This window comes from Manis javanica, chromosome 10, assembly GCF_040802235.1.
Source record: "Manis javanica isolate MJ-LG chromosome 10, MJ_LKY, whole genome shotgun sequence".
NCBI classification, from domain to species: domain Eukaryota; kingdom Metazoa; phylum Chordata; class Mammalia; order Pholidota; family Manidae; genus Manis; species Manis javanica.
Window position 1 is genome coordinate 83,559,736 of NC_133165.1, and position 72,089 is coordinate 83,631,824.

The following is a 72,089-nucleotide window of genomic DNA, read 5'->3' on the forward strand; positions in this document are numbered from 1 at the left end:
TTCAATCCTGCAACCAGTGCTCTCCTTTTAACCTGGATTCTTCTGCAGGTAATATATGCCAGCAAAATGAAGACTGTTTTTCATACACTGTTCATTGCCAGACTAAGGTCTTATGAAGGTTCCTAAGATTGGCAGAACTAGTTCATAAACTTGCCTCCTAGTTGCAGGGGAAGCTGACAAATGGAAATTCAATATCAGTGTTGGGAAACTATACACAACATTTGTTTAATTCTAATAAAAATGGTTGATATTACAATCTAGATTTTACAAATAAGGATATTGAGATATGTCTATTTTATAAATTATAGATTGTTTGGGGCTTCCTATAGAGATAATCAGGTCATCCAAAAATAATGACTTTTTTTTCTTTCTTCCTTTCCAACAATTTAAACTCTTACTTTCCTTTCTCATTTTAAAATGTTCAGGCTAGGAACCTAGCATAATGTTGGGGAAAAAGTAGTGATAGCAGCATTCTCTGAAATATTCTTAATTTTAAGACAAATGAATTCAGTAATTCATAATTGAGTATGATGTCTGCTGTAGGTTACTTGTAAATGATCTTAACTTTTTTATGTTACAAAAGTTTCTTTTTACTGCTCAATTGCTCAGACTTTTGGTAAGGAACAGCTGTTGAATGCTACCAAATTCTTTTTCTGCATTTAATTAGATAAGTATATGTATTTTAATCTCTTAAAATAGTGAATTACAGTAATAGACTTCTCCTAAAATAGCTTTTCTTTCCAGGAAGAAATCCAACTTTCCTGATATAGTGTCTTGTCTGTAAAGATAGTTGGATTCAGATTGCTGCCAATTTGTTGACAATTTCTGCATCTTTTCATAAACCAGATCAACTGTTCTTAAAAGATTTTAGTATCAAAATTATACAATTTTCATAAAATACTTAGAATAATATTCCCTCATTTGATCATAAGAAGTTGTATAAGTTTGGAATAATCATTCTTTAAACTATTGGTATAACTCAAAAAACCCTAAATAGCCAAAGCCATCCTCAGAAAGAAGAACAAACCTGGGGGTATTAAACTCCCTGACTTCAAGCTATACTACAAAGCTACAGTAATTAAAACAATGTGGTACTACCACAAGAACAGATGCATAGATCAATGGGGCAGAACAGAAATCCCAGATATAAACCCATGCATATATAATGTACAATAAAGGAGCTATGAATATACAATGGGGAAAAGACAGTCTCTTCAATAAATGGTGTTGGGATAACTGGACATCTACATGCAAGAAAATAAAACTGAATTTCTGTCTAACTCCATACACAAACATAAATGCAAATGAATTGAAGATCTAAACATAAGGCATGAAACCATTAAACTATTTAAAAAACATAGGCAAAAATCTCTTGAATATAAATATAAGCAATTTTTTCTGGACACATCTCCATGGGCAAGGGAAACAAAATTAAAAATGAACAAGTGGGAATACAACAAATTAAACAACTTCTGTGCAGCAAAGGACACCATCAAGAGAACAAAAAGACAACCTACAATATGGGAGAATATATTTATAAATTATTTATCTGACAAGGGATTAACATCCAAAATATATAAAGAACTTATACAACTCAACACCAAAAAATCAAATAACTTTATTAAAAAATGGGAAGAGGAAGTGAACAGACATTTTTCCAAAAAAGAAATACAGATGGCCAACAGGCACATGAAAAGCGAAGCAATATAATTATTAGGGAAATGCAAATCAACACCACAATGAGTTATCACCTCACACCAGTCAGAATGGCCACTATCCAAAAGATAAGAAATCGTATGTGTTGGCAATAATGTGGTGAAAAAAGAATCCTCCTACACTGTTGGTGGGAATATAAATTGGTGCAGCCACTAGGAAAGCAGTATGAAGGTTCCTTACAAAACTATAAACAGAAATACCATACCAGTAATTCTACTTCTAGGAATTTACCCAAAGAAAACAAAATCCCTGTTTTCAGGATATATGCACCCCTATGTTTATTGCTGCATTGTTTACAATAGCCAATATATGGAAGCAACCAAAGTATCCACCAGAAGATGAATAGATAAAGAAGAGGTGGTACATGTACACAATATAGTATTATTCAGCCATAAAAAAGGAAGAAATCCTGCCATTTGTAACAACATGGATAGAGCTAGAGGGTATCATGTAAGTGAAATAAGACAGGCAAAGAAAGACAAACACCATATGATTTCACTTATTTGTTCAATCCAAAAGCAAAATAAACAAAATAGCAGTAGACTCATAGATACTGAGAAGTGAGTCATGGTTACTATGGGGGTGGGGTTGAGGTGGGTGGGTGGAGATGGTGAGTGGGATAAAGGGGTACAAAAATGTCCATCATGATATAAGTTGGTGATGGGAATGGTAAGGCAGCCTGGAGAATACAGTCAATGACTCTGTGACATCTTCCTGTGTTGACAGGTAGTAACTGTGCCAGTGGGGGTGAGGATTTAATAATATGGGCAACTATTGAACCACTTTGCTGTATATTTGAAACCAATATAAGATTATATATCAATTATATTTCAATAAAAATAAAAATAAAGCACTTAGTATGACTCCTGGCTTATAGATACATTCAGTTAAAAAGAAGTATTGATATGACTCATGTAAGGAGGGCTGGAACCTTCTATTCTATTCCATCTTGATGATGTATGTCAAACCCTAAATTATATTTTTTTAAAGTTTGCATATTTCATCTGTTTTCAAAGTCATTACATGAACTTATTCACAACATCCTTTTTATATTTTTAGTCTTTGAAGCATCTGCAGTTATGTTCCCTTTGTTCACCACTAATTAAGTTCATTTGTGCAATATGGTTACGGTTAGAGTTAGGGTACTGCTCTGATGTGTGAGCAAGGGCAAGGTTGAAGATCAGAATTATGGTGAGGTTATGTGGGTCATCGGTGGTGACTGGGAGGGGTCAGGTTCAGGGGCTGGAACTAGGGTTAGGCTTACGTGTTCGGCAAGATGTATGGGGAGGATAGGGTGGCAGTTAGATTTAGGGTCCAGCTCTGATGTGAGGGTTTATCGCGAAGTGTGGGTGACATTGGTTGTGACAGTGACAGGGCAGGCCCAGGGTCCAGGGCTAGGGTTAGGGTTATGTGTTCTGTAAGGTGTATGGTGATGATAGGGTTACGGTTACAGTTAGGGTCCAGCTCTGATGTGAGGGTGGTTGCGAGATTGAATTTCAGGGTTATGGTGAAGCATGGCTGACGGTGAGGATTCAGGGGCCAAGGCTAGAGTTAGGGTTAGGTGTTCTGTAAGCTGTATGGGGAGGTTCGGGTTACAGTTAGAGTTAGGATCCGGCTCTGATGTGAGGGCGAGGGTGAGTTTGAACTTCAGGTTTACGGTGAAGCTTGGGTGGGGTTGATGGTGATGATGAGGGATCAGGTCCAGGGGCCAAGATTAGGTTTAGGGTTACATGTTCTGTAAGGTGTAGGAATAGGTTCAGCTTATGTTTAGAGTTAGGGAACATCTCTTATGTTATGTCATGGGGGGGTTTGAACTTCAGGTTTATCGAGAAGCTTGGGTGACATCGATTGTGACAGTGATGGGGTAGGCCCAGGGTCCAGAGCTAAGGTTAGGGTTATGTGTTCCATAAGGTTTATGGTGACAATAGGGTCCAGCTCTGACATGAAGGCAGTTGCGACATTGAATCTCAGGGTTACAGTGAAGTGTGTTTGACGGTGAGGGTTCAAGTCCAGGGGCCAGTGCTAGTGTTACGGCTATGTGTTCTGTGAGGTGTACTGGAGGGTCAGGTTATGCTTAGAGTTAGGGACCGGCTCTGATGTGAGGGTGAGGGTGAGCTTAAACTTCAGGTTTATGGTGAAGCTTGGGTGAGGTTGATGGTGATGATGAGGGATCAGGTCCAGGGGCCAGGGCTAGGGTTAGGGTTATGTGTTTGCTAAGGTGTACGGGGAGGATAGACTTACAGTTACAGTTAGGGTCCGTGTCAGACGTGAGGGTGAGAGCAAGGTTGAGGTTCTGGTATATGGTGAGGTAGGTGTGGGGGTAGTCAATGGTGACTGTGAGGGGTCAGATCCAGGGGCAAGGACTAGGCTTAGGGTGAGCTGTTCTGTAAGGTGTACGTGGAGTACAGTGCTACAGTTAGAGTTAGGATCCATCTCTGATGTGAGGGCAAAGGCAAGATTAAGTTTCAGGTTTACAGTGAAGTGTGAGGGACGTCAATTGGAATGGCGACCGGTCAGGCACGGCCCCAGGGCTAGGTTAGGGTTAGGTGTTCTGTAAGGTGTATGGATAGGATAGGGTTACGGTTAGAGTTTGGGTTCAGCTCTAATGTGAGGGCTAGGACGAGACTGAGTTTCACATTTTCAGTGAGGTGTGGGTGATGTCGATGGAGACCGTGAGGGGTCCGGTCCAGGGTACAGGGATAGGGTTAGGGTTAGGTGTTCCATTGTGTTCACAGGTGGATAGGATTATGGTTAGATTTATCTGGTATCTCTCTGATGTGAGGGCATGTGCTAGATCGAGGTTCTGGTTTATAGTGAGGTGTGGGGGTAGTCCATGGTGATGGTCCAGTGGCAAGGGCTCAGGATCGGATTAGCTACTCTGTAATAATCACTTGTGGATAGCCTTATCATTAGATTCAGGGACCAGCTCTGATGTGAGGGCATGGGTGTTTTTGAACCTCAGGTTTATTGTGAAGCGTGGGTGACATCGATTGTGACAGTGATGGGGCAGGCCCACAGTCCAGGGCTAGGGTTGGGGTTATGTGTACCATAAGGTGTATGGTGACTATAGGGTTATGGTTAGAGTTAGGATCCAGCTCCAATGTGAGGGCTGTTGCAAGATTGAATTTCAGGGTTACATTGAAGCGTGGGTAACAGTAAGGTTTCAAGTCCAGGGACCAGTGCTAGGGTTAGGGTTACATGTTCTGTAAGGTGTAAGGAAAGGTTCAGCTTACGTTTAGAGTTAGGGACCAACTCTGATGTGATGGCGAGGGTGAGCTTGAACTTAAGGTCTTATGGTGAAGCTTGGGTGAGGTTGATGGTGATGATGAGGGATCAGGTCCAGGGGCCAGGGCTAGGGTTAGGGTTACGTGTTTGCTAAGGTGTACTGGGAGGATAGACTTACATTTACAGTTAGGGTCCATGTCTGATGTGAGGGCGAGTTCGAGATTGAGGTTCTTCTTTATGGTGAGGCATGGGGGTAGTTGATGGTGACGGTGAGGGGTCAGGTCCTAGGGCTAGGGCTAGTGTTAGGGTTGGCTGTTCTGTAAGGTATACATGGAGGATATGGTTGCAGTTCATGTTAGTATCCAGCTCTGATGTGAGGGCGAGGGTAAGATAAAGTTTCAGGTTTACGGTGAGGTGTCGGAGATGTCAAAGGTGATGGTGACGGGTAAGGCCAGGCCCCAGGGCTAGAGTTAGGGTTAGGTGTTCTGTGAGGTGTATGGATAGGGTAGTGTTATGGTTAGAGTTAGGATTCATCTCTGATGTGAGGGCGAGGATGAGTTTGAACATGAGGTTTATGGTCAATCTTGGGGGAGGTTGATGACGATGATGAGAGATCAGGTCCAGGGGCCAGGGCTAGGTTTAGGGTTCCGGGTTCCATAAGGTGTATGGGGAAGGTAGGGTTATGGTTCAAGTTATAGTCCCTGCTCTGATGTGAGGGCGAGGGCGAGATTGAGCTTTTGTTCTATGGTGAAGCCTGGGGGACGTTGATGGTGATGGTGTCAGGTCAAGCCATGGGCCAGTACTTGGGTTAGGTGTTCAGTAAAGTGTACAGGGAGGAAAGGGTTACTTTTACATTTAGGGTCTGGCTTTTATGTGAGGGTGAGGACATGTTTGAGTTTCAGGGTTATTGTGAGGCATGGGTGATGTCGATGTTGATGATGAGGGGAAACATCCATGGTCCAAGGTTATGGCTAGTGTTAGATGTTCGGAAAGGTGTACAGGGATGGTATGGTTACGGTTAGAGTTAGGGCCCAGCTCTAATGTGTGGGCGAGGGCGAGGTTAAAGATCAGGATTACGATGAGGCTATGGGTGTCGTCGGACCTGACATTGGAGGAGTGGTCAGGTTCAGGGGCCGTGACTAGGGTTAGGCTTACGTGTTTGGTAAGATGTATGGGGAGGATAGGGTGGCGGTTAGATTTAGGGTCTGGCTCTGATGTGAGGGCGTGGGCGAGTTTGAACTTCAGGTTTATCGTGAAGCGTGGGTGACATCGATTGTGACGACGATGGGGCAGGCCCAGTGTCCAGGGCTAGGGTGAGGGTTATGTGTTCCATAAGGTGTATGGTGATGATTGGGTTACTGTTAGAGTTAGCGTCCAGCTCTGATGTGAGGCTGGTTGTGAGACTGAAATTCAGGGTTACTGTGAAGCATGGGTGGCAGTGAGTGTTTTAAGTCCAGGGGCCAGTGCTAGTGTTAGGGTTACGTGTACTGTAAGGTATATGAGGAGGTTCAGGTTACAGTTAGAGTTAGGGACCAGCTCTGATGTGAGGGTGCGGGTGAGTATGAACTTCAGGTTTACGGTGAAGCTTGGGTGGGGTTGATGGTGATGATGAGGAATCAGGTAGGTCCAGGGGCCAGGGCTAGGCTTAGCGTTATGTGATTGCTAAGGTGCATGGGAGGATAGGCTTAGGTTACAGTTAGGGTCTATGTCTGATATGAGGGCGAGTGCAAGGTTGACGTTCTGGTTTATGGTGAGGTGTGGGGGTAAGTTGATGATGACCATGAGGGGTCAGGTCCAGGGGCAAGGGCTAGGGTTAGGGTTAGTTGTTCTGTAAGGTGTATGGAGGATAGGCCTGTAGTTAAAGTTAGGATCCAGCTCTGATGCGAGGGCGATTGCAAGATTGCATTTCAGGTTTATCGTGAGGTGTGAGGGATGTCGGTCATGATGGCGACTGGTCAGGTCAGTCCCCAGGGCTAGGGTTAGGGTTAGGTGTTCTGTAAGTTGTACAGATAGGATAGGCTTACAGGTAGAGATAGGGTTTGGCTCTCATGTGAGGGCAAGGGTGAGACTGAGTTTCATGTTTGGAGTGAGGTGTGGGTGATGTCGAAGGAGACCATGAGGGGTCAGGTCCAGGGTACAGGGATAGGGTTAGTGTTAGGTATTCTGTAGTGTCCACATGTGGATAGGATTATGGCTAGATTTAGGGTCCCGCTCTGATGTGAGGGTGTGTGTGAGATTGAGGTTCTGCTTTATGGCGAGGTGTACGGTTAGTCGATGGTGATGTTCCAGGGGCAAGGGCTCAGGTTCAGGTAAGCTACTCTGTGATACTCATGGGTGGATAGCATTATCATTAGATTGAGGGTCCTGCTCTGTTGTGAGGGCATGGGTGAGTTTGAACCTCAGGTTTATTGTGAAGCACGTGTGACATCAATTCTGATGGTGACGGGCAGGCCCTGGGTCCAGGTCTAGGGTTAGGGTTATGTGTTCATAAGATGTATGGTTACAGTTAGAGTTATGGTCCGGCTCTGATGTGAGGGCGGTTGTGAGATTGAATTTCAGGGTTATGTTAAGGCTTGGGTGACGGTGAGTGTTCAAGTCCAGGGGCCAGTCCTAGGCTTAGGTTTACGTGTTCTGTAAGGTGTAGGGGAAGGTTCAGCTTACGATTAGATTTAGGGACCGGCTGTGATGTGAGGGCGAGGTTGAGTTTGCACGTCAGGTTTACAATGAAGTTTGGTTGAGGTTCATGGTGATGATGAGGGACGAGGTCCAGTGGCCAGGACTAGGATAAGGGTTACATGTTTGCTAAGGTGCACGGGGAGGATAGGCTTATGGTTACAGTTAGGGTCCGTGTCAGATGTGAGGGCAAGTGCAAGGTTGAGGTTCTGATTTATGGTGAGGCGGTAGTTGACGTTGACAGTGAGGGTTCAGGTCCAGGGGCAAAGTCTAGGATTAAGGTTAGCTCTTGTGCAAGGTGTACATGAAGGATAAGGCCGCAGTTAGAGTTAGGATCCAGCTCTGATGTGAGGATGAGGGCGAGTTTAAGTTTCAGGTTTATGGTGAGGCGTGAGGGACGTCAATCGTGATGGCGACCTGTCAGGCCAGGCCCCAGGGCTAGGGTTAGGGTTAGGTGTTCTGTAAGGTGTACGGATAGGATAGGGTTATGGTGAGAGTTAGGGTTCAGCTTTGATGTGAGGGTGAGGGTGAGATTGAGTTTCACATTTTCAGTGAGGTGTGGGTGATATCGATGGAGACCGTGAAGGGTCAGGTCCAGGGTACAGGGATAGGGTTAGGGTTACGTGTTCCATAGTATTCATGGGTGGATAGGATTATTGCTAGATTTAGGGTCCCCATCTGATGTGAGGGCCTGTGCGAGATTGAGGTTCTGCTTCATGGTGAGGTGTGGGGATAGTTGATATTTATGTTCCAGGGGCAAGGGCTCATGTTCGGGTTAGCTTCTCTGTAATATTCATGGGTGGATAGCATTTTCATTAGATTAAGGGTCTGGCTCTGATATGAGGGCGTGGGCGAGTTTGAACCTCAGATTTATCGTGAAGTGTTGGTGACGTCGATGGTGATGGTGACAGCCAGGCCCAGGGGCCAGGTCTAGGGTTAGAGTTCTGTGTTTTGTAAGGTGTATGGTGACCATATGGTTACAGTTAGAGTTAGGGTCCAGCTCTAATGTGAGGGCAGTTGCTAGATTGAATTGCAGGGTTACGGTGAAGTGTGGGAGATGGTGAGGGTTCAAGTCCAGGGGCCAGTGTTAGGGTTAGGGTTCCATGTTCTGTAAGGGGTAGGGGAAGGTTCAGCTTACAGTTAGAATTAGAGACCAGCTCTGATGTGATACCAAGGGTGAGTTTGGACTTCAGATTTAATGGTGAAGCTTGGGTGAGGTTGATGGTGATGATGAGGGATCAGGTCCAGGGGCCAGGGCTAACATTAGGGTTACGTGTTCGCTATGGTGTACAGGGAGGATAGGCTTACAGTTACAGTTAGGGTCCATGTCTGATTTGAGTGTGAGTGTGAGGTTGAGGTTCTGGTTTATGGTGAGGCGTGGGGGTAGTCAATGGTGTCGGTGAGGGGTCAGGCCCATGGGCAATGGCTAGGTTTAGGGTTAGCTGTTCTGTAAGGTGTACATGGAGCATAGTGCTGCAGTTAGAGTTAGGAACCGGCTCTGATGTGAGGGCATGGGCAAGTTTTAACTTCAGGTTTATCGTGAAGTGTGGTTGACGTCAATTGTGATGGTGATGGTGCAGGCACAGGGTCCAGGGCTAGAGTTAGGGTTATGTGTTCCATAAGGTGTGTGGTGACAATAGGGTCCAGCTCTGATGTGAGGGCAGTTGCGAGATTGAATTTCAGTGTTACCCCAAAGTGTGGATGACAGTGAGGGTTCAAGTCTAGGGGCCAGTGCTAGGGTTAGGGTTACATGTTCTGTCAGGTGTAGGGGAAGGTTCATTTTTCGTTTAGAGTTAGGGGCCGGCTCTGATGTGAGGGCGAGGGTGAGTTTGAACTTCAGGTTTACCGTGTAGCTTGGGTGGGGTTGACGGCGATGATGAGGGATCAGGTCCAGGGCCCAGGACTAGGCTTAGGGTTACATGTTTGCTAAGGTGCACGTGGAGGATAGGCTTACGGTTACAGTTAGGGTCCGTGTCTGATGTGAGGGAAAGTTCGCGATTGAGATTCTTGTTTATGGTGAGGCTTAGGGGTAGTCAATGGTAATGGTGAGTGGTCAGGTCCAAGGGCAAGGGCTAGGGTTAGGGTTAGCTGTTCTGTAAGGTGTACGTGGAGGATAGTGCTGCAGTTAGAGTTAGGATTAGGCTCTGATGTGAGGGCGAGGGTGAGATTAAGTTTCAGGTTTACTTGGAGGCATGGGGGACATCGATGGTGATGGTGACCGGTCAGGCCAGGCTGCAGAGCTAGGGTTAGGGTTAGGTGTTCTGTAAGGCATACGGATAGGATAGGGTTACGGTTAGAGTTAGGGTTCGGCTCTGATCTAAGGGCGGGGTGAGTTTGAACGTCAGGTTTATGGTCAGTCTTGGGTGAGGTTGATGGTGACGGTGAGAGATCAGGTCCAGGGGCCAGGGCTAGGGTTGGGGTTACGGGTTCCGTAAGGTGTATGGGGAAGGTAGGCTTATGGTTCGAGTTATGTAAGCAATGTCCATCCTTAGAAGGAATTTCACTTCTGATTCTTTCCGGTTTTCCTAAACCCATGGCACAGAAGACAGAGCCCAGAGCCATGGAGTATGCTATAGTCTGATTTTAAGGATACCCAGTAGTCCTTAAATATTCATTTATTACCTATGAACCAAACTGTAATGCCTATGAGTTCCAGGGACAGTCATCCAATTTTAAAACATCCATCCAAAGTATCAGAAAATTCGACATATTAAATACCAAACATCAAGGTAAATGCACTCAGTGTGACAAAAAGCAGGACAAAGTCTGAGAAGTCTCTCACATTCTTGAGCAGGGGGAACACAAAAATCATATAAAATAATAATGTAGCAGTTGTTGAATATTATTATAGTTTAGTGGTTAAGTGCTCAAATGGCAAACATGTGTTAAGCATTCCTCTAGTCAATAGTGCAAACAGATCCCAATTTGTTATTCTCAGTTCGATTTATTTTATTTCTTAGTTTCATGGTACCATTTGGGAGTTGTACAAAGTCCCTCCCCATTTCTTCTGACAACTAATACCTCACTTTTTCTCTGGGAGGAAGCGTACTTCTCTATTTGGTCAGATTTCAGAACAAGAGTGAATATTTGTGTATGTGAGTAAAGGCAGTGGGGAAATCTTCACTGTGGCCCTTTCTCCTCTACTACAGGTAAGTGTAAACTTTTCATCCCATTTGAGTAGTAAATTCCAAGATTCAATCTCCAGCAAGGGAAGGAAAAAGGTATGCATATGGTCCATGTACTTAGGGCCCACTGATCCGAAAACATTTTACTCATGAGCACCCTAAAAGGTTTCTGAAAAGCTACATACCCTCTTATATGTTTTTAAATCGACATTTAAGATTTTTAAAGAAATTATTTAAGTTTAAATAGTTGCAAGTGATGTAACTTCTAGCACATTATGACACTGACATTTTAAAAAGAACTGTTACTTCACTCTTTTAAATGTATCCCATGGAACCTAAATACCACAGTAATTTGACACCTACTATCAAACAGTCTTAAAAGACAAGACGTTTTTAAAGTTAAAAATTTTACTGTATTTAAACTCACTCTCCCACCGAAATTCATCCTAATATGTTTACATTGTTACTTCATCATACTCTTCTGCAACAAAAATATGTGTATTAATTAAATCTCTTCTGTAACATTAAATTCCAAGTGCTAAATATTTACTTCTGAATTTATTTATTAAAATGCAATTTTATTTATTCACTGTTGATCAAAATAGTACATGTAAATTATAAATCTTAAATAATATCAAACATAAAATTTATCATTGGAAATGCATTTTATAGATGGACTTTTTTCCAATTAGTTTATGTAACCAAGAATGCATATCACTTAATGCTATGGATTCAACATCAATACTATTTCTATTTTTATTTTTATTTTGAGCACTAACAACATGTTTTCAAATAAATTAGTTTGTAGAAAAAGATAAGCTTTTGTTTTAACAATGTCACTCAAGCCTTTGAATCCCTTTTATGTTTAAAAACATAACTATTTTCAAAATCACATAACTATTTTCAAAAAAATTAGTCTATCAGATGATAAAAATTTAGAAACCACTTGATTTTCAAAATGTTTGGCTATTCAGTTATTAGAGCCATTCACCTTCTTAGCACTGGCACCATATTTCAAATATCCCCCTTGTTTGATGTCCTAGAGGTTTATACACATTAGGTTAATTCCTTGATCACAAACTGGTTCTCAGGCAAATATATGTTAGGGAAAATTATGTGGGAATTAAGAATCTGGAAGTTTATTCCAGAAATTATTCCTTTAACCTCTATACCTCTAAGTATGGTTCCCAGTTTTAAGATTACTAGTGTAACCCAGTTTACTAGAGATCTCTAATTTAGGAGACAGATAAAATTATCAGTTCAATCAGTCTAATACAATAACTGTTCAATGACCAACTACTAAATAACAGGTTGTAAATACAACAAAGAATAAGAAGGATATGATTTGGGTCTTTACAGAATAAACTAGTTAAAAAGCTATAAAGGGAAAAATAGAGGTAGGAATACTAGGTGATGGTATCAGAGCTTAAAATAGAGGATGACTGTGAGCAAGTACTGAAGAGCTCCACAGGCGGCAGGGAAGTCTGGAACTGTGGAAGGTGAAAGCTGGTACAGGTAAAGAACCTTGGTTTGAACTTGCAATGGGGGATCATGAACAGCCTCCTTCTGAGAGGGCCACAGAACAAAGCAGTCACAAGAGAGAACCAGGCCTCAATTAAGGCAAGAAACCAGGGGGGAAACAGGTGTTACAGGTGAAGGAATTTAACCACGTGCCCAAACCCTTGTTGCTTTTACTTTCCTTGACTCCTTTGTTGATTTATGTCCTTGAGGAGCTCTGCCCGGAAGAAAGGTGGCTCAGCCAGGACAGAATATTCTTAGGCTTTTCTGCCATAAAAAACATTTCCCTTGGAGGCTATAGCAGCTTTATAAATGACAGATCAAGCTTAAATATCTTCAAGATCCTTCAGGAAGTGGAGAAACAGAATGAGCAGGACAGGCTATAGGCAATGTGAGATCATGGTGGTGTCCACAGGCAGCACCTACACCAGTTTCAGCATTCACATGCCAGGACTCCTGGAACCAAAGGGGGGAAATCCAGAATTTTTAGTGTCATTGATGGTCCCTAAGGGGTAAGAAGGAGACCTCAGAAAAGTCCCTGGGGATGCAAGATAACGATATTAGTGCTTCAGATGCAATTCTTTGAAAAATGAAATATTTTATCCTCCCAATAGTTGGATGTGTTTTATTAATAAGCTTCTGACGTATATTCTGAGAGTGAAAACCTAACCAGTAGAAGAAGCCCAGGCCCTGGTGCAGAGGCAGGGGGAGTCAGTCACCCAGGTTCCACCCACGCCCCGGAAAACATTCAAGCGTCTGTAACTGAGGAAAAAAGAAGGAAATATTCTTGACAGTTAATTTCCCTGTGGGATCAAGGGACAAAATATTCAATTTAGAGACATTTTGTATGGAGGCATGAAAATGAAAGGAAAGCAAAATTACTTGAGGGCATTTTTTCAATCGTTGGCTATGCATTAAATTGGCTTATACTGCCATCTGGTGGTGTCTGTGAAACTGTGCGGTTACCAAACAGACTATCCAAAAGTAAAAAGAAACGGAATATGCAGAGGTAAATCTCACTGCACTATATTGAAACTAACTGAATTAAGTTCTACCTCGGCACAGTTTGTAAGCTTCTCTGGCAACACCAAACAAGCTGTACTGTCAGTTGCTTTGGTCTCAGGTGGGTGAATATCTGATGTATCTGATTTTTCACTTCATCAACTGCTTTACCATCAGTGGAATAGACAGTTAAACCAGGCTGCCGGTGTTTGATTCCCACCTGGGCCACTGGAAGGCCTTGGGCAAGTTGTTTAATTTATCCTGATCCAGTTTCAACATCTGAAGAATGAGGTTCATAATAGCCCTTAACTGAGAGGGTAAGTTTGAGAATCAAGTTAACTCATAAAGGTAAATTGTTTGAAACAATGCCTGGCACACAGTAAGTAGTAAATAAATGTTAACCATTATTTCTTCAAGGAGCTGCCCATAGATTTGTTAAACTCAAAAGAAATAATAAAGGTGAACACTCTCACTCAATCTCTTTTCTCTTGCCCAGAAAAGAGGGACTGGGTTATGACTGGTCAGATTCCAGTGCTAACTAGATCCAATACCTAGTAGACCAAAAATTAGGATATAGACAGGTTTCTGCTGGTAAGTGCCACTAGTTCAATTTCTACTGGTTATCTTAGGTGTGTTTTGCATCATCAGAGTCCTTAACACATGGCTTTGGGCCTATGGAGAACCCACTTTAAAAATCTCCAGTGACTTATCAGTTCTTACAAGTTTCATGTGATCTGGCCTCCAGTCACTGCTCTGATCTTATCCATTCCCACTCTCGCCTTTTCTCACTTCTCCCCAGCCAGTGTGGCCTCCTTACCACAGAGAAGCTGGCTTTGCCCCAGGGGGTTTCAATCACGGCTCCTTGCTGCACGGTTCATCTCAGATATCCACAAGACCCGTTCCCTCACTTCCTTCAGATTGCTCCTTAAATGTCATCTCAGAGAATCTTCCCTAATCACACCATCATAAAAAAAATTATCTCATTCTGATTCTGCTTGTATTCAAAGCACTTAACCGTCTGACATACATATTTATATATTTATTTGTCTGTCTTCCTCCCTCCACTAGAATGTAATCTCTGTGAGGTCAAGAGCTTTGGTTTGTTCACTCTAACAAGGCCAGACACAAGCCTTCCCCTTTTTGCCTAAACCTAGTGACAAAGCCAGGCTCAGAACTTCCGGCTTCTATTCGTGTTTCCTAATTATTAGCTAAGATTAGAACTATATGTCCCCTCATACTATCTAACAACAGAAGAAAACATTTCCTATTCAGGTAATTGACTAGATTTCCCCTGCTTTCCAAACTACTTCAACTGAAATCACCCATCTGCATCTTGTTTCCCCTCCCTACATAATGTCTAAGGCAAAACCACCCCGCTGAGATCCCCTGACCTTAAGGTGTGGGGAACTCTTGTTGCAGCAACAGCCTGAATAAAATCAATCTCCTTATTTGTCTGGCTATTGTTTATGACACCACCTTTATCTCCATCAAGCAGAACAACTTCTGATACATAGTCAGCACTCAATAAAAGTTTGTTGAATGAATGAACTATGGAGAAGGACTTCTCCATGTGATCCTGCCCCACTTATGGGAATTCTGCCCTGGAGTTTGCCGCCAAAGCCCTGGTTAATCATAAAGACATGCTTGATTCTAATTTTGATTTTACTTTGCCTTTGCTCTTCTTTTCTCATGTACATACAGCCCCTTAGGATCTCTAAAGGCAGGAGAAGTGACTGGGCTGACATTGGATTCTGGCTTTATCTGGTCCTCCTAGCAGAATAGCAGGTTAATAATACCTCATTATTTCATCATTCCAGGAAAGCCAACCTATGTAAGGGACAGGGAAGTAAATTTTAAATATTCCAGTATTATGTACATGATGCACATAAGAGGTGCTCAGAAGAGAAATGTCTAGTTTATATGCAAGAGTATAGCTATCTGTTAAATACCTGACACAGGCCTTTAGGACTTAACTCCTGAGGCTCTGGCACTGGGAATGAGGAGCAGAAGGAAGATGCAAGCTGTGGAATCTATAAAATCTAAGGACTCCTCCTCTGTCATTGAATCTACTCTTCAGCTTTGACTTCACCCTCAGCCTAGAGCTGAATACCTATTTCCATTCCTTGCATTAGTGAACCTCACGTGGCCAATGACTGTATTATCTATAGGGACCTTCATAGCTAATAACCTAAAAACGTCAGTAATACAAACAAGCTGTGTTGCTCAGGTGCATGGCTAACTTCCACATAAGCATTCCACTGGAAGAATAAATTCTGCAGCATGCCATGAAGTTAACTCCTCAGGCTTGGGGTGTTCAAACCGTGCAAGATCCAAAGAAAGGGCTGGCCCTAGACAGTTTCTGGGAGATAACCTCTAAGTCCTTGGACTATCCAGCCTAGTAAGAATGGCTTTTGATACGTGGAAACTTGGACCACACCAGTTTATATTAGCAGTGTGATTTAGGGTGAACTCCTGTTTCTGTTCATGTGGGGCCTTGGGGCCTCTGCAGGAGCTAGAGACTAAATAGCTAAGGTCAGTCACACAAGTTCTTCATGCCTGGGTGATTGACACCTCCCCACCCCAAAAAAAACCTGCATCAGTTTGGCCTCTGGGGTTTCTGGAGACTGCACAGCAAAGGTCAGTCACATGGATGTGCCATGCCTACATGTCTGACCTCCAAAAAAACCCTGGACATCAAGGCTCAGATGAGTTCCCCTAGTTGGCAGTAATTCAAATATGTTGTCACACATTGTTGCTGGGGAATTAAGCACTGTTCATGCAGCTCAAGGGAGAAGACAACTTGGAGCTCAAACCTTGCTTCTTCCGGACTCTGCACCATCTCTCTTTTTCCTTTTCTGATTTGAATATGTATATTATTGCTATAATAAACTGTAACCGTGAATCTACCATATTTTCTAAGTCCTTCTAACAAGTCATTGAAACTAAAAGTGAACCTAGTGACCTCTGGCACAGCAAAGATTAACAATTATGTAAAATCCATTTTTATATAAGAAAATAATTCTTAAGCACTTTTAAATAGTTAAATAAATTGATTGTCAATTAATGCAAATGTGAAGGAAGTACATTCACCTAGCATTGGCTAGATAAAATCAGAAAGGACATTATGTCCTATGAGCCAACAAATATTTATAAAACATATTTTAAATAATAATAAAAAGGCAGACTAATCAATATTTCTACTTGTAGAATTGTTTGGTGTACCAACACACATGACATTAAACAATATAACCTTTAAGAATCATACTTAATTTGTATTATATTTTTGTTTAAGAAAGGTTTGATTTGTTAATATTTCAGGAAGTTATTGCAATAGGTTTAAAAGGCAAGCAGACACACTAACACAGTTTACAAAGTAACAAAGGAGTTTTATATGATTAAAATATTACACAGAGCTATAGGATTTACTAAATAACTCCCAGACCCATAAAAGAAACTAAATCTGAGAGATTAAATCTGGTATTAGCACCTACAGTACCTCTCAAAGTAAAACATTTAATTGTTTCATTCTCTCCTAATGTATTTCTTAAATTTTTCTCTAATACAGTGCTCTTAAACCCCTAAAATGAATGAAGGGCATACAAAGCCATGATCCTAAGAACATACAGAAAAAAGAACTGGAAATACTGACTCAGATTTGAGAGTTTTAGCTAGAAATTACTTAATTTACTGTATTAAAACCAATCATAAGATTTCTGTGCATTGAATACGGCATATGAGGAAGGCCTATGAATCATAAGGTCGACCAGCAGGGATAGTTTAAAATGAGCAATTTATAGTATTATTCCCAAGCAGATTTTTGTCTCATAAGTTGTATTTATAACAAAACTATAAATATATGTACTACACTTGCTTATTACATATTCAGGAACACCATAGGGATGTTTATGTGTTTGATGGTTTACCATCTACTTTATGTGCTTATTTTTGTAAGGAATGAGCAACATATGCCAATCTTTCCAACATTCAAGGTAATGCAATAACAACAAAATTCTCCAAAAAAAAAAAAAGAACTGGAAACTGCAATAAATACTGAATTATCTAGGAATAAATGCCAGAATAAAACAAATAGCATCATGTATTATTTTTCCAAAGAGCCTCAAGTCAAAACTCTGGACAGCAAATATAGATCTTTAAGATTTGAGTCATAGCAAACGGTAGTTCTTTGAAATCTGGGAGATGCATTAGCAAAACCACAGACACAGTCTACCCTTGGCCAAAAACCTGGAGAAAAGCATTTTATTGATTTAGGGGAATAAGACTGAACGCTGGCTAAGATAAGACTTGTTGAAGTCTAGAACTACCTGGGAAGCTGACCCAAGAAATGAAGAGAACCGCTGCCCCTGGCAGCAGATAAGAAATAAGCTTTGTGTTGGCTGAACAAACTGCATATTTACTAAGGGCTTTTAATTTTTGAAAAGTGAAATGTTTCATTGTGCTTTCTCAGAAACTAATCAAAAGAGTTCAGAGTCCTACACAATTTGGAGATACAAAGTGGATGCTGAGCAACTAGAGGTCACTCGAGGTGTGGAATTCTAGGAAGTTATTCTCTGGGATAATAACACCATGACCCTGGCAGCAGATACAGAGGATCGATGCGCTGGAGAGGAGGGAGAGGACTCTCTGCCACCAGCCAGGGGATGGATGAGGGCCTCAGCTGATGGTGGGATCTTTAGTTCTATGGTTCATCTTCCACTGCTCATGCCTCTGTCTTCATAATTTCAACTAAAAGCTCAAAGCCCTTCTCAGTGGGATTTGTCAGGAGGAGGCCTTGGGGAGCATATTTGTTCTCATTCTGCTCTTGGTTGTATTTGGAGACTTTCTCAAAACCTTCTCATATTGGATTTCCATGCATAAAAATATGATGTTATTCTGTTAAACAAGCCAAACAGCCTTCCAGGTACGATTGGCTACCAAGTATCTCTGCTTCAGCATAAAGATCATTTAGAGTTTGGGCTGTTTCTTCAAACTGCCACTCCGGATCTCCAGCTCTGCAGGGAATTTGTTCTGGAACTGGCAGCATGTGTGTCTGCTGAAGTCTCACTGTAGGGTCCCCTTCATCACCGGGGACTGTGGAGAACTCACAGGGAGGACAAGATGGGCCTCAGAGCCTCCTCTGCCCTCCAGCTACTGCTGCATGACCTTGATTTTTATTATTTTAATTGTAGCTAGACCATGAGTCTTTCATGAAAAAAAGTTTCATTTGGAAATTCTTCACATCACATAATTAAAAATATAATGTCAACTTTTCCACCTCAAAGTTCGTGAGATTAAACTTGTAAGCCCTGCTTCAATCTACATTCACACACAAAACATCTCTCCTCTGGCTCATCTATCCTCATCTATCCTCTGGCTGGTTTTTTTTTTTTCTAGCACCAGTCAAGCCATTATAAAGAATACAAAGGGTGTAAAATAAAACAGGAAAATGGTAGAGAAACACTTTGCGAAGTATTGGAAAAACACATTGTGTTCTCCACAATCACATTTCAACAGGCTTTTCAAGCTTAATTTAAGAAGATGCTGCCTTATACCTTTGAGTCTGTCAAAGTGAAATACTTAAACAAAAAGCTTGTTGAAATTATTACTACAGACTAACAACTATTTTTTAGTTGTTGAAGCACAAGGATTTTTGAGATTTTTCCCAAACTTAGTCCTAGGTGCAAAATTCTTTCTAGAAAATATGCCACCAACTTATATTTTACTAGTGCTCTGCAAATGTTCAGCTTCAGTGTCTTTAGCATCTGTGGATAAACTGAAGGTTCCTGTGGCCAGGATTCTCACCTGGCCCTGGTTGGCTAGCTCACTACACATGTGTGGACAATATATTGTTGTTGACTCTATACAAAGAGCTCCACCCAGTGCTCTGGGCAACACCGTGGCCCGGCTGCAAGGCTGCAGCAGAGCAGAGCAGAGGCTGGGGTGGTGGCAGTGCTGAAGACAGAGGCCCAGAGGCAGAGACCAGCTTGCTGCATGCAGACTCACTCCGAGTGGACGGGATTCTGGTGATTGACCTGCTACCATGGAAATAAAGTTGGGTATAACCCTTTTACCCCAATAATGTTCTGTCATTTCTTTGGTCACATTGAATCCATAGTGAACTTTTCTGGGGCTGAAACCCATTGACAAGACAGCATCAGACAACTGGACTGCAGGGTGAGTCCGTGCTAAATTCGTCTCACTCACCTTTGCTTGCTTTCAGAGATTTCTAGGCCTCACCTGGCTATCATGGCATTGGCTGAAGAAATATTTATAAACTGCAAATGCAGTAAGGACACTCACGTAGCCAGTGCATTTGATTCATGCCCTTCAGCTGTTTGTTCGGAAAGTAATAAAGCACAGTGTAATTAACAAAATTGCGGGCTGAAAAAGGGGAAAAAATGAACCACTTTCACCATTTTTCTGTTTGTCTCATAGGAGATACTTCAGAAGTTCTTTGTCATGTAATTATGTTAATTATGTTCAAACAAAATGGAGTAACGGCTATTACTTGTTTTTGAAAGAAAAAGGACTAAGTGCGGAGGTGGAATGATAAAGGGTGTAGGAAGAGTGAGTGAGCAACACAATATTGGATTTCTATATTTTGAAATGCCTTACAAATGTAGAGGGGAAAAGAAAACATGGCACAAATACCCAGGTAAATTTACGTTAAGTGTGTGAACTCCACTCACTGACTATGGGTCTGTCTTATGAGCATCAGATAAAATGCCTGCTCCCTCTCCACAGGGCCGTCCGTCAAGAGCAGACACTAGGGTTGCCAAGAGTTGTCAGCAACCCCATCAGAGGAGACTAGACTCTGTGAGGGTCAAGAATCAGGCAGATGGTAGACTGTCCTTACCTCTGACACCAGATTGGGCTGGGAAGTAAAGCTGTCACCCAACGAAGAAAGCCAGTTGGAGCAAGACACCTGAGAGCTCTGTGGATATCTTTTTCACCACTGCATCCCTAATGCACAGAACAGAGCTCCCAATAGTTTTACAAAGGACTACAGGTAAAAGGCAAGGAACAAATGGAAGATGTTTGGAAACATGGAACAATTAAGAAAAACTATCTGAAACTTGGAAATAAGACAAGTTGTCCTTTGTACCCTTTCAAAAGCATACTAGGTCATTGTTTAATAAACCCACTTGAGGATCATCTCATTCTCCAGGGAATACAGTATGATCTGGCTTACTCTTTATTACTGAGTAGAGCCCAGACTCGGTAAAGTTAGATGTTAATTTGGAGAAGGTTGGTAAACTGAGAATGATTTTCTGTCTCAAAGGTTGGGTCCTGTAGGACATTAATCAGTTTTGTATCCAATTTTACAATCTTATTTCACCATTTTTTTCTTTAATTTAATGAAAATACTCGTCTCTCCTATCTTGCTGGTTCCATCATTAATGAATCAAGTAAATCTTTTTTTTAAATCGAAGTATAGGTGATATACAATCTTACATTGGTTTCAAGTATTCAAAAAAGTGGTTCAATTTTTATATATTCTCATACAATATTGTATGAGAGTCATGGTTTATTTTTAACTTTTTGAAAATCATAGATTGCTGGAAGTGTTAGAAAAAGCATAAAACCTAAAATGTTTAAACCTCCTGGTGGGAATAAATCACATTTAACAGTAAGGTATTAACAAAGGGCCACATGGTAGAAAATATGCCAGGAAGCTGCTCAGGCTGAGAGTGGGGGTGGGGGTGAGAATTGGTAAGGGCCTGGGTCTACGTGTTTGATTTGAGTTTTTTAAACCTACCAATACAATTAAGACAAATGTAAGGGAAAGATATAACTGGCTTAGGCGACCTTGGGGAAAGAATGTGAACCCTGCAGTGCTCAGCCAATGAGGAACCAGGGGAGGGACTTGCGCACTAGGAGATAAATTACTGGCGCCAGTCTCCCCAAGGTGCCTGCCCACCAGACACCTGTTCTTGCAAGACCGTCATTAAAGCCTGGCTCCGCCATTCTCTTTGTCTCCATGTCCACTTACTGAGTTTGGACCATTGAGTGTGTTTCTCACAGAAATAAGGAAGGAAAAAAGGAAGAAAGGAATTTTCTCATCAGGTAACTCAATAAAGAGAGCACTTACAATAATGTATGTAACTGTGGGGTCATTACATTGTATAGTTGAAACCAATATGCTATTGGATATCAACTATACTTCAATAAAGAAAACTCTCAAGGGATAAAAAGAAGAAAAAGAAGAGAGAGCAAGTTCCTTTCCCTTCACCACCTCCTCTTTGCCTTTTCCCTCCCTCCTCTATCTGCAGGCTCTTGCTAATAAATCTAACTGAAGAATAGTACAAAAGGCACTGCACTTAGGGCCATAACACGACAGAACTCCCAGAAAGGATTCTCACCACCTAATGGAGGAAGAAAGCACATAGTATCATCCAGAAAATGTAACTTTCCCTCTGGGCTGCAGTCACCTCCTGTGTTAAATGTGGGCCTAAAACTAGAGAGGTTTTTGCCTAACTGCACCACACAGACCTGAGCATCACCCTGAGGCCCCTGAGGGTGTGCAGGCTGGGACAGGGTCAGGGCTGTGTAAGCCAGGCTGTGAGTCCCTCAGCCCACCAGAGCTTGCATCAGAGAAGCTCAACTTCAAACGTCTTTAAATACCACACTTCAGAGAAAAATTTAATTTGAAGCAAAAGGATATTATGGGTGTTTATCTCCATATAGATTTGAAATGTTTACAACATTCTAATGCTCCACTGTTACTTTTTAAGCATTGGACTTTTAAGTGTAGCATAATAATTCCATTTGAGTAATGTATTCCATATAAAGTATTTTTAATATACGTAGGATATAGACACATCTATAATTAAAATGGCGAGCATCATATTGTTATCATATCTATTGTGATATAGTATCATACCTGAACTAATAACTGCAACTTGTTTAAAATACTTTACCTTTATGTGGCATTTATGTAGCATTTAAATTGTTTATGTACTGCCATGTAACACTGAATCAACCTATTTTGCCTGTTTACAAATGCAATTTATGTCTGATGCTGAAGAAAAGAAAAGGTTGCTTATGACAAATACCATACACTGGAGAAATATACATCACTGGGGACAGATCAGGCCAATTGCAGGGATGTGGATCTGCTGTGTAATTGCCAGTCAAGCTACAAAGCAACCCCTTCTCCAGATCCCCACCACTGTATCAAGTGCTTTCACTCAAATAAGACAGTCTCAGAGAGCAAAGAAAATACACCTTTGTTTGTTTATGTCTTTTGATTAAATACAGAGCATTCCTCAAGTCCTTACTGCACCTCTTTTATTGCCTCCTCTTGAATTTGGTTCCTTTGGATATTGGTGGCACTGGTGGGTGGTTGGTCATTTTTTAAATGCTACAAGGGTCTATTTTAGGATTATATAAATTTCACAGGAAATGTGTATTAGGATAAGATTCTGAAAAAAACACATTTTTCTCTCACAGAAGTGTAGGATGCCCGTCCTGGGACTTGCCCTCTATCTGGTTTCACTACCATCTTCATCGTGGGGATCCTTACCTCACCTCTTGGTTGAAGGGTTCTCCTCCACTTACCACTCACATGTCCATGCTCTGGCCAGTCGCAAAGAGAAAAGGGAAAAAGAAGGGCGTACTTTTCTCCCTCTAAGGATATTGCCCAGCAGCTGTACCAACCACTTCCCCATATATACTCTTAGTCTTACACCCAATATAACAGCAATGGCAGCTGGGAAATCATCGTTAGGTCCCGCAGCCAAGCGTTCAGCTAACATTTGAAAATTCCATGACTGAGGAAGGAGGGAAGAATGGGTATTAGGGACTAACTTGCAGTCTTTCCACCATCTGTGCTTCTGGCCACCTGACTATTTCATCCTTCCTCTCCCTAAAGGACACACACACTCCATCCTCAAAAAAGACAACAGAAAAGTCCCAGCAAGGCCCTGCCTCCAGCTCAAAGTCCAGGATCTCTGGGTGAGGACCTCCTTCTCAGTCAGGTCTAGAAGGGTATCTTTGTGATCTGGTGACGTATAAGCTACAAGAAGCCCTCCTCAGCCCCAAACACACCCAAGATGCAGCGGGGGAGTCAGAAACAGACCAACCGCAATTAAATCTGTGATTTGGGAAAGGGAAAGAGGAGCAGGGAAAATGTACAGCAGTCACTGGTCCATAACAATGAACTAATTCCATCATTCTTTGGCAGTAGAGTCCTTATTTTGACCATCTGACTTCCCCAGGTTCTGCCCTGGTGGACCTCATCCACTGTCCTACTCAGCCTGTTCTGCCTGCTTATCATCTCCCACAGCCAAAACAGAGGTGCACGTTAGAACCTATCACCTTCAGCAACTTCCTGCTGCTTTTGGGTTTTACAGGTGGAATAACCATGGGCTTTTAGAGTCAGGCTCACGGTTTCTTTATCAAGACAATCCCTTCAAAACCTTAGTAGAGACCTGATCTCTTTGTATCTGGTAAATTCCAGGTATCCCATGTGGAATATGCCACAACCAAACATGTTTAACCTAATTTTAAATCTGAAGACTCTGGTCTGCTCCGACTGGCCTCTCTGCTCTATTCATGCCCCTCTCTATCTAGTTCATGGCAGCTATCTAGGAGTCCTCAGAAAGGAAAAAAAAAAAAAACATCATTTTAGTATGAAGGTAACATCTTTAATCGGATCTTTGCTATTGCCCTGGGCTCCCATTGCCTGGCAGAAAACTCTTCATAGAGGGTGCTAACCAAGGCTCAGGCCACAGTTTTATCTCCTGCTTAGGCTGCCTTTTCACAGCCACAGCATATAACTGCTTCATTTGGGGATGCTATAGTGAGTGATTCTTTTTTCCAGACTTCAAGACTCCCAATTCCAGACTTTGAATCAATTTAAATTAGAGGGCTCAGGCAGAGCATCACCCAGAGAGCTGTGCCTCCTCCTATCTTTGCCTGCAGACTGGGGAGCTCTCGCCTGAATTCATCTCTCTCTAAGGACTTTGATGAAACTGGCAGGAAGCAGCCAACCCCCACTAATACTGCATTTGCCCATCATTTTCACTAATTTCACTCAGTTGGCAGGCAGTTAGCATTCTGACTCTGGCAGGTTCCTTTTTTCAAATGTGTAGCCACTGAATAATGGTAGGCATTAGGCTATCACTCTGCAAAATCTGGGTCCCTGCTGCCCACTGGTTAGTCATGAAGCCAGTGACATATTTTTAGTTTCTGTCTGGTGCATCTTCTCATTTCCAAGTACCAAAATATAAATTAGTTAGGATCAGGCCCAGCAGGAAATAAGCAAATAAATAAATGTAAATTTTCAAACAAACCAACATTGGCTTAAACATGTTAGAACTTTCCTCTTCTCTCTCCGTCCTTCTCTCTCTCTCTCTGTCTCTCTCTCTCTCTCTCTCAAGTCTAGAGTTTGTATGACCGTCCCACCAGCAAAGGCACCCAGGCTTCTTTGATCCTGTTGCTGCCATCCTCACCATGCCTTCTTCACCTCACCACCCAAGATGGCTATTCTAGACTAGCCTGTTATATCATGCACACACTACTAGCAGCAGGAAGGAAAGAAAAGAAAGGAGAAAGGCATGTCCCCTCTTTCAACGAAGCTTTTCAGAAGTTGCACAATACCTCTTCTGCTTATCTCACATTGACCACGCGTAACCACATGGCCACACCTTATCTTCAAGAGAGGTTCTTTCTGGATGGCCATGGGCTCAGCTAATTTAGGAGTCCTAATGCTGATAAGAAGGGAAGAATGGGTACTGGGAACACCAAGCTCAAGGAGGAATGCTTCTTTCCTCTTTCTGCTCTTTCCTTTTGGATGGATGAAGTTCGGCTTCTTCAGTACTCCTGGCCTCTCACACACTCCTGGGAGGTGAGGAAGCGATTCAATCTGATTTGTGAATAACTAGCCATGCCTATCCTACCTCCTCCCTCTCTCCTCTCTCGTGAAAGGAAGTTGCTTGCAGAAAATACACAATAAACTCTGGCCCTTCATGTTGCAAATTTTGTGGAGCTATCCCCCAACACAGGGAAAAACCATGGGAGTCTGGGCCGCATGTAACTGGATGTAAATCTGTCCAAAATCAGGAAGCCCAGTTGCCTATATATATTTCACATACCCAATATCAATTTTATCAGTAATAAAGCTAATAATTTTATCTCCTTATGTCTTACCTTGTCTTGCCTATCTTTTAATTGATTCAAAACCTGGGGCTATGGAACAACAGTACCATATATTTGAGCCATTTTCAAGGCATCATAAATAATGGATATTCTTTGTGAAAATTTCAATCAATATAAGCAAGAGTAAGGAAGAAATTAAAGATCACCAGAAATCCCAATTCCACCATTTTAGGATTGCCATTACTTTCATTTTTATGACCATGCTTCATATATGTGTGTATGCACATGGAAACATACAAATATGTATAATTTCACACAAATGGCCTATCATACAGTTTTTACTGTCATTTTTCTTTTAAAAAGTAATGAATTTAAAGATCACACTAGGCAAAGTTAAATGGCAAGGAAGACTTTATTCAAAGCTATTGCCATTGAGGACATATAAAAACAGTCAATAAATGTTAGCTAATTTTCATTACATCAATAAAACAAGAAATACAACAGAAAAATGGGCAAAGGATATACAATTAACAGAAAGGGAAATGCAAATGGATAATAAGTATATGAAGGTATTCAAATTTATTAGCAATCAAAACTATGCAAATTAAAGCAACTAATGCCACCTTACCACTACTAACTTGGCAAAAAATTAGAAAAAGGGATAAAACCAATATTGGTATGTTATATTGATGAGGATATGTGGAGAAAGGGACCTTTCACCAGCTGTTCCTGGAGGGTGGGAACAGGAACGGGTTCTCCCATGCTGGAAGGAATGTGGCAGTCCTAGGTGACATTAAACATGTGCACATCGCATGGCCCAGCAAATCCAATCCCACACGCATTCATAGGGGACATGTCTGAAGCTGGTTACAGCAGTATTGTTCGTGGGGGCAAAAAGCTGGAACCAACCATGGCACGCATCACTAGAGAAACGGGTATGAAATTGTGGTGCGTGCCCATTATGGAATATTCCACATAGACAGAAGCAACAAAATTTAACCTTGCCTGTCTATTTGCTCAGGAAAAAAAAGCACAAATGTGGAATTTCTGGATTAAACAATACACAGCTTTTAAAAGATTTTAAGACGCACTGGAAAACTTACAACCTCTCAGCATGATGTGAAGTTTCCCAATTTCTCCAAAACCCTCCAAATTTGATTCTTATTTTTCTTTTCCCTCCTCACCAGTCAGATAAGCCAAAGATAATGTCTTTGTTTTAATTTGCATTCCTTTATTCACTAGCCAAGTTAAATATTTTTCAAAGTTATTTTGTCACTTGAATTCTCTTGTGAATTTTTTATCATATTATTTGGTGCAATTTTTGTTAGGTTTTTCAACTTCCTCCCAATTTATGTGGGCACTTGGCTGCTGACCCAACTGGAAGCCCATATCTTCACCCGTTATATCCCATCTTCCTTCCTGCCAACCCACTTTGCCCTACAGAGGATGCAAAGGCAGATGGCCACCTTCTTCTTTTTCAGTGCAGGGTGGGTGGGCCAACAGCAGCCAAAAAACTTAGATATAGCTTTTGGAGAAGGTTCCCATGCCCCCAACAAAAAGAAATGTTTAGGAGGCACCCATGTTCACCACCGTCACGTCTTCATGGGAAATACTGCTGGAGCTATCTTGCCACCACGAAGAAAGACATTGATCACATTGAAGATGCAGAACCACAAAAACTGAAGGGCTCTGCATCCCTAGTAATACCACTGAGCAACTGAATTAACCTTGGAACTGTCCTACTCTGCACTCCTTATGTGAGATAATAAAAACCTTTTTGTTTGAGCCTCTATTAGTTCAGTAATCCATAACTTGCAGAAAAATATATGGACGCACCTTACAGGGTTTTTTTCCTTTTTTTAAAAATTTTGGTATCATTAATATATTACATGAGCAACATTGTGGTTACTAGATTGCCCCCATTATCAAGTCCTCACCACAGAACCCACTACAGTCACTGTCCATCAGTGTAGTAAGATGCTATACAGTCACTACTTGTCTTCTCTGTGCTATACTGCCTTCCCTGTGTCCCCTGCTACATTATGTGTGCTAATCGTAATGCCGTTTATTCCCCTTCTCTCTCCCTTCCCAACCACCCTGCCCCCAGTCCCTTTCCCTTTGGCAACTGTTAGTCTATTCTTGGGTTCTGTGAGTTTGCTGCTGTTTTGTTCCTTCAGTTTTTTCTTTATTCTCACGCTCCACAGATGAGTGGAATAATTTGGTACTTGTCTTTCTCCACGTGGCTTATTACACTGAGCATAATACCCTCTAGCTCCATCCATGTTGTTGCAAATAGTAGGATTTCTTTTCCTTTTATGGCTGAATAATATTTCATTGTGTATATGTACCACATCTTCTTTATCCATTCATCTACTGATGGACACTTAGGTTGCTTCTGTTTCTTGGCTATTGTAGATAGTGCTGCGATAAACATAGGGGTGCATATATCTTTTTAAGACTGGGAAACTGCACTCTTAGGGTAAATTCCTAGGAGTGAAATTTCTGGGTCAAATGATATTCCTATTTTGAATTTTTTCAGGAACCTCCATACTGCTTTCCACAATGGTTGAACTAGTTTACATTCCCACCAGCAACGTAGGAGGGTTCCCCTTTCTCCACAACCTCGCCAACATTTGTTGTTGTTTGTCTTTTGGATGTTGGCCATCCTAACTGGTGTGAGGTGATATCTCATTGTGGTTTTAATTTGCATTTCTCTTATGATTAGCAATGTGGAGCATCTTTTCATGTGTCTGTTGGCCATCTGAATTTCTTCTTTGGAGAAGTGTCTCTTCAGATCCTCTGCCTATTTTTTAATAGAGTTATTTGCTTTTTTGGGTGCTAAGGCATATGAGTTCTTTATATATTTTGGATGTTAACCCATTGTCAGATATGTCATTTATAAATATATTTCACTTTACAGTTTTGATATATTAACATGTTTTTATTTATGGTGTTATGATAAGACAGTTTAACTGTGTTCCAAGTACACAAAGAGTTTTTGTCAGAAATGGATATTTAATTTACATTTTTATTTTATTTAATGCCATTTACCAATATATCACAATGATCAGATGATATAGCTCCACTGGCTTTGTAATGTGTTGAATTTCACATTAGAAATGATCACTTTAAACCATCCTTACAGTTTTTTTAAACACATGATCATAAATCATGTACCATTCTCATAATTTGATTCTGAATTTGGTTTGCCACTACAGTGTATAATAATTAGAATTTTCTATTGCTTTTCAAAAGTATAACTAGTCTTAATGTTTTTATTTTTACTATCTTTAAGTTTTAGTACCAGGATTATGTTGGCTATGTAAAATGAATTTGGAATTTTTCCATTTTTTTAAGTTCTGAAGTAGTTTAATTAACCATAAGAATAATCTCTTTCTTATAGGGTTGGTTGGACTAGACAGTAAAACCATGCAGATCTTATGCTTTGAAGGCAAGGAATTTGGGGATGATTGTGTTTGTTTTAAAACATTTTCCATAATTATTTGTCTGTTCATATTCTTAATTCTTCAAAGTAAATGTTAAGTATTCATGTTGTCATAGAAAGCATTCATTACCTTGAAATTTTTTAATGTATTAAGAGTGATCTTACCATTTTTAAAAATGTTTTATTGAAATATCACTGATATAAAATCTTATATTGGTTTCAAGTACACAACACAGTGGTTCAACAGTTTCCCATATTATTAAATCCTCACCCTCACTACTGCAGTTACTATCTGTCAACATAGGAAGATGTTACAGAATCATTGAGTATATTCTCCATGCTGTATTATCTCTGCAACCAACCTATATTATGACTGAGAATTTTTGTGCCCTTTTATCCCCCTCACGTTCCCTACCCACTCACCCCAACCCCTCCCCCATGGTAACCACTAGTCACTTCTCAGTGTCTCTGAGAAGTGACTAGTGTTTTGTTCATTCTTTTTTGTTTTGTTTTTATATTCCACAAATAAGTGAAATTATATGGTATTTTTCTTTCTTTGCCTGGTTTATTTCACTGAGCATAATACCCTCTAGCTCCATCCATGTTGCTGCAAATGGAAGGATTTCTTTTCCTTTTATGGCTGAATAATATTTCATTGTATATATGTACCACATCTTCTTTATCCATTCATCTACTGATGGACACTTAGGTTGCTTCCATATCTTGGCTGTTGTAAATAATGCAGTGGTATATATAGGGGTACACATATCTTTTCAAATCAGAGATTTTATTTTCTTTGGGTAAATCTCTAGGATCTTATTTTAAATTCTGTATCTACAGTTCTATCTCCATCTAATTTTCATTAATAGGTGTTTGGTCTTTTGACTTTTCTATTGATTAATTTTATTGGTCTTTTTAAAATATTTAAATTCATCTTTTATTTCTCCTTTTTATCTGTATTCTGGTTTTTCAATCTATGGATTTTCTTCTTTACTTCTCCTATTCTATATTTCTTAAATTTACCTTGGTGTTCTTTCTCTAAACTGTATCATTTACTTTTATCCTTGTTATTTAATAACTAATGCACCAAAAGCCTTCTCTGTCAGACTCATTTCAGGTATAGCCCTTAAATTTTGATAGATAATATTCTCATTGGCACTAACTTCTTTTTTGGTGTGTGTTCTTGTTATTATACACACACATAAATATGTTCTCATTATATGAGATTCAGATAATACACTTGGAAATTTATACATAATCTGCTAAATGAAAAATCAGGATTGTAATTACAGAACATGTACAAATGTAAGGCAGTAAAAGAGACTGAACCAAGATTGAAAACTGATCATTGGCGTCTATTTTCCTTTTCATCCCAAACCCCAAGAAATAACAGAAAAGATAAATGAAATTAGAATATATCCATAATGGTTTAGGAATCAGGAATAAACACCACCAGCATTTTTTTAGGAGTCTTCAAAAAATAGAATGCAGAGAAAATCAGAAAAACAGAGAAACAAAATTAGATCAAACCACATCTGAAACAGGACTAGGAAAATAGCAATAGGAGAGATTTGGGAAAACTAACCTAACCCCACAGTCAGTGGATGTAGGACATGTAAGTTTCCAGGATATCCATTATGATCAATGAGAAGCTTTGCTCCCTGTGTTCCCTTTTTTTAAAGTTGGGTTTGAAAGGATTCAAGGTTCAATTGACACTTTACTGGGGGTTTTTAATAGACATACTGTTAAAATTTGACCTAACTAGACAGTGGATAGGTAATGCTAATGTTAATTTTATTATTCTCTTCTTGTCTATTTATTTTGAGTATTACACAAACTAAATTAGTTGCAATCAGTACAAAATACCTAAAATAAAATTATCCAAAATAAAATTCGCACCAGTCTGTACGTGAAAATGTAGCTTCCAACAGCGCCCTCTGCTGTTCCAAATAGGCTATGGCAAACAATTTACAGCAATCAACAGGAAGAGGCCAGAAAGGTCTTAGGTTTCTTTCCCTTCCACTCAAGCAGGAAGCAACCTATGCACCAGAAGTATCATGTTTTGGGATCCAAAAACGTGAGAATATGGCAAAAACATACAGTTGCATAAATTATTCTATACAAGGGGCTTCTCCCAGGAAAATGAGGAGCTGGAAGCTTAAGTAAAGGTGCACAGGGCACACAACTGAAAAGAAGCCTGTCTCGGGCCCTCTGGGTATATGGGTGTCTAAAGCAAGGGTATACAAGGATGGGGGTGGGCAGAAGGGGACACTGACTGAGTGAAGGTCAAGGTCAGGAACGAGCTGCAAGTGGCCTAAAAGGAATCTGATTCAACTTCTCTATTCACAAGTGAAAAGTTTGACCCTCAAAGAAAGAGTATCCCTTCCTGGGTCACCCACTGACTTCAAGCCACAAGAAGAAATGCACCCAGGGAAAGTGGGAATGAGGCACATGGTGATACTCTGTCCTTGTGCATGAGCCCTAGTCAACCTCCTTGATTATTTTCTTAGATGCTGCACTCAACCCCAGTATATGCTCCCTCTCCCCTCCATCTTCTCCGTCACTGACCTCATGTGCATTATGGGCTGTAATAGACCTGTCCTCCCATATTTCCTCAAAACTCTGAACTGCTTAGGGTTTTGCAGTAAAAGAAGAATCTCCCCCAGGGGAGAGGCAGCTGGACAAAGTAGCCTGCAGAGAAACTTGCCTCCGTGTACATTTCCTATTGCCGCTGTAACAATTTCTGCAAATTTAATGACTTAAAACTTTACAAATCTTACAGTTCTAGAGGTCAGAGTCTGAAAGGGGTTTCACAGGGCAATGATGCCTTAATGTTATTAAGGCATCAACAGGGCAATGTTTCTCTTGGAGGCTCTAGAGGAAAATCCGTCTCCGCACCTTTTCCAGCTTCTCGAGACCACCCGCACTCCTTGGCTTTGCCCCCTTCCTTCTTCGAAGCCAGTAATCATGTCACTCCAACCTCTGCTTCACATCTTCTCTGACTCTGACTCCCCTGCATCCCTCTTTCACTTAGAAGAACACTTATGATCACATTGGACCCACTTAGGCCAGAATCATCTCCCCATCTCAATGTCAATCAAATCCACCAGCAACCTAAACTCCCCCTCACCATATGATACAACATATTCACAGGTCCCAAGGACCAGGATGTGGACATCTCAGGAGGAGGGGTGATCATTTCACCTACCACCCTCAGTCATAGCCAGTGTTGGCTTGAAGAAAAGCTGCCCGCTTCCACTCATGGGCTTCCCAATGGCCTTACCTGCAATACAAATAACTCAAAGAATAAGAACATATCATTCGTACTTCAATAATTTCACATATACAAAATGCCTGGGAGGTGAAGAGTTCCCTCCATTTCTCTTCCTATTACCCATAGCAGGGTTCTTCTGCTCCCCAAATCTCCATCAGCCCTCCTGAAATTCCTCTCCCAAAACTCCAGCCCATTCTACTTCCTATATATTGCTGTAACCCCTCGGAACACAGATGAGTAAAACTGTTTTCATTTAGAGGAACACTTATTGAGCCCTTACTATATACCAGTGCATTGTGGGCAAAAATTCTTGGCTTCGAGGAGCACAGTGCCTACAACACAGATCAACACACAGTTTAATTTCAGGGCTCAGCGCTGCCCTGAAGAGATACGTAAGTGTCAAGAGGGAACAATGAACTCTGAGCTTGGGAGGCCTGGAGAAATCACACGGAGGTGGTTTTTATTCACGACCTTGAAAATGGATAGTATTTTGACAAGAAAGAAAGGAAGAAGGAGCATTCCAGGGAAACCGATGGGAATGTCTTTGGAATGTTCAGGATACAGTTGGATGTGTTTCGAATGTGCAGTAGATGGAAGGCTAGCAAATAAGGCTGAAAAGTTTGAATTGGCTTATGAAAGGTCTTGAATGTCAATCTGATATGAGACCACTGTGATACTTATTGCCCTTCACAAATTTGCACCTCTCTTTCATTTCTCAGCGCTCTGAGCAGCGTTCCAACCGCACTCTGCTTCCCCTTTCTCTGCTGACAAGCTCCACACCAGCGATTCCTCAGGCCTCTTCCTCCATGAAGCTTTCCCAGATTATTCCCACACTATCCAAACTCTGACAACTCCTCAGGGGTCCCAGTGATTCTTTAGGACTTAAAAATGTGTTTGCAGTAGGTCAGCTGGTAACTTTGCTGAGGTAATGTCCAAGAGAATGGCAGTAAGGTGAGGAAAACTGGTCAATCATCTTTTACAAATAAACCAGAACTTGATGAGCTCAATGTGTTGGTGAGGGGGGTGATGGGTCACAAAATCTAATGCAGGAAGGGAATGTGGCAGCGACAGGAGCCCCCAAGGCACTGAAGGTGAACGGAGAGGCGTAAAGGACACAGCTGTGTCGGAGAGTTTGTTTAGCAACACGGAGTTCTGCTCAGGGGCGAGGAGATATTTGAACTAAGAATTTCCTAAATGGAGCTAATTTAGGTAATAAATTGGGTCCATCCGTGGCCAAACCGGGTGACATGAGGTTAAAGAACGGGGAAGCTCCAGAAAACGAAAATCATAAGGGATGTCGGCAGGACAAGGGGTGGAAAGCAAGATTGTGATCCAGTCGTCTTTCCGGAAAGAAAGGGAGTCCCCAGGAGGTGAGTCCATGAAGCAATGAGGAGGGGAAGCCAGAGGACAAGATCCAGGAGCTGGGGTGTTGGGGAGCCACACGGCCCGGAAACCGCAGCGCAGACCGAGGAGCCCACCCGCCCGTGGCTCCTCCCCGCGAGCCCCGGAGCCGCTGCACGCGCCCCAGCCGCCTCCCAGGGAACAGGCGCGCTGCAGCCCCGCAGGCCGTTCCGCCAGCGGCTTTCGATTTAAATTTCTGCCTTTCTACTAATCCCCTCCTGCTTTCTCTTGGTTTATTTGGCCTTTATGTTCTAGTCCCTAAAGCTAAATGTTTTGTTCATGTACTTTCAGTATATCTCATTTTGCAATAAAAATCACTACGAGCGAAGAATTCTGAGAACCCTGTGGATTGCAGCCCCCATGCTGAGCTGTGAAGTGCTCATGCTGTCCTTCCCCAAACAGCCGGTAACTGGATGTTCGGTTTTCCCTTTCGTAAGAGGTGTTTAAAAGACTGGTTTCTGAAAATATTTCCAAGAGGCTAAAGAAAAAAATTTTTATTACAATTTTGTTCTTAATTCTACTTACATTGCATTATTTTGGAAAACCTGACCTGTAGATATTCAACCTTAGAGAGGTATTGAGATTTTCTTTAGTGCCTAGTATTGATCAAGGTCTCATATTTAACGTCCCATGGAGATTTACAATAACGTGCATTCTTTGTGCATTGGGTACAAAGCTGTAATAAATCTTCTTTGCCATAGTACTCAAATCTTCTGTTCATTTTTCGTTTGTCTTTTGAGAGAAAGAGGGGTATTTTAAATGTCCCCTTCTATGATTGTTTTTTACCTTATATTTTTAACAAATTTCGTCTTCTGTGTGTCAGTGCAAAGTAGTTTTGATATATAAGAGTTCGTGACGGTTCTAGGTTCTTACCTAATTATACCTTTTTTTCCTATATAAAACGCATTCTTTGTTCCATGTAAAGATCTTGGCCTTCATTCTACCTTGTCTGATCCTTCCTTACGTGGCTAACCTCGTTTCCTTCTGGTTAGCATTTATTTCCCATGTATTTATCCATCCATTTACTGTTCAACTTTGCTGGTCCATTTATTTCTGGTGCATCTCTCATAAAAAGCATACAACTCAATTTTACTGACTAGTTTTCTGGACACACCATTGAGCCCTTTTTAAGTAGCTCACTGCTTTAAAGGCAGGAAGCATTGTTTCTTTCTCTTTTAAATCTTTGCTTCTCCAATCTTTGCTTTTCAAATGAAGTGCTGAATTCAATTTGTAGACACCAGGCACTGGGTCCTTCAGCATTTGTACAAAGGACTGTGTCTCTCTGGAACTACCCAACCACAGTCTCAGGATAAATGGGATGACAGGATTGCCAAGGGTGTGTGGATAGAGAGCTGGCATACAACCTGCCAGCAATTTTGCTCTGAGGAGCTGGTTTTGGCGTATCTTGTTCCCCTATAACACAGTCCTTTTTCATCTGTGAGCCTTTGGAGCCAGAGTCACATCAGACTATGCTGCACCTCTCCCTGACCTCTGACCCTAGTCAATCCTTTCCCGTTGGCCCAGGAGCAAACCCTGGAACCAGCCACTCTGTCAACAAGTCGGGAAGATGTGACCAGCTGTTCCAGGGAGAGTTTTTTGCTCAGTTACTGCCATAACCACCCCTGTGGTAAGCTCCTCCCTGTATTTTCTGGTTCCTGATTACAAAGCTCCCCCAGCTTCCTCTGGAAAGACAGCCTCCATTTCTGCCATAGGCCTCACCACATCTCTTTGGGCTTGTCTAATTTCTCCATCATCCAATCCCACATGCTTTCTCTTTCTTTAACTAAAGAAATAGTAAATATTTGTTATTCAGTAAATCTTCTTGAGCAGGTCCAATATGCCTGTCATGTTTTTAGGTCCTGAAGAGGCAGCAATGAACAAGACCAGCAGAATTCCTGTCCTTGGAATTATATTGTAATAATGTCTGTTCACTATATTGTAAGAAATCAACACCACAGAGATAGGAAAAGGTCATAAGCCTTCATTCTCCCAGTCTCTGATCCTAGCCCCTAAGGTAATATATAAATAGGTTCTTATATATTCTTTCACATCTTTCTCTAAGGTCATGTAAAAATATACATGCTGTTTTATTTTGTTTCAAATATGGAATCTTACTCTGTGTCCTACCTATCACTTGTACGTTTTCGCTTAATAATCTAGTATGCACATCCTTGCAGATCCACTATAGAAGTCCAACTCATTCTTTTAACTGCTGAATAATATTCCATACTGAAATTGTACCATGATCTATACAAGTATCCCCCCATTGACAGACACACAAGTGTCTGTCACGCAAGTATTTATAGACACACAAATAGTTTGTTGCTATGGTTTTAGTATTTTTGTTACTACAGGCCTGTGATAAATACCCTCATCCATACATTGTTTCCATAGGCTAGCGTCCCGTAATTCAGCATGTGAGGACAAATGATTTATGTATTTTTAATTTTAGGAGATACTGTCAGATTATTCTCCAAAAGGTATGCAAGCATGTTCCCACCCACAGTCTATGAGGGCCTGTTTTTCTATACACATGACAGTGAACAATGCTCTCAGTTTTCTAATTTTTGCCAGTAAAATGGTGAAGAACAGTTCCTAATTGGTGCTTTAATATTCATTTCCCTAATGAGGTAGGGAAGATTTCTATATTTTTACTAGCAATCTGTATTTCCCTTCAACAGATTCCTCTTCATAATCTTGCCTATTTTATGGTTGGTGTTACTTTCCCCGTCTCATCATTTTAGAGCAGTTCTTTGTATAAGAAACATGGCAATCCTCTGAATAACCATATGCATGGCAAAAAAGTATTTTCTGATTTGCCTTCTATCTTTTGACATTTGTAATAACTTTTAAACAACTTTTAAGTTTGTATGTATTCATGAATACTTGGTTTTGTTTTTTTTATTAGGTTACCTTGTATTTATACCTTGTGTAAGAAGGTTATTTCCTACCACCAAGATATTTTCATATTTTCCTAAATGTTCACCTGATTTTTCTGGTTTTTAGACTTTAGACCATGTAGAATATACTTTATACATATAGTTGAGGAAAGAAACCACTTTCTTGAAAAGCCAATTATACTTGTATCATTTATTATGTGATTACTTCCCCACTGAATTTCAACTAGAGTTTGTCTATTTATTAATCTCTTGAGGTTTGGTGCATCAGGCCCAGCAAGGTCACTCAGGGCTGGTGGTTTTCTCAACAGAAGGCAGGATAGCCTTCCTTGCTATGGAGACCTGAGACTTAAATAATCCATGTTCTTAGCTCACTGCATCATATTACTCAAATCATCAAAGTGGTAAAATGGGAAGAAATGCAGGTGGAGAGCAAAGAAGGAGATCAAGGGCTTAGGTACTTAGTTGCCATGACAACAATGGTGTCATAAAAATCATAGAATCACCTGGTTTCTTCTTGCATTGCCAGAATGTGTTCTTAGGAGAGTGGGAGACAGAGGGAGTGCGGGGAAGGGAGGGGAGGGGGAGAGACAGGGAGCGGGGAGGTGGGGGAGCACTTTGAATCCACAACACATGTGAAGAACTGGAGGCCTTCATGGAAACTGAAGGATTCTCCCATTTCCTGCAGTCAGAAGGAAACATGGCTGAGGACCGTGGCGAGCGTCTGATTAGACAGGTTTCAGAGTTGCAACATCAATTAAAAGTTCCACCCCTCCAAGTCTCTCATGTTAAAATAAAGGCACCAGTAAGGAAAAAGTGGGATCCTGGAATGAGGATATTTGGGTAGATGTGATAAAAGCCAAGAACTTTGAACCTTCAGACTCTCCTGAATCTCTTTGCCAAGAAGGAGCAGTTTAGCACTCTTCATTTCCAATCTTAGCTCACAGTCTGTTTGAGGATTTTTGCCCCTTGGAGATTTCCTTGACTTCTTGCAAACTCAGTAATGCAATAAAAGTATGTTCTATGCAGGTTCTGTTCGTTTCATAGTAGAAGGGATTTCAGAATATTTAGCTCATGATACCGTCCACAGTTCCTCCTTGAGCTCACTCTAGTCCTCCACTATAGCCTGGGAAGACTGTCAAGATCAGCCACCTTATGAAAGAGAAGGAGCTAGTGCTTCCTCTTCCTTGCATCCATCCTCTGCTGCCTTCAGAGTGCCCAGTGGCACAGCGTCAGCCTTCACCCTAGACCACGAGGTATCCATGAGGATGCAAGCCAGGCACTCAGGAGAGAAGCAAAAATATAGAAGTGTGGGTACTTAACTTTGTGGAGCTACCTTACAAGCCCTAAACTGTGTGCCTCTGGGGTTTTTTTAATATGAAAAAATAAACCAATCTTGGGTTTTCTGTAAGATGCCACAAGCCTAGCTGATAAAGTGTTCCCTCTGCTTCCACCGTGTACCCTCCACACAGCAGCCAACATGATCCTTTTAAAATGTAAGTCAGATCATATTACCTCACTCAAAATCCTCCTGTGCCTTTCCTTGTCACTCAGAGTAAAAGCAAAAGTCCTCACAGTGTCTACAAAACCCTAAATGACCTGCCCCCACTACCTCTCTGAACATGTTCTCATGTCTACACTTCCTGCTGAATCTACTCCTCCAACCTCGAGGCCTCTGCTGGGCCTGCTCGTCTCTCAGATAACTGCCACCCTCACTCCCTCACTTTCTGCAGCTCAAATGTCACCTCCCAAAGAGACTTTCCCTTACATCTCCCCCCAGCATGGAATTCTCCATCACTATCTCCCATCGGAGTATCAGTTGCTGGTATAGTATGTGTATATTATATTTGTATTTTGTGCCCTGTCCCTCCCAACAGGTGAGTACAGAGAGAGTGCCCAAGGACAGCAACCTGGCTCACAGGGAGAGAGGCAGGATGGGGACCTGGACAGAAAGGCCCTGGAGGCACCGCCCAGCCTCAGGTGTCCAGGTGCAGTATCAGCAGGACTGCACAGCTCCTGCCCCAGAGTGTGTCTCTCCCATGTCTGGAGGAGGCTGCTGAGTGTGCAGTACTCATGGCTCCGGTTCCAGATCACACAGACAGGTGTACATGGACGCAATGTATTTCAGGGTACAGTCATTTCTCAGCCACCTCTTACTAACCCTAAGAGAAGTGAGACCACCAGGACTGCATTTCAACCCCTGACCCCAGCCAGGCTTCCTGACTTCACGGCAGCCCTCATCACCTGGGGCCATGCTCCCTGTCATTGGAGTAGGGAGACAAATCCCTGAGACCTCAAGCCATTGCCTCTTGGGGCTAGAGAAGCAGGGTTACATCCCTCAGAAGAGTGACTTATCCCGTGACAACCCCAACCGCTCTCCTCCAGCCCCGTAAAGCCCCCTGCCTTTGGTAGGTCCCTTCCCATATATGATTCTATCCTACAGTGGCCTGGGGAAGCCTTTCCAAGATGCATCTGCCATCTTCTCTCCATGAACCCAAACACGGAGGGACTTTCTCAGAACGGTCTTCCATTGTGTCTTTTTTTTTCTGTTTTTTTTACTGAAGTACAGTTAATGTACAATATTGTTTTAGTTTCAAGTATATGACATAGTGGTTTGACAGTTGTTTACATTATTAAAGGTTCACCCCAATGAGTGTAGTTACTGTCAACATAGAAAGATATTACAATAGTATTGACTATTCCTTATGCTGTACTTTCATCCACATGACTAATTTATATTATAATTGAGATTTTGTGCTTCTTTATCCCCTTCACCTATTTCACACACCCACCCCAACCCCTCCTTCTCTGTGCCTATGATTCTATTTCTGTTGTTCTGTTTTGTTTTGTTTCATTTAGATTTCACATATAAGTGAACTCCTATGGTATTTGTCTTTCTCTGTCTGGCTTATTTCACTGAGAATAAGACCCTCTAGATCCATCCATGTTGTTGCAAATAGCAGGTTTTCTTTCCTTTTTTTAAGACTGAATATTAAAAGTATGCATATTCACCACTTCTTCTTTATCCATTCATCTATTGATGGACATTTAGATTGCTTCCATACCTTGGTTATTGTAAATAGCATAAATCTTTTCAAATCACTTTTCAAAGTGATTTTGTTTCCTTCAGGTAAATTCTCGGAAGTGGAACTGCTGGGTCATCTGGTATTTCTATTTTTTTGTTTTTTGAGGAATCTCCATACTGCTTTCCATAGTGGCTGCACCAATTTACATTCCCACCAACAGTGTAGGAGGGTTCCCTTTTCTCCACACCCTCACCAACACTTGTAATTTCTTGGCGTTTGGATAGTGGCCATTCTGACAGGTGTGAGGTGATATCTCTTCATAGTTTTGACTTGCATTTCTCTGATGATTAGCAATGTGGAGCATCTTTTCATGTGCCCATTAGCCATCTGTATTTCTTCTTTGGGTTGTTTATTTTTTGGTGTTTAGTTGTATGAATTATTTATATATTTTGGATATTAGCCCCTTATTGGATATATCATTTGCAAATAGATTCTCCCATAGAGTAGGCTGCCTTTTCATTTTGTTGATGGTGTCCTTATCTGTGCAGAAGCTTTTTAGTTTGATGTAGTCTCACTTTTTTATTTTTGCTTGTTTCCCTTGCCTAGAGAAAGAAAAAATTACTCATGCTGATGTTCAAGAAATTTTTGCCCATTTTCTTCTAAGACTTTTATGTTTTCATGTCTTGCACTTAGGTCTTTAATCCATTTCAAGTTTACTTTCATGCATAATGTTAAGACAGTGACTCAGTTTCATTCTCTTGCATATAGCAGGACAGTCTTTTATTGTTTCTTAATCTCTGTAGATCTCTCTTAACTTTCTATATCTCCAGATCTCTCCCTCTGCTTACTGTCTCTTTCTTCCTATCTTTCTTTGCATGTCTCTACCCATTCACCCATGCCAAACCCTACTCTTTCTTCTCTCCTGATTCATTCAAACATAGGAGCACGTACTGTCAGTTTCAAAATCTTCACCTAGAAATCCCCAGGGCCTTGTCCTTGAAATTCAGGGACACCACCCTCAGTAACCCAGACAGGGCTCAGACTACTTGCCAAAAGGACCCGCCTTCAGTTCCTTTTCCACCTCCATCCTTCACCTGTCTCCAAATCCATCGATCCACCTCTTGCTGCCTACGGGCATTTACTCTGCTCTTTGACACGTGTTTCCCAGGGTCCTGTGCCAGCACCAGCTTGGTATTTACTTTGACATTACTGTTGCCCTGCCGTGCACTCTCCCAAGGTCATAGAGGAAGCAGGCTGGGGAGGAGAATGGGCAGTCACAGAGATGTGGATATTGTAAGAAAAGATTTTCCAAGTCATCTGGGTGCCCGCCTCCACTCAATAGGCGACTCACACAGCTACAAGCCCAGAATGTCATTTGGGAGGCTTAGGGAGGAAGCAGAATGCTGGGAAACCATGTGAATAGGCCTCCTTCTAATTCAGTCCCTGACCCGCTCTGCAGGTTCACCTGCACCATGGGGCTATTTACATTCCTCCTTCAGGTTCCCATCACCTTCCCTGCTCCTTGAGGCACTTCTTCCCCTAAGGTGAACCCTGTAAAGTTAAAATTAAATTAAACATAGAGCTTGTATATAAACTCACAGACAAAGTAGATATGTGATATACCGCACAGAGAGATACCATAACACACACACATGCACAATACACACACAAATATAAAATGCACACACATCCTCAGACACAGCACATACACACACACACACACACACACACACACACTCCCCTGAAGAGCTTCAGCCTGATTACAAACCCCAGAAAGTAAGAAAATATGACAAAAATAGCTGACTGGAGACCTCCTGTCTTAACAGAAGAGTGACAACTTTCATCCAGGACAGATGGTTTTTTGTTTGTTTTGCTTTATTGCTTAAGAATATATCCTGAGGACCTCTGAAAGGCCTTTTGTTGGAAAGGTATTGTTCCCCTAGGCAATACGAAGCAAGGAGACCTGAACTAACCAGCATACAGAGAAGTGACTGGCATCTGGTTAGCACACAAAAACATTGTTGCTACTGAGGGAGGAAAAAAGTGAAAATAATAAGGAGAGGGGGCTTGAGGGGTGTGACAATAGGCAGGGGACAGTGGAAGTCCAGAAAGAGAAGGGCTGTGGCAGGAGAGGCTTGAAGAGGAGGTGGGATGGTGAGAAATTCTGTGTCAGCCATGACCCGTAAGCATACAGGTGAGTGATCCAATTGTCATCCTGTGACAGCAACCCAAACCTTCTGCAAGAGCCTGTCTCACACAATAGCTTCCTCTGGGGACTAAGTCTTGGCATTCAGAGCCAAGGGAACAGCTAAACGGAACAAGATACCAATGAGACTGGCAGCGCTGCAGGAAAAGGAACCAGAGGGAGAGAGGCTCATGACCAGTGCCCCTGGGGATCCACTGGTACTTAGAGGGATGAGCTGCACATCCTCTAGATGTTATTTTTCATGTATTAAAAGGAGATATTCAAGAAGGTTGGAGAACAAGGAGACTCTCAGCCTTGAAATAAGACAGACATGTTAGCAAATACACAACCATAGCTACACCCATAGAGCAAAGTACATACAGCAAAGGTAAAGCCAGAAAGAGAGTCATTCTCCCACCCCACCTCTGCTGCACACAAGATACGGCATATGTGCTTCCCTCCTCCCTGCCCGTCTAACAGACATGGATGTAATGACATCCCCCTCAACCCCTTCCCCTCAAAGTACCTCTGAATCATTAAGGAAACTAAATCTCTCCATGTATCCAGCTGGCCCCTTCCTTGTTGCCAACTCAGAACAGGAAGAGAGGGAGAGAATGGAATTCCACCCAAGAGAGAACCACAGGGAACCAGGCATTGTGGCCATTTGGAGCATTTCAGGACACAAGGGCCTCCTGAGTTTCCTGGGATCTCAGCAGGGAACAGGAACCCTGCGTCCTTCATACTCCACGAGACAGCTCCTTATGCAGGCTCACACATGAACTGACAGGAACATGAAAGTCCTGTTTGTCCAAGTCATTCCCATGAGTGAATTGGAAATTTGTGTACCTGGGCTTGCCTGCCTGGTGCACCTAGGATTAAAGGGGTGGTTCAAGAGGACTGGGGGTTGATGAGGACCCAGATGCACAGATCCTAGCAACACTTTAGAACTGGATCCAGTTGCCAGAATTAGATAAAGGCAGAGAGTTAGGCAGGTAGCCCCCTTTCATCCTATTTAGATCTCCATCTTATCACAGCCTCCATGAAAACCATCCCAGTCTTCAAACAACTGTCTCTACCTCACATTTATGGCACCCTTCATTTATAGGGGTCCCCAAAATCAATCCCACTAAGCAGATTTGTCCTGGTTTGGCCTCCGTACTTCTAAACCAAGACTTGTAATAAGTGGTCTCTAAGATGACAGCCAAGACTTCTATCTCCCCTCCTTTCTAATTCTATCTCATGGGTTTCTTCCTTCAGGAAATCTCCTGAAATGTATTGTCTTCCCCACAATTTCACAGAATCTAATGGTGCATCAGCCCTCCATCCCTTTGGAGCAAAAGAACTTAGTTGTCACTAAACATGTCAGTGGCCTTGCTCAGACCAAGTCCAAGATATGTGATGACAAGGTGAGAAGAACAGCTTTATCACAAATAAATCAGAGCCTCTACATCCATGTGGCTGTTATCCACTTCAGACTAGTCACTCCGAGAGCAAAGCACTTATTCCAAAAGAGCACCCAGTTACCCTGTATGGGTGGATCTAAATAAGTTAAACTCGGAGAAACAGAGCACAGCAGTGGTTACAAGGGGCTGGAAGTGGCAGAAATGGTCAAAGGGTAAAGACTTCCAGCTATAAGATTAACAGGTCTGGGATCTAATGTACAGCATGCGGATGTTAGCTAATAAAACTGTGCCCACGGGTGCTTGACAGAAAGACCAGTGAAGTCACAGTGGATGGCTTATGGAAAGACAGTTTATGCTTGTATCTCAGATGTACAAGGTGCCCCTCATGTCAAGCCAGGAGCTCCTCAAGGGATCTGGGTCATTCCTTTCACTGAATTCTGCATTCCCCAGCCTCCACTCTCCAGGACAGGGCTCTGCAGGCAGGTGAGAGGGCTAGAAAGTAAGTGTGAAGGACATGGGGACAGTCAGACATGCCATCAGCAGACCTTCACAGGAGGTCCCCGGAAGACAGCCTCTCAAGCTGCCCAGGCACATGGGGGTATGGTTCTTAACCATTTCTCCTGAGACAGAGAAACAAAGAAGAACCCTTCTGTGGAAGCCCCTACCCCTCATATCCTATGCCTCTCACTATGACCCATTTAGGACTGACATTAAACTTGGGTCACTTATTTTACATTAATGAAAAAGTCTTGCCACACAGATCCCTGCCTTTCATCTTCCTTCCTGGAATATATTCCCTTCAGTTCCTGGGCGTTGAATCGGGAGAAAGGCAAGGAGGGCAGGAGCTGGAGGCAGTTCTGCTTCCTGTTCTGAGCCAGGAGCCCTGAGGGCCAATCTCCATCGAGAAAAGGCTGGCGGGAATAGCAGGACCACGCATGCTGGGTTTGCAGGGCCCTGTCAAGGAGAATGACGTATCCACCTACATCTCCACATCTGCCAAACACACCCCCAGCACCTGGACTCTTGTCCTCCACCCCAGGCACCCCAGGCCTGTCAGGGCCACGCTGCCCTCTCACACTGACACTGGGGCCTAGCACACCTTTCTCTCCCTCACTCCCGGGTCCAGTCAGCTGCCAAGTCCCATCTTGCAGACACTTCAGTGTTTATCCAACACATCCCCTTTCCTCCAGCCCACTGTCCCTAACATAATAGGGAAAATACTACAGAACACGTGCACCTACTTCTCAAACCCCCATTTTCTCTGAATAATTTCCTAATTAATTCCTGGGGTCCGGAGTAAGGCAACTAGAGGAACTGGGCAGCAGTAGTAGTGACTGCCCTGTGGCAGTCCTGGTGTTGGGTCAGAGATTCAGTCTCCTCTTAGAAGAGACTTGTGCAAGTCACAAAGTTGGCAATGATTGGCTCTCACGCTCAGCTGCAGGAGACCTCTGCATCCTCAAGCCAGAGCGCTGCCCTGTGCCTGCCACCTACCATCCACCCATACACTACACTACACACAAGCACACACACACACACACACACACACACACACACACACACACACACATGCACACCAGTGCAGTCCTGAAATCAAACTCTCAGACATGCCGCGCTCATCCACTCCCTCGATCCCCTTATCTAATCTACTGCCAAGTCCACATTACCTCAGAATACTTTTCCATACATCCCCTTTTCTCCACCCACTAACCTGGAAATATGTTAGAGCCATTGAATCTCTTCTGGTATATCCCCCTATGTCAAATTTAATGCCAAACCCAAATTAATCCCTTGAGGATAAGAATCTGCCCTTTATAACCAGAGCCTGAGAAAATGTTTACCTGATGGATAAATAGAACCCACACGTACCCATCCTGTCCCCTCTCCTACTATCCCCTCACTGCCCCCCAGTGCCAGGAGTATCTCCTGAACACTCTTGTTCAGAGAACCAACTGGCTCCTAGCTCCTCCAATTCCTGATCACTTTATTTCCACTTTGTCTTGAGGCCTCAGTCTCCTACCTGCCCTTCCTCCCCATATCCCAGCCATTCAGATGGGGCAGGCCTGTTCTCCTCCAAGCCAGGCAGGGTGACTTGACGTCCCTTATGACACTTCTCACAGGGCCTCTCTGAGAGAACCAGGCACAGGCCACACTTTGTGGGGGTCCCTGGAACCCACAGGAAAAATCCTGGGCCAGGCTTGAAAGGATGAAGAAGATTCAGAGAACTCTAAGAAAAGCTTTCAGTAGAAAGAGATCCCTGATCTGAGCCTTAAAAGATGAGTAGATGCGCACAAGCTATTAAATAGGCAAGGACTCTCAGGTTTAGGGAATAACATGGGAAAAGTTATAAATTAATGGAAAACTTTAACTTATAATGGTCTATATATAATGGTCTACTGAGAAACTTTCAAAAGATCTGTGTCATAAGCATAAAGTCCAAATGAGGGGTTGAAGAGAGAAAAACCCAAAAATGTGGCAAGGCCAGATCATGAAAGACCACATTTGTTCTGCTAAATATCAGGGGGTTGTCCTTAAAGGCAGTTGAGAGGCTATGGAAGATCTTAAGCAGGAAGTGAAAGGATCATATTTGCATTTTAAAGACCATTCTAATTGGAGGGTGGATCAGAGTAGCAGAAAGTAACCCCATTTTAAGACTGTTCTTTGGAGTGAGAGATAAGGGCTTGGGCTGAAATAGTGGCAGAAAAAGCACTGAACTTTCTCAGGAAAGGGGAAGAAGAATCAAGGGGACTCAATGGGATGCATGACTGACTAGCTGTGGTAGTCTGGGGGAGTCCCCAGGTTCCTGACTTGGTCATTCATGAGTGTTCACACCACTAGGCAGGATGAGAGACCCAAAAGGAGGAGCAGTTATTGGAGATGAAGTGATGAGGGTTTGGGGGTGATGTTGACTTTGTGGCCTGTGAAACACTGAATGGAGGCCCAGGGGGTGTGGTATGGACACGTCTATAAATAAGAAGAGCTATCCTGGAAAGAAATAAAAAGAGTATGAAAGGTTGCTTGGTATCCATGAAAGCTCCAAGGAGAGAAAGCCACATGTGAAATACTCAACTAAGTGAGTAAGAGCATGTTTTCCGGAGAAATGTTGTAGGACTGGGCATTGATAAGTGCCCAGTGCAGTTTTGTAATAATAAATTTAAACAAAGGCCAGCCAGCATATAATTTTCTCCAACAATGTTCAACTGAAAAAGTATAGACACCAAGTAGGCAGGGCTTAGATTCTAGACAGTCATTGTATATACGTGCTTAAGGATTCCATCCCAAACTTCTTTTCACTTAAACTGACATATGAACAAATTTTATACAAACTGCATTATTATTTAAATTATTGCTTAGATGTCCAGGATAAACAACACTGGATTATCACACCAACTGAGTGTCCATGAGCAACCTTTTGTATACTTCCCAGATTATTACAGACCCTTTTCCAGGGGGGTCCAGTCTTGCTGGAGACCTTTGCATGGCACTTTAACAATTTGTATGAAATTCTTACCATTCTTTAAAAGTGAATTAAATGTCTTAAACATTTGCATCCACAGGAAGACTAATATGTAGTGAAAAACTACTAGAAAATCACTTGCGCAGGTGACCAAAAACTGTGATCCAAAAATACAATAATTCAGGAAACATTGAGATTATTGCTGAAGATTTTGTGAAATACAGTCATGGAGCTATGTTCCTGAATTCTCCATCCCTTTTAATTTCTGTAAGGCCTGGACTCAGGCAGTAAAGGTTTCACAACCTTCATTTGACCTTTCCTCCACCACAGGGGTCAGACCTGACAGCTTACGGCCAGCTTTGTCACTGGAAGTCTCAATGAGGTTTTCCTCTTTTCCAAACAATAAGATTCAGACAGTAAGGTCTAGGGCAACAGAGCCAGCTCCCACTGCCGTATTTTTAAGAGTCTTAGGTGGCCTATCTCTGACAAAGAAATCATTTCAAAGTATTAAACATTCTGATATATTGATTCTGATGACCTGATAGTTTCCCAGAGGTCAGCAGAAATTGGCAGGCAATGTGATTGAAATATCTCTCACTCAGAGAGTTCAAAGTGGACCATTACTGGAAGACAATTTATTCCCACCAGTTCTAGAGAACAACACAGAAAACCATAGAATAGCAATCCTTTAATATTTTTTTAGTAATTTATACTACAAAGGTGGAGCTTTCTAGAATGTAAACACATCATGTCTCAAACCATGCATTGAAAAATAATACAAGCACTAAGTGTCCATCAGTAGATGAATGGATAAAGAAGAGGTGGTACATATACACAGTGGAATATTATTCAGCCATACGAAGAAAACAAATCCTACCATTTGCAACAACATGGATGGAGCTAGCGGATATTATGCTCAGTGAAATAAGCCAGGCGGAGAAAGACAAGTACCAAATGATTTGACTCATATGTGGAGTATAAGAACAAAGAAAAACTGAAGAACAAAATAACAGCACAATCACAGAACCCAAGAATGGACTAACAGTTACCAAAGAGAAAGGGACTGAGGAGGATGGGTGGGAAGGGAGGGATAAGGGAGGGGAAAAAGAAAGGGGGCATTATGTTTAGCATGTGTAATGTGGAGGGGGCACTGGGAGGGCTGTACAACACAGAGAAAACGAGTAGGGATTCTGCAGCATCTTAGTACGCTGATGGACAGCGACTGTAATGGGGTTTGTGGGGGGGGCTTGGTGAAGGGGGGAGCCTAGTAAACATAATGTTCTTCATGTAATTGTAGATTAATGATACCAAAATAAATAAATAAATAAATAAATAAATAAAACAAGCAGAATAAATATTCTGGGTAGGTACTCATAGGCTTCAATCTGCTTCTCTCAGTAATGTCTGTCACTAACACCATGTCATTAGTTTTATTCTGAAGATTATTTTTTCAATACGATTTTATTATTTTTTTACCTTTTATTAAAATTCCAGTGATTAACAGATTTAAAGTTGTTGACACCTTCAGTTAATTTTTTTCTGTATACTATAATATTTTAATTGAGAAAATACTCTCTCCACAATTGCTGATGTACCTGGTAAACTCAGAAGATTCTCCTAAATAGAATACTGTTAATTTTGTCTTACTGAAATGTGTAAATATTTCAGCCCAGAAATTTTCACAGATACTATCTTCTATCCTGCTCAGAGTAGCATTCTTTTATAAATATTTTAGAAGCAAAAAGAATTGATGAGTAATCTTTATTCATGATTCAGGCTTGGCAAGTTTCACCAGACTGAGATGCTGCAGTATCATAAGCCTTTTCAATTTCATCTAATTCCAGAATAGAATATCAATTTGTTTGCTTAACTATAGAAGCTCTATCAAAACATTTGTCCCACAAAGTTGAGATATTCTGAAAGCTCAAAATTAAACCTTGTAAACTGTTTGAGTGCTCATCATTTGATTTGTTTGGTTTTTCGCTTGCTTTTATGGAGATAAATTTCTGTTTGCAAGCTTTATTTTCAGTCATTGCAAGCTACTAAAAGCTTCAAACACCACAGTTTTTCCATTTTATTTCATGAATATTTTGATTAAAGACTTCCAATGAAATCTTTAAACAAAATGCACTCACAACTCACAGATAAATGGCAGTCAATATATACCAATAGTAATTATTATGCTTACTTTCTTAAGACTTTAATAACATTGTAAGACACTTTGTTGATGACATCAGCTTCTTCCTAAATTACATATGTATTTTATATATGTACATTTATGTATGTATGTTTATGATGTGTATATGTATGTTTATACATATATAAATTATAGGTAAGCTTATAATTCTATTTACATATATATATATATATACACACACATACTTGTAAATTTTGACAACTATGGCTCTGTTTGGATTAATAGAATATTGTCACTGTTGGCCTCAATTATAAATTACATGTGCACAGGCACATTTACAGTCCATAGTTTTTTTATTTTAAAACATTTTTACCATACATTATGATGCACCAAAAATTTTATTGATATTATCACCACAAAAACAAACAATTTTATATTCAAGCTTAAACAGTTTAAATAAACTTATAATAACATTCCAATAATTTCAATTGGACTTCCAAAAGCTTTATTTTGAGCCCATGAATTGGACAGTAAAAAATAATTGAACCATTATTGGAATTAATTGACTTTCTACTTGACCTATCTGATGACACTGATATAAAATCGGCATCTTTTAAATGTTTGCAAAGTTCTTTTGTTAATGGAGCCAACAAATTCACAGATATAAGTCCACTTTTCACACATGCTCAAGGAAACTTGGAATTCAAAATTAGCAAAATTAGTTTAAAACTGTCATTTGATCTAGATGAAAAGCCATTCTTCCACAGAGTAATATAAAAATGTGCCTTCTGCAGATGTAGATGTTAAATCATTGTCTTTGAACACTCTTCTTAAATCGCTGCTGACTTGAAGTAGATGCTAATGCTTCTTCAGTAGACTGGCGTCATCTGGCTTTCATGTAGTCAATGATAGGAAGTTCTGTCTTAATCCATTCAGGCTCCTATAACAAAAATACCATAAAATGGAGAGCTTATAAACAACAGAAATGTATTCCTCCCAGTTCTGTAGTCTGTGAAGTCCAAAATCAGAGCAGAGTGTGGTTGAATTCTAGTAAAGGCCCTCTTACTGTTTCATAGCTGACTCCTCATTGCATCCTCACACGGTAGGAAGGGCAGGGGAGCTTTCTTTATAGGTCTCTTTATAAGAACACCAATTCCATTGTTGAGGGCCCCATCTCTAATACCATCACATTGGGCATTAGGATTTCAACTTAAGAATTTTAGAAGTACACAAACATTCAAACCACAGTGCGGTGGTCACCGTAATGCACAGTAAATGTCAACAGACATCTTGTATGAGTTTCATGTACATCAACAACTTTCTCTAAGAAATGAATATTGAGTATTTGATTTTTGTGGGGTTTTTTTTTTTTTGGTTTATTGCTGTCAAAGGTGTTTAGAATTTAAAAAGCAACACCAAACAAAATTAAGTAAGTAAATGAGATTTGTACCATACAATAAGTGACAAAAACCATTGGAGCCAAGGAAATCAGGCTATTTACTGTATGTCTTCTGCAGAGCTGATCAGCCTCTGTTTCCCACAGATATCTCAAATAATTTCCCATGTTTCCTGCTGACTCTGTCAACCTATGCCCTGATTTCTGTTGCATTTCACAGGCCACTGAACAACTGGCTGGCATGACAAGTGGCTGGCAGGGGAAACAGTGGCAAATACTTCTCCCACCACCATCTAAGATGTGAAGGAAATAACTGTCCCTATATAGTTCCAAGTAAATACATTTTATTTTATCAGAGAGAGTCTTGCATGCTGTCCTTGAAATGGTGGTGTGGAGGTGTTAGTCAAATTGCATCTATAAAAGATAAGGAGAGATTATCACCAACTGCCTTTCAGATTTAACTACATATTAAGTTTATTTTAAAACATGGGCTTTTTACACTACTTACAGTACTCACAGAAATGCAAAGTGGAGCACTAACAAACTATCTCAGTTTATTTCAATGTAGCCATTAATAATATTATTAATACTACATTAAAATATGAAACATATGGGTCAAATGCTAACCCAGACTGGACACTGAAAAAGTCGGGCCTCAACTGGCACTGTCCTGGGCAGAGTAGAACATATGGTCCCCTGACTCAACACCCTTTAAGCACTTAATACTGTTTGCTCTCGGGACAGAAAATAAAAAATCCCATGGTAACCATCAACTCCCTCAACTTAAAATAAAAATTTATTCAAATAAAGGGTATTTGTTAAGAATACACCCAAACTGAGTAAGTTTCTCCACTGATGTGTATTGGTCTCTATGAGAAGAAGCTCAAAGTCCCTCCACTCTTTTCCAAGGAGAGGAAGCTCATGGAAAAAGAGGCCAGATCAGATGGCAGCCCTCACTGGGCCATGTTTCCTAGCTGGGGGCAGAGGTGGGGCAGGATAAATATGACAGCCTACAGTGAAAAACTCTCTCCTTGGTTCCTTGTCCTTTGACAATGATGGTTGTGGATTTCACCTCTCCTGTGTGGAAAATTCCAAGATTTAAATTTGGGCTTAACAAATGGCACTATTTAGGACTCTAAACCACACAAAATCTACTTGCCGTTTGGTCCAATTGCACTTCCTAAAGTTCTGCATTATGCTTTGTGGCCAAACATACAGTCCAAGGATTGGATCAATCCAACAAAAAATATATTGAGCAGTTCTTATTTGCCAGACATATTCCAGATGCCAGGAATTCATTATTAAGTAAGATTGCGTTGGTCTTGTTGGAGGAAATAAGAGTGGGAAGGGTCAGAAAAAAAATCGCTAATATTTCAAAATAATATTCTACTATTTCATATATTTCACCATGATAGAACATTATGGACTGTTCTATTCCATAATTAAATCTGTTAGAACTATGCCTAATCAAAATTTAACAGATAAGATATTTCCCAGAGAAAGCAATATAAGATGAAAGATATAAAAAGCATTACTCAAATACAGAGATTGGGAGTGAAGGGGAAGGTGATATTCCACAAACAAGGATCAGTATGTGCAAAATCCCAGGATAAGTGAGAACATGGCATGTGAAAGGAACTGAAAGAAAACCTAAATGGCTAGGACTTAGATCTACAGGCAAGAAGTGGAAGAAGAAAATGCTCATGAGTGGTAGAAAGAGGCCAGGTCATGAAGGACCTTGTAAGCCACATCTAATTGCTGTTTTTAAAAGTGCCAGGAGAAATTAAAGTGCAGAAGAGAGTGGAGATAATCAGCAGAGCAAGGTTTGCAAGAAGGCAGAAGATAGGATGCAGAGCATAGATGGAGAGTTAAGTCTTAGACAAGAGAAGGAAAAACTCGTATAGTAACCATAGAAAAGGGGAGAAAAGGTGGATGCAAGTACGTATAAAATTGTGAATGTTATCAGAAAATAAAGGGAATTTATGTCCAAACCCTTCTATTTTCCCAGAGAAGGCGATGAGGTTGCCTGCTGTGGGTGAGGCACGATGTGGAGGGAAGGGTGGGGGAGCCAGAAGAGGTCTGACCCGGTCTCTGAGGACAGTGGGAGACGGTGCTAACCTGGAGAGCACTGCGCATATGCTGGCACAGAGTTGAGGGCCTAGGATGTGGGGGCCTGGCCTATGGCCAAGGCTGAGCCCCACTCTAGCAGGACAACGCCCTAAAGATGGCGCCTGCTTCCTAGACACCACCCTTCCTGGCCCTACAGCTTAGTGCATAAGGAAGTCTCCATGATTGGCTTGTCCCCATTTCCGTGCTCGTGCTCATAGCATGCTTTTCACATGTTTCCAATAAGACTGAACCTGGCGCGTGATCAGTCAGCTGATTGGCTGGGATATGCTACATAAGCTGCTGCCCTGGAGGAGGTGGTTGTGGTGGTTGTTTTTGCTTTTGCCTTTCCCTAGATGGATGCTCGGACGCCCATAATAAAGATTCCTAACGAACCAGGCCTTCCGTGATCGTTCTCCTGCTGTTGCCCTAGGTGGCGGGACGCGATACTAGGAGAGGTTATTGGCCAGAACTTTCAATGTATCATCTAGACCATTGTGTGTCTTTTATTTTCTAGACATGCTCATTAAACCTGAAGTAGGATAGAGAGGTAGATGGCTGGATTCATCAAGTGTCAGTGTTTTGCCAGACTTCGTAAAAACAGGGCCAGAGGAGCATATATTGTTGGAAGAGTCATCTAAGTGGTAGACCATGTAATTCATCCTGGAAAGGGAAGCAAGTGGAGACTGGAGTTAGGCATGTGTATGAAAAGGAAATAGAAATGTCAAGGAAGTGAAACTTGAAAAATAGGTACAAAGGAAATATCAAAATGAGAGTGTCGGAGGGGGAGAGATCATGGTCAGAAGAGAAGAAGCTCTGAGCAATGACCAGGCCCACGAGGGGCTGTGGGAGTTGAGAAGAACATCATGATGAGGTCAGGGGACTGGGAGCCCAGGCTGCTGAGTGGGTCATGCTCTTGATCCTTGATGTTGTCCAGGAGGTTGAGACAACAGGGAAGACCCCTGTGTGGGAGTCAGTCTTCCAAGAAGGGAGGGAGTGCCTGAGAGCTCCCCAGATGACACAGTGAGGAGTAGGCAGATGACCCAGGGCTCCTCGGGGGAGGGGCTGCCAGTCTAGACACCACGGTGGGGTCCGGGGTGATCAACATGTTTGCATATCCCACCACCCCCTGAGGAGCACAGCTGTGGGAATGTGAGTGGGCCACACTTCAGAGGGAAAGAATTTTTCTGTTGGGATTGCTTCCTTTACAATTCAGTTAAATAATTTCTGGTTTTAGATCTATTAATCCCCTCCTCTCCTTTTCTTCAGGTTGTTTCATTGGTCATTTTCTAGCCACTAACCTTGAATTTACTTTTGCTAGGTACTCTTTTCCATTAAAGTGCCAAATACCAGGGGTCCTCTAAGAACTGCAGGGCTACAATCCAGGTAAAGATATGTAGTATTCACATAACATCCGTTTCCACACTATCATAATCTAAGTTTTCCTTTTGACCCATAAATTATTAAGATTACTCTTCTTAGCGTTTTTTAATTATTACTAATTCCTTTTCAAGTTTAATTTCTAACTTGTATTATACTGTGTTAAAATAATGTGGCCTAAACAGGCACATGAAAAGATGCTCCACATCGCTAATCATCAGGGAAATGCAAATTAAAATCACAGTGAGATATCACCTCACACCAGTTAGGATGGCCAACATCCAAAAGACAAACAACAAGTGTTGGCAAGGATGTGAAGAAAGGGGAACCCTCCTACACTACTGGTAGGAATGTAAATCAGTTCAATCATTGTGGAAAGCAGTATGGAGGTTCCTCAAAAAACTAAAAATAGAAATACCATTTGACCCAGGAATTCCACTCCTAGGAATTTACCCTAAGAATGCAGGAGCCCAATTTCAAAAAAGACATGCACACCCCTATGTTTATCGCAGCACTGTTTATTTACAACAGCCAAGAAATGGAAGCCACCTAAGTATCTGTCAGTAGACGAATGGATAAAGAAAATGTGGTACATATACACAATGGAATATTATTCAGCCATAAGAAGAAAACAAATCCTACCATTTGTAACAACATGGATGGAGCTAGAGGGTATTATGCTCAGTGAAATAAGCAGGTGGAGAAAGACAAGTACCAAATTATTTCACTCATCTGTGGAATGTGAGAACAAAGCAAAAACTGAAGGAATAAAACAGCAGCAGACTCACAGAACCCAAGAATGGACTAAAAATTACCAAAGGGAAAGGGACTTGGGAGGGTGGGTGGGAAGGGAGGGATAAGGGGAATAAGGGGCATTATGACTAGAGCACATACAATGTAGTGGGGGGCACAGGGAAGGCAGTATAGCACAGAGAAAACAAATAGTGACTCTATAGCATCTTACTACACTGACGGACAGTGACTATAATGGGGAATATGGTGGGGACCTGATAATAGGGGGAATCTAGTAACCACAATGTTGCTATTGTAATTGTATATTAATGATACCAAAATAAAAATTTTTTAATGTGGCCTATACAATTTCTTCTTTGGAAAATTGATTCAGAATTTCTTTGGTGCATAGTATTTAACCAATTTTGTAAAGCCCCATGGGTGTTGAAAGACTGTTTCTCTTTTCACTGGGTATAACATTCCAGGCAAGCTTGTGTTGTGTTATTCAAATGCTCTATATACAAAATTATATTTTGTCCACATAAATTGTCACTTCCCAAGACTTACAGATTGATGTCTCCTACAGAGATGGTGGTTTTGTCCGATATTCCTCATATTTATAATAGTTTTTGCTTTGTTGCAATGCAAGGTTAGTGCATACAAGTTTGTAACTATTACATCTTCTTGGTGAATTTATCTTTTTTCTATCTATGTTATTTAAAATATTGCTTTACATCTCCTTTAATTACTTATGCCTTGAGTTCTGTTTTGCCAGATAGTAATACTGCCATCCCATTTACCTAACATTTGTTCAGCCATCTTTTCAACTTCTGTGTGTCTTTTTTTAAATGTGTCTTACAAAAGAAATCTATTACATTGATTCACTTTCTAACCCAGCCATTTATTTATTTGGTTTTCTTGTTCTTTATTTCTTTTTTTCTTTCCCTGCCTTCTTAACCTTTGCTAGATTGATCCTCTTATTCCTCTACCAGTTTGAAAGACCTATAAATCAGTTAGGGTTCAGTTTGGCTGCGTGAAATAGAAACTCCAATATAAACAGCTTAAAGACACATGCTCTTTCCTTCCAAGCTAAAGAAGTCTAGAGAAAGCCCATCCAGGGCTGGTATGGAGGCTCCACTGGCCTCAGGAAGCCAGCCAACTTTTCTCTTTCTGCTCTACCATTCTTAGAATACAGTTCCCAGTACTCAAGGTCATAAGGCAGCTGCTAGGGCTTCAGCCTTCATGTCCAATTTCCAAGCAGTAGGAAGAAAGAAGGGAGAAGGGAAAGAGCATGGGTGAGCTGAGCCAGCTCCTCTTGAGAAGCCCTTCCTGACATTGCATCCAGCACTTCCACTTCCACTTAGTAATGTGGCTGCAACTTCCTGTGGGAGTGGCTGGGAAATGGTGCCTTTTGCTGGACACAATCTCTCCCTAAAAGAAATCAGAATTCTCTCACTAAGCAAGAAAGCAAGAATAAATATGGAGTAGGCAAGTAACAGTGCCATAATCTACATACTATACTCACTCTATTAGGAAATATATTTAAATTTCTAACAAACCTATTGAAATCCATTTTTGTATCAATATCAACTATTAATATCCATGACTTTCCCCCATCAGAAATGAGACCTGTATCATGTATAATTTACCCCTCTTTCCCATTCAGTCTTCCAAGATTTTAATGAAATTATTTTATTTCAAGTATCATTAATTTTTTATGTTAACATATAATGCTGTAATATATAATGCTATATATAGTTCTATTTATATGTTTTAAAAATAGATATATAATGTGTAATAATATAGTAATTGTCAGTGTAATAGAGATTATGTTTCTATTTTAGGAACCAATTCCTAGCAATTGTATTAAGCCAAGTGATAACATTTAATTATACATTCTGTTCATCTCTCTGCTTACCACTCTTTCTTGGATATCATGTTCTTCTTTCTTGAAATTGCCGTTTGTAGACCAATTATTCCCAAAAAAGAGGCATGAATGGTACACTTTCATAGCTCTTTATATTGGCCTCCAAATATTTATCTGCTAGTGACTACAATGGGGTTGGGTGAGGGGCTTGATAATATGGGTGAATGTAGCAACCATAATGTTGCTCATGTGAAACCTTCATAAGACTGTGTATCAATGATACCTTAATAATAAAAAAAAGAATATCTGCTTCAGAACTTTAGCTTTAAAAGTTGTCAGGCTTATCCATTGTCATTTAGCTTTCTGCATTAGCAGATAAGCCACCTGGTGCTCATCTGATTTGCTCTCCTTTATGAGTAATTTATTTCTTTATAAACTAGTAAGATTTTCGTTGACCCCTGAAATTCAGAAATTCACCTAGATGCATTTAGATGCGGGTGTCTTCTTTCAGTATTCCTAACTAGCCCTGAGGAGGCACTTGAGATCTGAAGTCTGGAGTATATGATGCCCTCAGGGAAATTTCCTTCTATTATTCCTTTGACGTTTTGTCTCTTTTCTGTTTTCTTCTCTTTAACACCTCTTAAATGAATATTTGTTCTTCTGGACATTTCCTCTATATCTCCTAACCTTAGTCCCATAATTGCCATTGTCTTTTAGCTTTACATTTAAAAAACCTTCAATTTCCAAATCACTGGTTTATTATTTAGCCAGGTACTTTCAATTACTCAGACCTCCTTAATTATTAACTAATTAATAATTGCTTCCTTTTTTATTATTAATTGCTTTATTTTTAAAATCAAAGATCTTTCTTGTCTAGTGATGGCTCTTCATGGAAATCTGAGTTTTGTCAATCTGATATCCGCTCAATGTTTTCTAAGCAATTATAATTTTTGTATGAAATGAAAAAAAAAGTTATGTTTTATTGCAAATCAGTTACCCTGTGTACTCATTGTGGTTCCTCTTTTTCAAACTGTTTTCCTCAAATATCTGGTAATTTTTTGTTTTAAATGAGGTACCTTTAGGCTTTCCTGTCCTGTCACTTGTAATGGCTGTAAATATCTGGCATAGGTTTCTACAACTTTCTATCTGTCTGTTTCCATAACAGACCTCTCTCCTCCTGGAAGGCCTGAAGGGGTAGACAAGATGGGATGCTGACAGGGTTTCCCACTAAGGAATGTGGGCATGTGGAAGTGGGCATTTTTCATTTCATACAAAAATTATAATTGCTTAGAAACATGCCTAGCATGTTTCCTTGTTTTCTTGTTTTGCTTCCAGAAATATAGTTGGGACAATTAGCATTTGGATGTAGATTCAATGATAGTATTGTATAAGTGTTAGTTTTTCTGATTTTAATGGGTATAATATGGTTTTTAGAAGACTGTCCTTCTTTTTAGGAAATACACACTATTTAAGGGTAATTGAGCATCATGTCTCAAGTGGTTGAAAATAATAATAAGTGAGAATTATAAGGCAGATATGGTAAATTATTAACAATTGGGCAGTTTGGGTGGAGGGTATACAGGAGTTCTTTATTTGTGTTAAGTTTCATTGAAGTTTGAAAGTATTTCAAAATACAAAGTTGACCTTTTTTAAAAACAATATGGCAAAGGTTAATCAAGATATCAGCTTCCCTACTGATAAATCTGATTGTGGAGAATAAGGCTCAGTCTATGTGAAAGAAACTTTCTACCACTGAATCCCAGAATTAAACACAGTTACTCACCCGCAGTGCTGGGCCACCACGGGCCATGCCCCACAGGAGGCTTCTAGCATGCAGGTGGCAGAACACGTGCTCTCCTGGGCTGGGTTGGGTCCCAAGGAAAGGAGAAGAACAAGGCACTCAATGGCCACACCTATCCTAATAAAAGCACACAGGTGTTAACAGGATTAGATTAAAAAGTAAATGTAAATTTCTGGCACAGTCTCTGATACATACTAATGTGATTATTTTTGTCATCACTCTACTGCCAACCAAAAATTCTCTGCTGAATCCCATACCTATGTATTGAACTGCCAGAATAATATCTTGGATAGCATGCAGCCAGCTCATAGGTCCTGATTCACTGCTACCTGAAGCCACAATGGATGAAAAACTCTCTTCTCAAGAAAACTGCCCTCACATTTACAGTTCCCATCACCACAAAATCCAGGAGTCTCTTCTTGAAAGAAGGAGAAGGGGCAGAGGAGAGGAACAAATTGCCATGTACTGAGCACCTATTCTGGTCGGATATTACATTTATTTATGTCATTTAAGTGGCACAACACTAATGAAATGAGTGTCTTACCTATGCATTATAGATGAAGAGGAGATGCTAAAGATTAGATGATTTAATCATGGACAAGTAAATTTCAAGTATTACCAAGCATTACTTCACCTTAAACATATTCTCTGACCTCCCAAAGTTTATTACACCTACAGGACCTTAGCCATACCTTAGAATGTAATGCAAGAGCTAATATTTATTGAACACTTACTATGAGCCAGGTACTCCATTAAGTGTTTTACATGCCCCAGTTTATCGCGCCCTTGGAAATAAACATTAAGACATAGGATCTATGCTCTACCCATAAGCACAGAAAGATTCAATAACTTTCTTAAGATTGTCCAGTTAGCAAGGGACAGAGCCAGAATTCAGACCTACTTGGTCTGGGCAGCTTACCACCAGTCTCTCAACCAGTAGCATAATCATGCATTTTCTTGTCTGTCTCTGCCACTAGACTACAACTCTTCAGGTCAAGAAATGAGTCTCAGTACAGCACAGAGAAGACAAGTAGTGACTCTATAGCATCTTACTCTGCTGATGGACAGTGACTGTAATGGGGTATGTGGTGCAGACTTGATAATGGGGAGAATCTAGTAACCACAATGTTGCTCATGTAATTGTATACTAACGATACCAAAATTAAAAATATATATATTAAATTTTAAAAATTTTTAAAAAGAAATGAGTCTCCGTTTTCCCTCTGAATCCCCAAGACTGAGACAATGCCTAGCATGTGGTAGGAACTCAATAATTTTATGCGTTTGGAAGAAGGAATAAAGGCAGACTCTCAAACCATGTGCCTCTTGGTCTCAGGTGGATCTTGTACAACCCCTGTGACCTTGACCATGTCAGTGATGCCCTTCTCAGTGAGCTGTCCTGTGTGTGGGGACACATACGCACGCATATATACACAAACAGATACACACACGTTTGCACATCCACACTTAGGACATTTTTCCCTGCTCTCATAGTACCAGCATTTCAGGCCCCATCCAGGAGAATCCCAGACCTTTTCTCCACTTCTAGAGACACTTACTGTTACCATGGTGGTGGTGCTTTTGTTCTTGGAGCCACTTTAAACAAGTCAAGGTTTATGATGGCATGCTGACTTTTTGAAATTGTAAATTAGTTTGGAAATATTCGCTGTTATTTTTCCCATGCATGTCCTAGAACACAAACATACATGTTCATGCCAGAATATATACCACACATACACATGAGGCTTGTGCTTCTAGTAAGAAAGCCCCAGCAGGGCCCCATGATAGACAGGAACAAGCATGCAGAACTGGACATGCACCCTTTCAGGTCCTATGGAACATCCTTTTAGGAAGCCCTGAGATGGAGTGTATTTTAGATTTATGTCACATAAAATAAAGTCTCCCTACCTGGGTTACCCAGATCCCTAGTAGTCCATGAGAGTGGTAACATAGGGCCTCTAACTATTTGGAGTCTTTCAACATCTCTCATAATAATTGTACATGTAACTAATAAGGATACATAGACAACAAACTATAAAATATCTTTTTATTTTTAATTGTTTAAAATCAATGCACTAACCCTAATTAGTTTGTGCCAGTTGAGTAATAAGTGCCTTAGTTAATACAGATATTGGAATTGGTTATTATTATGTAATGGGATGCACAGAATTTAAGATTTCACCAGCCTCTTCTATGTCTAAAAAGAAGAGGATCACCTCCAAGCAGATTTTCATTATTGTGGGAGGAACCACTAACATAGTTATTTTAATTGTACAGTTGCAAGGTAGGTAGGTGGCCACTCTCTTGGGGAAATGGTACCATCAGACCTTTTATATGTGGCTAGACAAGGCTAGTTTATTTAAGATCCTCAGTAGCTAGAAAGGATCTCTAGAGTAAAACTGGGTAAATATGCAGAGCCAGGCTTCTAAGAGAAAAAAGATCAAGGTAGTGACCCAGCCATCCTGGGATTTAATAAGAGTGTACTCCCCTCTCATTGACTAAGGCTTTCCCAATGGAGTCTGTTGATAGAAAAGGATACCAGGGCCCCAGAAAAAGAATTCACTACGCAAGGCTCAAGATGCAATATTGAGGGAACAGGTTCCAGCCCAACATGTGGCTGTAATCAAAGCAGCATTTATCCCAGAAACTCTGGCCTGGTGCTGAGTTTTGGGGACAAAGACAGGACATGAGGTCATCAGAAAGAACCATGACCTTGCACCTGAGCCCAGTGCTGGTTCTTCATCATTCACTACACTGGCTGCCTCTCTAATACAAGAACTTAAAGCCAGCTGCTCGCCTCTTGGACACATCAGCCTTCCTAACTGCTAAATGAATGGGTGAAACCCTGAAAAGGAGGCCAAATTACATATGGTGTATCCTTGCCTGAAGCTAAAATTAAAAAGGTTAGAATGTCCCCGTGGCCAGAGGAAGGAGGGAAGTGCCAAAGGCCATAAACTCATGAGGAAATCAGTAGAGGGAACACAGTGCTGAATTCCAAAGCCAGAGGCCTTACAAGAAGATGGAGGTCTCCAAGAATTTAGCAGGTAATGAAAAACCCCTAGTCTCACTAACTTAGCAAGTCGAGGAGACTTACTACCTCAGAAGTGGTAATGGCTGGACCATGGCAGATTTCTGAATCAGTTTGGATTATGAAAGAGGAACAGTGTACTATAGTGGAAAGAGCCAGGACCAAGAATCAGACAACTAGGGGTTTAGTGCCAACTTTGCAGTTTATTAGCTGGAGGACCTGGGAGGGTCATTCGAGGCAAAGGAGCAGCCAGATGAAGTTGTGGTGGGGGAAAGAGCACTGAACAGTCAGAGGGGCCATTAGTGCCCAGAATGGAGAAATTGAAAGGGTTCATGAAGACTGGAGTATAGAAAGGATCTTTCTAGAAAAGAACTAGACTTATTTTAAACTTTTTAATGTGAAATAAAATACAGATACAGAAAAAAATTCAAGATAAATGTGTAGTTCAGAGTTATTTTAAGGGAAATGCCCATATACTCCACCACCCACATCACAGCACTTAGCCAGCCACTGTAGAAGCCTATCCACATGCCCCAACCCAGCCCCAACAGCCATCCTCCCGCCAAAGGTGTTCACTCTCCTGATGTTTAGAACAATATTTTCCTTGTGTTCTTTCGTGGCTTTATTACCCAAATGTGCATCCTTGTCCACCATAGTTCAAAATTCCTTTTTTTTAAATTCTGTATTGTTTAAGTCCCTCTTAATCTAAAGGGACATCCTCCATCCCTTCTTTTCCTTTTAAAAATATACTATTGAAGATAACCTTTGACCTGTATAGTTTCTAACAGTCTAGACTTTTGTTGATTCCATATTCATGACTCAGTTCAACATGTTTCCCTCCTCTGTGTTTTCATCAAAATGAGAGCTTAAATGCAGAGTCATTAATGTTTGACTCTTCAGGTTAGACTACGTAGGGAGTATTATGTTCTTTCACTAAGAAGCAGATAATATCTGATTTGCTGTCTTTAGTGTCTGATATTAACAGTTGTTGATATCCAACATCTAAATCCATTAATTAATTAGGGGTTGCAAAGTGGTGATAGTCTAACATTTTATAATAAATTTCATTTTTTAATTGGAATATATTTATTAAGACACCGCTGTTAGGGTCCAGGCTTCCGAGGCTTCCCCAGAGAACAAACTACACAGGCATAGAGATGTAAATTCAAGCAAAGTCTTTATTCAGCCAGCTAGCTGAGGTCCAAGTCAGCCCGATGCAGCGGGTCTCAACAAGGACCCCGAGCACTCAGAGCCAAGGGTTTATATAGCAATTTCAAAGCACTTAACTCATAGCAACTTTCTATAACTATACATTATTCTTGCAAGACATATATCCTGGGGTTAAGCAAGGGCAGGGTAAGACTACTCCTCAATGGTTAGGGAGGTTCTGCACGATAAGCTTGGTATGTAAGATTAACTGACCAAGGTTAGCTGACCAAGGGTCACAGCTGCCCACCACCCGGTGCTCATGATTAACTTGTTTTTCAAGGCCTTACCCAGGCCCAGGGTTTTTTTTGTTTTTTTTTTTTTCCTCTGAGTCACACTCTCAGAAAATGGTTTCTAGGTTTCTAAGATGGCTATGCTTATGCTAATTTACTAATCTTACTAATGCTTAGATTCTACATTTCCCCACTTTCCTTTGACCATTCCAATCATGGAATGTTTGTTTCTTTCTGCTGTGTGAGTGAATGATACTGCGGTCTCAGCATTGGCACCTGAACAGCACTCACTCTTTCCCTAACAAAGGCTATTAGCCGGTTTAAGATACAGGGACCTAAAGAGAGAAGCAGTATAAAAATAAGCAAGGGCCCTGCCAGGGTGGATATCAGGGTTGTAAACCATGGGGATTTAGTAAACTAGGATTCAAATAGCCCTTGGCTGGCCTCTCGCTCTCTCTTCCTTTGATCTGGTCTCTCTCTAAGTTTAGACATTGAATCTCTTACTATTCCGGAATGGTCTGCTGTTAAGGTTTAGCTAAGTTTTATTAGTTCTTTTTCCTGACTCTTAATGCTCTCTGCACTCCTTTACAACCGCCTTCATCTACTATTTGGTTATCCAGTGGTACAGTCCATGTAGGCACAATAAATACTCAATTCTTTCCCTTAATGGACCAGTTTTAAAGATAATGAATTAATTTCTTATCATCCTCCAGACATAACCAATAAGTCAGGCAAAGGGAAGTACTCTATGATCTCACTAGTTTACGGAATCTAAAATAGTCAAACTCGTAGAAGCACAGAGTAGAGCAGTGATTGCCAGGAGATGTATATAAATACATCTATAATAATACATCTATAATAAAAAGACTATAGTCTTGCATATTTGAAATTTGCTAAGAGGGTAAATCTTAAGTGTTCTCACCATACATACAAAATGTTTGTAACTGGTGATGGATATGTTAACTATCTTGACTGTGGTGACCATTTCACAATGTATACATATATCAAAGCATCATATTATCTACTTTAAATAAATATAATTTCTATTTGTCAGTTATACCTCAATAAAGCTGGAAAACTTTTAAGGTCAATTCATGAATGTACAATATTAACAGAATAATTAGGGTAAATTCTATGACCATCTAGAAGCAGAAAATCATCTGACAAAATTACATATCCATTCATGATAAAAATCTCAACTAACTAGAAGTAGAAAAGAGCTTTTGCAATCTGGTAAGAGTATCTTTTTTAAGAGACCTGTCAAATATTATACTAATGATGAATTATTAAAAGTTTTCCACCTGAGATCAAGAATAAAACACAAATACCTGCTTTTACCATGTCTGTATTGTACAGGAGATCCTAGCCATTGCAAGAGGCAAGAAAAATTGCAAGAATTGGAAAAAAAGAAATGAAACTGTCATTACACCCACACACACAATTACTTCATGATGGTATGCAGAGAAAACTCCAAAGAACTTGCAGTCAGAATTTAAAGTCATTTTGGTAAGGTCGGTGGACATAAGGCCAATTTAGAAAAATCAGTTGTATTTCTACATACAGAGTGAACAATTAGAAAATGAAATTTTTAAAACAGCATTTACAATAGCATTATGTCAAAATAAATCTAATGAAAGTTTTCTATACAGAAGCTACAAAACATTATTGATAAATGAGCAGATAGATCACATTCATGAATGGAAAGACTCAGTCTTGTAAAGATGTCCATTATCTCCAAACTGAATGTAATAGATTCAATGTTATCCCAATGTAAATCCCAGACAGTTTCTTTCCTCAGTTTTGTCACCTCATTGCCAAGTTTGTAGTTCTAATTTATGTTGTTTTTTTATGTCGTGCATTATTTTCTTAATGCCTCTTAGCTCATTTTTCAATAAAAGATTACAAGATTTGATCTGCTCTGGGGGTATGTTTTCTTGGCATGCTTTCTTGGTCTACAGGGACATTATTTTTTTTTATAAAAAACTTTGATATTTGACATCAATACTTTCCTTTTGCCCATTTTTACAGGAAATTAGTATTCTTGGACTTATAGAAGGACCATGGTTCAGAGTAGCTTTTCTAACTTCACAGAGCTCCCTCTTCTGTTGTTTTCACCAAAAAATAAATGACAGCTTACTTTGTGAGATTTCTTGGCTTTGTTCCCCTATTCTACCTTAACCTTTTCTTCCTTATCTTTGGTCTCTCTTGTCCCTATACTTCCCAATTTTTATTCCATTCCAGCAGTTTCTCCTTCCCAGGAGGGAGCCCTGAAAAGCGCCCTGTCACCAGTTCCTGTGGGCTTTCCCGCCCCAGCCAGCCCCTTCACACAAGGCCCTGATCCTCACCACCCACGAGTGGGGTGAGAAAAACGCTTCTCATTTCAGCTGCCGATCTCAAACCTGTCGGCGATGCATTCCAGGCAACACCTTTTGGGTATCTAGGGGTTTACCTGCTCTTGAGTTGGCAAGGTTTTTCCTCGCTGGTCTCGTCTCGGCTGTCTCCCTCACAGATACAACACACTGTGTGGGGGTGGCTTGCCTTCAGCTCTTTGTTTTGGGGGGTTTGTGAGGAGGCTTGTCACCTAGCTTTGTTGTAAATGTTGTTCATGAGCTTGGGGTTTTGCTATCTAGTTACTCTGTCATTACATGGGGATTCAGAAAAGTCAAAATCTATGCCACAGCTGCCCCATTTTCTCAGAATTCCCTAAAAAGGGGGCTAGTTTTTAAAAGCTTTAATGCCATGCTAAGGAGTTTATAATTCATCCTACAGGTAATGGGCTGACAGTGATTTTAAAAGTGAATGCTGATATTACTTGATATGCTTTTTCAAAAGCTCATTCTGGCAAAACCATTGGGGACAGAAAGATTAGAGGCAAAAATACCAGCTGGAAGGTTGTTTTCATAGTAAAAACGAGAGTTATAGCGTCCTGGACCTGAGAAGTGACGATGATGATAGGCAAGAGGGCATGGAATTCAGAGAATCGGTGTTTCAGTGCCCTTAACAACATGGCATGCGTGCTGCTTGGACACATTCCTTATTAGGGAATGTCTACCCTCTGATTTTCAGCAGCCTGGCTTCCCACGCTAGGGACCAGACTACAGAGCTCAGGCCATGTTCCCCACCCTCCTTCCCATCAGGCCTCACCCCAATGCTGAGCCCCAGCACCACCTGGGCAGAAGAAGCACATGCTGGCCCACATCCCATGTCTTCCAAGACCTCTGTTGCTTGGTTATTCTCCCATCACATACAGTAGGAGGGCATCCCCACAGTTCCTGCACTAATGGTCCCGGCCCAAGGCTCACTAACCCTCTGTTTGTGTCCCTCTCAGGATATTCTTGAAGTTGGGTGGAGCTGCCTGTGATTTAGTCAAATAAAGAACAGAACCTGCACACACCTGAAGCAGTGATCAAGGCTGCTGCTCCAGATTCAGCGCTGCCTGAAGCTGCAGGCCCTAGGGGGGACCCCAGTAGGCCAGCAAAGCTGAAGAGAGGCCCAGGTGACTGCCGGGGGCCAGGGCATTGCTGCGTTGTCCGTAGAAGGTAGGAACCAAGAAGAGATTTCTGTGCCTTTCCATTATTTATTCATTTGACAAACACACACCAAGTACCTTCCCCACACAAGCACTGTGGAATTACAAAAATGAAACGGGGGCTGGACAGGGCTGGATGAGGGAGAGACTGATTTAAAGACAGGGTAACCTGAGATGACTTCTGGAGGGAAAGCAGGGCGGCCGGGACCATCAGGCTGCTCCCACAGCCCCTCTGCTGTCCAGAATTTGCTGGCACTGTCAAGACAGATCTCATGATCCTGCTGGGAGGTGCCTCCCACAGTGACCTCTGTTCCTGATTCACACAGAGGGAAGCCTCCACATCTTGAGAATAGATCTTGGGACCCGGGAGAAACAGAAAACACATAAAGCTAGTAGAAAATTTTTCCTAACCCCGTGTTTCTGTCTCTCAGACAGAAGTGTGCTGGGGCTGGGGGAAGAGGGGCAGAGATAAGGCGGTGTGAACACAGGCAGCCCAGAGCAGGGACTCAGAATCCTCCCTGGAAAGGGAACTTCCCACTCAGGCAGGGCTTCAGCCCCCAGGTCTCAGGCCATCTTGCATCAGCCAGAGAGCGCTGGGTACCCTGGGGAGGAGCCAGCCCACACACTGGGCCCTCCGGGGCTGGCAGGGGCCTGAGAGGGATCTAATGAAGGCCACCTGTTTTACACAGGAGAGAGCAGAGGGAGAGGTGGTAGCTTCCCAGGGAGACCCCATGAGACAGAGGCAAAGCTGTGAGAATTCAGGTTCTCCCAGCCACTAGGCAAAAAAGATTCCCGGAGAGTGACACTCACAGACCAAAGGTGAATCAGACACATGGCAGGACACTTCCCATAGACGTGATATAACCAGGGGCCAGAAACACACAGCTCGTAAGCATCAACTAGGCAAAAGTAAAAACATTCTAAGACAAAGGGAAAGGGGTTATTACCAGGTGACTCAGCTTACTGGCTATGGAAACCCAGGCCAGAGCCCTAAAGAGGCCCCAGCCAGGCCCACAATAAATCAACTGTTCTGACAAGAACTACCCGGGGTCCCCCTGTCCCACTCCTATTCTCTACAGGTGCTCCAGTCTGACAAGGCTAGTTTTCTTGCTAGTTCTAGTCCCACACCCCTGACCCTCTTTGAAAACAGTCTTGAAATGTTCCCTGTATGCAAAAACTGTCCTCTTTTCTTAATTCTAAACTCAGAAATGCTAAGTAAGAGCTTCAAGCTGGAAGAAAGAGGGGAGAGAGCCAGGTCAGGTGGCCAGAACCTGCCCTGGAAATTGTTCTGGAGAATGTCACTGCCGTGCCACCACATGCTGGCCCCTGACATACTCCCTGGCTCATGTAGGGAAAAATACTCTTTGTTTAATTCATTTAGCCTGGCAGAAGTAGTCTGTAACATTCAGCATGACTTCATTTAAGGAGAATAAAAGGAATTAACAACAACAAAAATAAATAAAAGGATTCAAGCAGCCAAGCCAACAGAATCCTGACCCTACCAGGGGCGCTCACTGCCAGGGCTCACAGGCTGCCCCTGTCTACTTTTTGCCTTGCAAGATGGCTGCTGGTGCTCCTGAAACACTGGCAGAAATCAGCAGGTGCCCCACCTGCATACTGAATGGCCCTGGTCCCCAGCCATGTCCATTCTAGAGAGCTTCTGCACTCCGCCACCTAGAAACATACTGACTTCATAGCCAAGTGCTGCCTCCCATAAATTCATAAGATCTAGTGTCATAAGATCTAGCCAGTTCTGGTTTCTCTGTACCAGTCACCCCAAAAGCTGGTGTCGGTGGTGGGAGGGGGTGGAATAGAGGAGAGGAGAGGGTACCAGACTCTCAGACTCAGTGTGTCAGAGCCGGCAAGGACCTGAGTGTCAACCATTGTCCGGGGCATTACCCCGGCCTTCAGGTGGGACCTCCGCCCTATCCCCAGGCCCTCCTCATACACGCAAACCAAGTTACATCTTCCTTATTACAGAATAATTTACAACAAAAATAACAGGCTGTTATGTGGAGGCCTCCTGCCCTCCAAAATAATGGTATAATTTATCCAGGTGTGGTTTTTGGACACAAGGGAATAATTCAGTGGATTTGGATAATGTTCAAAGAAAGGACCTTTGGGTGAGAGCAAGAGCAAAAACTAGAAGCCTCAGATGCAAATCTGAATGTTTAAAATAAAGTATTTTTATTTGCAATGTTTATAAGGAATTCCTTTAGGAGAGCTGAGCTCTCTGTATAAGACACACAGAAGTAAAGGAAAACAGCAAAGTAACAGTTGGTCTGTTCCTTATTTCACTGGTAGAAAAAACAACAGTTCCTCACATGATTATCGTATCTGCAAGGGGCATTATATCATAGTCTGCAGCCAGGGGCATTGGTCAGAGACAAGGTCCTTTTCACTAGGATAAAGGATAAAGGATAACTCACAGGATAAAGGGTCTGAATAGAAGGACAATGCCTTTGTGGTTTATCACAGGATACAAAGTCTGTTCTCTGACTGAGGTACGTGACCTACACTCTTGATCAAAAGGGCGGAATGGCCCGATGTCAGGTGTGCGTTCTCAGTGGAAAGAGGTGGGGGTCAGCTGGGTGCAGGAGACAAAGAGCCGTAAACTAGTTAAACTGGTCAGTCAGTGGTGGGAAAGGTGCATACGGTAGGTATTCAATAAACATTCACTGAGTGAACAAATGAAGACTAAATTAGGTCAATCATAACCTCAATTTAGGGAAAGGGGCAGAGGAGAAAGAGAATGTGGCCCAGAGAGAGTTAAAGCCTAAAGAACAAGAGAAGATGTGAAGTTCCCCAAGGCAGTCAGGGCCAAAGGAAATGGGGACACAGATGATTGATAGTCACCATTAAAGTCTTTTTTTGTGCTGAAACTTAATCCCAGATTTTCAGCGAAGACAAAAACCTTATATTGGTGATGCTCAGAGAAAATCAGAAAAAGGAACTGTATCCCATATTGGAGGGAATTCAGGGCACAAAGAACAGCTCAAGGAATCAAGGCACAAACAATACTGTTAATTCAGCAGGAAGAGGAAATCAAAGGGAAAAGGATCAAAAGGGCAGAAGCTGGGAGAATCCACACAGACATTGGCAGGGAGGTTGGATTTCTCCCAGTGGGGGGGTCAAGCTTACTTACTGGGTAAATTAACTGTCACACAAAGCAGGGAGAGCTACAGCCTGCCTCTCCTGTCTGGGCATTGAGAAATCCAGGCTGCAAATGCATGAAACAGAGAATATGTGACACAGCAGAAATTCCACACTCACAGTACACAGCAGAGGCCAAAGGAGGGTTTTACCTGCTCACCCTCCCCTTGCACCTTCAGCCTGGCCCACTGGCTTCCCTTCTCATGGCCAGCCTGACGGGTATGGATAGAATGGCTTCTCCTTAAGAGCCTCTTCCTCTAAGTGGCTTAGAGACCCTTGACCCTGAGGAGGTTAAATTTCCCACTTACCCAGCAGGCCCCTTCCTTGCCATTAACTCAGAACAAGAAGCAGGGAAGAGGTTGGAATTCTACCCAGGACAGAGCCAGAAGACCAGAGGGAGCCAGGACTTGTGGCTAACCGGGGGCATCTCAGGACAGCGGCCTCCTGGAGTTCTTAGAATCTCAGCAAAAAACAGGACCATTGCCTCCTGCAAATTTCACTGGCAACTCCTTTCCTCACCCTCCAGCCCCACAATGCCCTTGGCTCACACATGAATTAACAAGAACTTAAAATCCTATTTGTGCAAGTCATGTCCATGAGGAAACTGGCTCTCCACGCAGCCAGCCAACCCCCAGCACCTCTGGGGGTTAAGAAGGTCCATCCCAAGACTGGCTGCTGGAGAGGACCCAGACCCACTCACTCTGCTTCAGGACCTTAGACTGGTTCCAGTTATCCATCCAGGACCTTAGAACCAGCTCCAGTCACCCAAAGGCAGGAATGGCAGGTAACCAAGATGACCTCCCTTCCTCCTGTTGAAACACCATTGTAACAACTTACCATAGCTGTCTACCAGCTGCCCTGCTCACCTCTTTAATCCCCTATTTTTTAAGGGGCCCCAAAGTCAATGCCACTCAGTTCATATGCCCCAACTCTGCCTCCAAGCCTCATACTAACAAGTCCCCAGCTCTGAAGACCCACACTTCCATCTCCTCTTCCTGGGGCCTCTTTGTCCAGAAAGTCTCGACAAATTAATTCTCTTCCCTGCAACTTTCCGAGGTCTGTTGACTCTCCAGTTCTCCATCCTGTCAGAATAAAGGAATTCAGAATGTACTAACTGTTTCAAAGGCCTGGCTAAGGCCAAGTTCCAGCTTGATGGCAATAAAGAGAGAACATATTTGTCTCAAATAAACCAGAAACTCTCCCTCCAAATAAGCACCACATTCTTCAAACTAGTCACCTTGAAGCAATACGCATCCCAGAGGGACTTCCAATGCTCCAGAATTGTCTCCTCTTTTGAACTCTTTCAGAACCAGTTCAGAAACTGGCCAGGAGAGGAGGCCTTACAGCAAAGTACCCAAATTGAGCAGGCAGCCCAGACCTCTCCCCACCTTTTTCCTCACCCTTGGTTCTTAGCGATAGCTGACCTTTTCCAAATATTAACTCACCTTTCAAAAGTACATGCTGTGTCACTCTGAGATTATTCAAAGCCTGGCACATTGACTGGAAGACTTTGGCAAACATATAAAGTCCAGCCAGTTTACCTCTGGTCAGACCTAGTGCACCTGCTTGAGGTGACTGGTCAAGCACCCATGGGTGCTTGACAGAAAGACCAGTGAAGTCACAGGGTGGCCACTGTGAGATGACCATGTTCATGTCTTAGCTGAAGAAAGCCTCACTCCTATCTCCAAAGGAAGGGTCGCCCCACTCTGTATCCCACATTTCCCACCCCACTGCCGAGCATAGGGCTCTGCACCCAGACAGAGCAGGAAGGAAGGAACACGCAGGACAGGAGGAGGCTCAAGTCAGCACCTGGCAACCAGTAGGATGTTCACCCAGGCATCCCGGGACAATCACCCCCAAGCAGCCCGGAGCCTGGGGTGTGCTTGTCTTCAGCAGCAGCCAAGGGAAAAAGGAACTGCAGTCTTCAGGGCATCGCCCCGGTCTGCTCCCTTCCCGTGCCTCCCTCCCTCTCCACATTAGGCAACAGCCTCAGCCTGGTGACAGATCATCACAGGGCTGTTTTAAACTCATGAAAAGCATCTTGTTTTAAACTAATGAAATAAAAAGTCTTTACCACACAGACCTCTGACCCCTCACCACCACTCTGGGAGGAGCTGCCTCTTTAATTCTGAGGCCCAGAAAGTGGAGGGAGGCCAGGGGGCAGGGGGGTGAGGAGGCTGCTGTTGGCAGTGCTGATTCCAGCAGCCTCAGGGCTGCTTTCCTCCAGGAAGACTTGTGCAAACAGCAAGACACATTCCTGTTGGCTGTGTAACGACCTGTCAAGATGACTTTTGGCTTGAGAATAGAGTATCCTCCTCTGCCTACACATTCCTCCCACTCAGACACACACACACACACACACACACACACACACACACACACATATACACATACTGCCACAGCACATGCACAAAACACACACACTACACCAACCTACCTTCCTCTGAATTCTCCCCATTTCTCACAAAGACCTCCTCATTCACCTTTAACATGAGAATTGATTTACCTCCAACTCCCCACTTTATTCCCTGGACCACACGAGCTACCTGACCCTTCCTTCTGAACTCCCCTCAGTTACAGCCAGCAGCACCATTCTCTCCCAAGCCAAACACCCACCACATCTTAACATGTCCCAGGGCCCTTCCTGGAGAGTCCCATATGGACCACTTAGGAATTCAAAGCCCAGTGCCAGCCCTCTTCACCAAGGAACCCCAAAAAGGCTTTCCACACCTTTAAGGACATACAAGCCCTTTCTAGACTCAAGAAAGCTTCTATGCCTGAATCAGCTGGTTTCTACAGGCACAAACCCACCTGGCAAGACAGAGAGGGGGAGATAGCAGGCTGGTTTCACTGAGTAGACCCCACAGCAATTCTGGCAAACTCTACATCAAAACAAATGCCTGGGTATATAAGTGAAATTGCCAGTTTCAAACAGATTGTTACTAATTCAATCTGAGCTTAGTCCACCAGCTCTACATCCCTTCAGCCCAAACTCTGAAGACATGTAGTGCCACTAATTATTCTTACTTCATATACTGCCTTCTTTCTGTGTCAGGCATCTAGATTCGGGCTGGGGGT

General features: G+C 41.8%; 1 pseudogene; it reads right to left on the reverse strand.

Annotated features, from left to right (window-relative positions):
* Positions 1-17,962: 17,962 nt before the first annotated feature.
* On the reverse strand, positions 17,963-19,504 carry LOC140843890 (golgin subfamily A member 7 pseudogene; annotated as a pseudogene).
* Between the last annotated feature and the right edge of the window lie 52,585 nt (positions 19,505-72,089).